The 70,442-nt window shown below is 46.5% G+C and overlaps 5 protein-coding genes and 3 non-coding genes across 8 annotated transcripts; all 8 read left to right on the forward strand.

Annotated features, from left to right (window-relative positions):
* Positions 1-2,490: 2,490 nt before the first annotated feature.
* On the forward strand, positions 2,491-7,029 carry LOC133386147 (olfactory receptor 51L1-like). The gene is made up of 2 exons (XM_061629751.1): positions 2,491-3,424; positions 6,854-7,029. Exons 1-2 carry the CDS (start codon positions 2,491-2,493, stop codon positions 7,027-7,029), a joined length of 1,110 nt encoding a protein of 369 aa, XP_061485735.1.
* A 1,957-nt stretch (positions 7,030-8,986) lies between these two features.
* Positions 8,987-9,946, forward strand: LOC133386148 (olfactory receptor 51G2-like). Its single transcript, XM_061629753.1, has one exon. It carries the CDS (start codon positions 8,987-8,989, stop codon positions 9,944-9,946), a length of 960 nt encoding a protein of 319 aa, XP_061485737.1.
* A 13,747-nt stretch (positions 9,947-23,693) lies between these two features.
* LOC133386037 (olfactory receptor 51G2-like) lies at positions 23,694-24,635 on the forward strand. Its single transcript, XM_061629661.1, has one exon. The coding sequence runs from the start codon at positions 23,694-23,696 to the stop codon at positions 24,633-24,635; it is 942 nt and encodes a 313-aa protein (XP_061485645.1).
* Positions 24,636-32,135: 7,500 nt separating this feature from the next.
* LOC133386038 (olfactory receptor 52R1-like) lies at positions 32,136-33,023 on the forward strand. Its single transcript, XM_061629662.1, has one exon. The coding sequence runs from the start codon at positions 32,136-32,138 to the stop codon at positions 33,021-33,023; it is 888 nt and encodes a 295-aa protein (XP_061485646.1).
* A 17,043-nt stretch (positions 33,024-50,066) lies between these two features.
* RPS11 (ribosomal protein S11) lies at positions 50,067-56,721 on the forward strand. Its single transcript, XM_061629254.1, has 5 exons — positions 50,067-50,176; positions 51,711-51,842; positions 52,681-52,756; positions 54,752-54,881; positions 56,541-56,721. Exons 1-5 carry the CDS (start codon positions 50,162-50,164, stop codon positions 56,662-56,664), a joined length of 477 nt encoding a protein of 158 aa, XP_061485238.1. The 5' UTR covers positions 50,067-50,161; the 3' UTR covers positions 56,665-56,721.
* Positions 52,117-52,211, forward strand: LOC133386389 (small nucleolar RNA SNORD35). Its single transcript, XR_009763130.1, has one exon. It is a non-coding gene; the product is annotated as a small nucleolar RNA SNORD35 (small nucleolar RNA).
* Positions 54,240-54,331, forward strand: LOC133386388 (small nucleolar RNA SNORD35). Its single transcript, XR_009763129.1, has one exon. It is a non-coding gene; the product is annotated as a small nucleolar RNA SNORD35 (small nucleolar RNA).
* On the forward strand, positions 55,180-55,274 carry LOC133386390 (small nucleolar RNA SNORD35). The gene has a single exon (XR_009763131.1). It is a non-coding gene; the product is annotated as a small nucleolar RNA SNORD35 (small nucleolar RNA).
* Positions 56,722-70,442: the final 13,721 nt, after the last annotated feature.

The raw sequence follows: 70,442 nt of genomic DNA on the forward strand, positions 1-70,442 counted from the left end.
AAAAATACAATATAAAAGACATCAAGAATACCCTTAAAGGCAAACCTGATGTGCACTTTTTGAAACCATACAAGAGCCAAACGGAGCCATCCTTTGGAATTCACCGTTCTCCACATTTCGCAATGCAGCCCTCCAGCTAAGTCATGGGTGCAGAAATGCATATATTGGGGTAAAGTATGCACATATATGTGTACATTAGTGAAAATAACATTCAAAAATGCACCGTAAGGCATATTATGTGCATATTATGTAAATTTGCTTACAAAAATGTGTATATTAGGAGAGATTCAAACTAGAATGCTGAGGAATTTTCATGAGGACTATAAAAACAATTATTTGCAAATTGATATGGAAACTATTGAAAAAAGGCAAAACTGAGAGGAACCAAAACTGACGTGTTTGCCCATCTCTACCAGCCTGTGGTTTTCCTAGAGGCTTCTGGCTGGCCCCTGTAGGGAAGGATGATGGACAAAATGGGCCCACCTTGGTCTGTTTCATCAGGTTTCTGCTTACATTCCCATCTCTCCACAAACCTTACAACAGGGTCTGGAACAGGAGCGAACTGTATGTCAAACACACAAGCAAGCCAACAGCAAACTCCACCTAAAGGGATCACAGTGCCCCACCATCAGATCAGCTGGATGACTCCGCTGAATGAGGCTCGCAGCCAGAATGAGGCTTAGCTTTGGCACGGAGCCAGGATTATCCCGGTCGCTCTCTGGTCTTATATTTCATGTACCTCACACTTCAGTAGCAATGTGCTGCCCATGCAAACCACCCATGACCAGACACAGCCAGAATCCAGGGGGTGGTGGTATCTATCTACCAGTGTGCAGGAGGGAGGGACACTACGGTCAATGCTATGAGGATCTGAAGAAATTAAATGTTGCCTGGAGTGGAGTCACCATCTCCTCCTTGTCTCTCTTTGCTTCCAGCTCTTCCTCATTCAGCTCTCCTTCATGCAAAACAGGGCTCGTGGTGCTGTGTAGTGGTTATTCACTAACCATTGCACCAGGTCACCAGGTGGAACCCAGCTCTCTCAATAATGAGAAATATCCTAGACCTGTGGCCCTCCAGATGTTGCCGGACTCCAAAAATCTCTGACCATTGTCCAAGCTGGCTACTGGGACTGAGGAGAGTTGGAGCCCAACAACATCTGGAGGGCAACTGAATCTGCCCCCGTGCCACGGACAGTAGATTAAAAAACAGGTGAACGAGAACAAAATTAACTCTGGGATAGTAAAAGCATGCCTTCTGCTTATTAGGACCACACTAGTGGTATGTAGGCTTTTGAGCTATTTGTCAAGCTGGATGCTAACAGAGAGGAAGAGAATGGGTTGCATTTAACTAACTTTTACTCAGAGTAGACCCATCACAATTAATGGCAATGACTAACTTAGGTCTACCAATTTCAGTGGGTCTGCCCTGAGTAAAAGTTAGTTGAATACAACCCAGCGTTTTGGGTGAAAAAGCTAGGGCTCAGCCTCATATTGGTGATGGAAAAAAAGTTGCAGACAAATTAGACTGAGCTTGTGAAGAAGATCATAAACTACAGAGAGGTATACTGGGAAGGACCGAGAAGCAATGGAGCCTCCTTCTTTGGAAATAAACAGACCTCCTCTAGTATCCAAGTATTCCTGATCCAAGCATCCACCAAGATGTTCTTCAGATCCAAAAGGCTCTTTCAAGCTCTGCTAGTTCATTCCCTAAGGCTGCTCCTTGGGACAACAGCAGCTGCAGGCTAAGCATACGCCATCCTTGGAGATTCCCCTTAAGGGATTCCCCAGATCTGAGAAAACCTTTTCCCTTCCAAAGCTGCCTGGAACAACATCTGTGTGGCTGCAGTCAGTGTCAGACTGGCACTCCCAGAGCTGTAGGAAGGGCCTCTGTACAGTGCCAGAGCCTCAGTGATCAGCAGGATAGCTGGATTATTCCATACAACCCAGAGACACCATGCAATACATAGCATATCTCCCAACACACCTGCCAACTCTCTGGGCATGAAGGCTCACTGTTTTTCTGTGCGGTAAAGGTAAGCAAAGTGCACAATGAGGGTGCCTGGAGAAACTTGTCCTCTTTTCCCAAAAGGCAGGGAAGGGGAACTACCAGAGATCCCCAAGCTGGTTAAGTCTGGCGCCATTGACTCAATGTTACCCTAGACTTGACATGATGCAGGAGATCCATCTCTTGCAGGTTTTTAAAATGTTCATTGCGGTTGTGAGAGGCCGACTCAGACTGAGAGTGCAATGCTGGGGGAGAGTCAACATGATTACAGATTTTGAATTGCAAGATGTTTTTCTCTCATGCAGCCTTGTTCACTACAGTGGACTAGATGAACGTTTAGCCTGATCCAACAGGACCTTTCTAATGCTCTTAATGCCATTATGGGTTAATGGACAGCTGTTGGGTTACCGTAATACAATGAATTTAAAGTTGTTGCTTTCTAAAAAAACCTCCCTCTATAACTAGGTCCCAACTGGATCCCAAATCATGTCCACTTTGAACAACAGCAGTGACTTCAGTCACCCGACCTTCAAGTTGATGGGATTCACTGGGATGGAGGTGTATCATCTCTGGATCTCCATCCCATTCTTCTCTATCTATCTCATTGCACTGTTGGGTAACAGCACCATCCTCTTTGTCATCAAGACCAACCCAAGCCTTCATGAACCCATGTATATTTTCCTTGCCATGTTGGCCATCACAGACTTGGTCTTGTCTGTCTCCACATTGCCAACGGTGCTGGGCCTCTTCTGGTTCAACATGAGAGAAATTGGCTTTAACGCCTGTGCCACACAGCTCTTATTTATCCACACCTTCTCCTTCATGGAGTCCTCAGTGCTGTTGGCCATGGCCTTTGAGCGCTATGTGGGTATCTGCAACCCATTGAGATACAACAGCATCTTGACAAATTCAGTGTTGGCCAAGATTGGCCTGGCCGTTGCTGCAAGGAGTACAGGCATTGTGTTTCCAACACCGTGGCTACTCAGGAGGTACACATACTCCAGAAGCAACCTGCTTTCCCACTCTTTCTGCCTACATCAAGATGTACTGAAGCTTTCCTGCTCTGACTCCAGAGTAAGCAGCACCTATGGCTTGTGTGTTGTCCTTTGCACAGTGGTTATTGACTCTCTGCTCATTCTCTTGTCATACGTGAAGACCATTAAGACCATCACAGTCATTGCCTCTAGGGAAGAGCAACTCAAGGCTTTCCACACTTGCATGTCCCACATCTGTGTTGTCTTGATCTTCTTTATTCCTGTGATTGGGGTGTCAATGATACACCGATTTGGTAGGCACATTTCTCCCATTGCACACATTCTCATGGCTGATGTCTACCTCCTCATACCACCTGTCCTTAATCCCATTGTGTACAGTGTGAAAACTCAACCAATCCGGAAGGGCATCCTGGGGCATTCAGAAAGTAAAGGACTATCCACTTATGATGACTTTGCACTCCAGATTTCCACCAAGAATTGTTCAACTAGGCTGATTTTATGGTTTGTTTACTTGTTGTCTGGTTTTTTTTTAATTTCTGGCCATTATCCTTAAGGTGGTGCATAGGAAAAAATAAAAACAATCAAAATTTCAAACAACAGTTTAAAAATGCATGCGCTGAATGTTCTGGAAGGAAAATAGAGACTTTTTTTATTGATGCTGGACTAAGCATTAAAAGTTTTGGAAATCCTGAAGCACAGAAAAATCCCGTTTTGGGGGCATTCTGGGGAAAAAATGAAAATTTTGAGTAAATTAAGATGTACACAATACTTACTATCTTATCCATTCTTATTTTCCTGCTTTAACAACATCAAATGCATTATTTATAACTTAGAATATGAAATTATACTACTTGACACATTGATTAAATTTACAGAGCGGTCATACCCACTCTGTTTAGTGGCACCTACCTAGATAAGTACACATAGCAGTGCAGCCTCAGAAGTACTAATGCAGTTCTGTACAAGCAAAATTGTGAACGCCCATTACGAAAGAGAAGGCTGCAAAGTGCTGCACCCTATGCTAGCCAGAGTTTCTGTATCATAGTCTTTGAAAGAAGAGGTGAAAAGCTTCACCGCAAGGAAGACTCTGGGTCAACAGGGCATCAGATACAAAATACTTGCTTCTAGTATCCCCAGATTAGCTGAAAGGTCACCAGAGGAGGAGAAGCAGCAATTCATGAACAATAAAGGCTCTGCATGCTCCTCTCATGAAGATGGTAGTATCCATCTTTAGGTGCAGAAATGCAACGTGGATTTGAGTGTTGTATCAGATTTATTTATTTATTAAATTTATTTCCCACCCTTCCACACAGAAGGAGCCCGTTATCATTCTCTAATGCTGGATTATTATTTTACATAAAAATCTTCATAATTTTGTCTGAGTAAAACCTTCTCTTTATGAAAGCATTTCACTCATAAGAACATAAGAACATAAGAAGAGCCTGCTGGATCAGGCCAGTGGCCCGTCTAGTCCAGCATCCTGTTCTCACAGTGGCCAACCAGGTGCCTGGAGGAAGCCCGCAAGCAGGACCCGAGTACAAGAACACTCTCCCCTCCTGAGGCTTCCGGCAACTGGTTTTCAGAAGCATGCTGCCTCTGACTAGGGTGGCAGAGCACAGCCATCATGGCTAGTAGGCATTGATAGCCCTGTCCTCCATGAATTTGTCTAATCTTCTTTTAAAGCCATCCAAGCTTTTTCACACACCCCTTAAAAGGGTCAACGAAGTGGACTTGGTTGAACATTTGCAGGCATGCACTACTGAGGAAGTCCTGCTTCTAGTTGGCCCCAATCCAGATTCAAAAGGTGGCACATTATTGCCTATGTCCACTATGTGCAATGTAACTGTTGCCCAAGGAATTGGCTGGCTAGCGCCAATGCTGTAGAGGCTGTAGAGGCTCCAGCTGAATACATCTGTTTCACGGGCAAATTTGTTGGCAGTTATAACTTGAAATATCACACTACTGAGATGGGTTTTAGTTTTAGCTTTTTGTATGGAGATTTTCATTTGTATTTGTACTTGTAATCTGCAGTTTGGTTTGGGAATGAAGGGTGGGATACAAGCCTGGGAAATAAATGAATAAATAATAGTGGGGAAACTCTGGTACCCTAGTGGGCAGAAAGATGGATCTGCTCATTCCAGTAGGGAAAACAGGTCTTGGGGGGCATGATATTATATACCTGAATCAGTTCCCTCCATTGAAATGAATGGGTCATCTCTTTAATGAGGGGTCTGAGTGCAGATTGGAATGGATGCAAGACACTGCACTAGGGCAAAGAGTCTCAAAAGCAATTCATTGGAGTGCCCAATTCACCTCCCAGAAGATGCCCAGGAGGCACTTCCAAAAAAAGTCACAAAAATGTCAATTTTCTCAATTCCATTTCCTGAGAGCCACCCAACTCTACTGCTAGTTTGTCTCTAGCACAGGCTGGGGCATCTGCCTCGGAGCAGATCTTTTAGTGAGGCAACATCCCAGCCTGCTGGATGGGGAGCCTACCACTGCAGAGTATTTCGTGCTGCAAGTGTTATAAAATTATGCCAGGGAAGACAGATCTATGAAGCAAACAAATTTTATTTAACACTGTGCAATAATTGATCTCAACATGGCTGTTGCCCCAAGATTTCAGTTCTCTACTAATGTTTCCAGAATGGCTTCCCTTCATGCATCAGCTCTTGGGACACTTCCATTCTTGTTATCATTACCTACTTAGAAATATATACCAGCATCTTCTCCTTGAATTATCTGCATTTATAGCTACTAGCTGTGGTGGCCATTCTCTACCGTGAAACGTTTTTAAAAAAGAAATAAAGAAAGGAGGCAGACCTCAGACCACCTCCAGGACTGAAAAGTCTCAAAGGGCAGCGTTGGAACACCCATGCCCTACCTGTTTATGGGGCAAAAGGGAAGTCTTTCACTTTGCATTGAAGTTGCAATTTACATTCTCTTAGACATTCTGTGGCTTTCTGGTCATATTATCCCTCTAGAGGTTTGCTTCTTAAGTTAGGATTGACTGCATTTTACTGCCCAAGCTGGGTAAGGCAACTGGATCGTACTCCTGTGCCACTTACACATGCAGACTAGGATGTCAGTTCTGCACACGACTTTCTTCATCTAGTCAAAGAACTAGGCAAAGCAAGTTATTATAAACCCAGCATTCATAGGAAGATGGGCAGCATTTCAAATAATACTGCATCTAAAATACAAGTTTAAGGCTGCAATGATATCCCTGTTTACCTGGGAGTAAGGATGGGTGAGAAATTAGGTTCAGTCTGCATTTAAAGTTGGATTTATCAAATCACACTTTGTGAAACAATATGAGAACCGAGACCCAGCCATCCTTCCAAATTCACACTTATCTGAATTTTGCAATACAGGTCTCCAGCCGAACGACGTTGACAAAATGCATATATTAGGGGAAAGTGTGCATAAAAATGGATATATAAATGAAGATAACACAAAATGCATTATATTAGGATAAATTGCTTGCAAAAATGTGTACATTAGTCAAAATGGAATGCAAAGATGTATTTATTAGGAAAAATTCTCACTAAAATACTGAAGAATTTTCATGAGGATTTTTTTTAAAAAAATCACAAACTGCTGCAGAGACGTGGAGAAGCGAATTTGCCATCAGAAAAAGGAGAAGCTGAGAAGCGAAAGTGACCATCGTTCCATCCTTGCCTGAGAGTAAGGCACATTCAACTCAATGGGACTTGCTTCTGAGTAGACATGCACAGGATTGTACTGTAAAATAAATAAAATATATTCAGAGCACATGCCATGAGCACATGAGACGTGTTGGTACCAACAGCAGCTCCTTCTCCACCTCTCCTCTCCTCTCCTCTCCTCTCCAGCCACTTGGCCACACATGGAGGCCGTGCAGAATGTTGCTGGGCTCCCAGCGATTTGTGTCAGGCGTCACAGACAATTAACCTGGCCATTTGGCAGTCCCCAGGGGCAGCTGCAGCTGATGCAAGCTCTTCCCAGGACAGCCTCACAGGGGCATATAAAAGCTCTTGTGCTTCGGTAGCATGGCAGGCAAGTGCTCATGGCCATCAACTAGAGGATGGCTGCCTTATTATGGAGCTTCAGAAAGCTGACGGAAGGCACCAAATGACCACCTAAATCAACCTGCTTTGAATCCTCTACCTGAAGGCCTTTTGGGTGAGTTGCATTTCCTTTATGCTGCACCATGGCGCATATACCTGGTTAAGGAGAGAGAGAGAGAGATGAGCTGCTCAAGCTCCTCACAGCTTGTAGTAGCAGCCTTTGCCAGTCTGGTACCCTCCAGATATTTTGGACTACAAAGGTTCTCAAAAAGTTTAATGTGGAGGATTGGGCTTGGCAGATCAGTGCCATGGGTTTAAAAGCCTCCCCTCCTTGCACTGTACAAGGATGTTTCATCAAGAAGAAGGGAAGGGAAAGGTCCCATTTTCCCTTTCATGCTCTCCAGAACTCAGCCCTATACTATATAGGAAGAAGATGCTGAGGTTTGCAGTTGGTATCCATCTCAATAAAGCACAGTGAAACATAGCAGAAAAGAGAAAGGCCTGGGGAAGGCAGAGGAGAGTATGAAGGTGCCATACAACGCACCCCTGCTCCTGAAATGCTACCCACCAAGAGGCCTAAAGAGCACTACAAGGATTCTGAAGTCCTGAACTGGAGCACTTTTTGAAGGGGAGGATGAGGATGCATTGGAACATTTTTCTGACTGCTGAAACATCTATGTTTGCCCTGAGGAGGCTTGGGCAACTCACCTCCCTGCTAATCGACCTCTCAAGGGTGTCATCATGAGTAGGGATGGTGGTGGAATCCACAGCAAGTGGCTCCAGGCACCCATTTCCCCCATTTCTTCCCATTCTCATGATATCAGGACTGTATTCTCCACTTCAGAACACCTAGTTAATTTGGCAATACCAGTTTTTTAAAAATTAAGCTGCTGAACCCTACAGAATTAATAACATTCTCATGTAACTACTTTGGTGGCTGTTATTCTAGTTTATGTAACGATTAATTTTTCATTTTTATTCCTTAGTTCATTTCTTCGATGCCTTTTTTCCTCAGACAGACAGAGAGAAGACCAAGTGCATTTGCACATGCTCTAAGACCCCTGTCATGCTGAGGTGATGATGGGCTGGGGAAAATCGAAACAAAAGGGGAAAATATGATTATCCTATTTTGGAGGGATCCTTGCTGCTTCTGAGCAGCTGCAGCACTGCTTACATTCCTGTCATGTCTACACAGAATTTAAGTCCTCTTGAATTCAATGGGGCCTACTCCCAGGTAAATGAGGCTTGGATTCCAGAGCAGGACGGGAAGGCAGGGATGCTTTTGACACTTTATTAACGAAAGTGTTGGTTAACAGTTGGTTAACTTGCAACACATATTTCTGAATGAAGTAGTTACATTCAGGAAGAAAGTAATGTTGCTGTAGCAAAAAGCAAACATGGTGACGTTAATAGTTATGTGACGACCTGTCATTGAAAAAAAGTAAGAAATGAGAAATTTTCCCTTCTGCGAGTGCTTTGATGGAGTTCTCCAACCAAACATTATGTACAAAAATGCATATATTTGGGGAAAATGTATTATGTTAAAGTATATTAGTGAAATAAACATACAAAAATTCATTTATAATAGGGAAAATTGCTGGCAAAACTGTGCTGATTAGGAGACATTTCTCCTAAAATACTGATGAATTTTCATGAGGATTTTTTTTTTTACATTGCAAATTGCTGCAGAAATGTGGACAGCTGAATATAAGACTGGAAAAATGAGAAACTGGGAGAACCAAAACTGACTGATTTGTCCCTCCCTGATAAGGAGACATGCCACTGCTACATTGGTGGAATGGCCGTTGTATCCTATCCATACATAGGCTGGGATGGGAAGGGAAGAGAAAACATACCACTTAGGAAAATAAAAGATGCTTCTTTTTCTTTAAATAGGGAGCAGCAAAAAACACAGGAGAAAGATCTTGGAAGAACATAATGTCCTTCAACCACTCAGTGATTGGCCCTCCGGTTTTCCTCCTGACAGGGTTTCCTGGGCTAGAAAAACACCACATCTGGCTCTCCATCCCCGTCTGCTCCGTGTACCTCGTGGCCATCGCAGGGAACTGCACCATCCTCTTCATCATCAAGAAGGACCAAGCCCTCCATGAGCCCATGTACTATTTCCTCTCCATGCTGGCCCTCTCAGACCTCGGCTTGTCAATCACCACTTTGCCCACCATGCTGAGTGTCCTGTGGCTCAACCACCGTGTGATCCACTTCAGCGCCTGCCTGATCCAGATGTACTTCATCCACACCTTGTCTATTGCTGAGTCAGGCATTCTGCTGGCCATGGCCTTCGATCGCTTGGTGGCCATCCGGAACCCCCTGCGGTACATGACGATCTTGACCAACAAAACCATTATCAAGATTGGGGTGGGGGTTGCCATTCGGGCTGCCTTCCTCGTTTTCCCAGCTTCTTTCCTCTTAAAGAGGTTGCACTATGGGACTAAAAATGTGCTCTCATATTCCTTCTGTGTGCACCAAGATATTATGAAAGCTGCCCGTTCAGATAGAAGAATCAGCAGCATTTATGGCTTGGTGGTGATGCTCTCATCCACAGCTGTGGATTCACTGTTGCTTGTCCTGTCATACTTCCTGATCCTCAAAACTGTGCTGGGGGTTGCCTCCAAGGAGGAGCGCTTCAAGGCACTGAGCACCTGTGTCTCCCACATCTCTGCTGTCCTCAGTTTCTACATCCCCATGCTTGGCCTGACTATGATCCACCGGTATGGGAAGCATGCACCCCCCATCCTTTACATTCTCATTGCCAACACCTATCTGCTGGTGCCGCCTCTGATGAACCCCATCGTGTACAGTGTGAAGACCAAGCAGATCCGCACACGAATCATCTTGAAGCTCCAGAAGAGGGAAAAGACAATTAAGGCCTCGTGGTGATGGGGTCCCAGCAGCTAAACAAATAGGGCAATACGTTACTTCCATCAGCCATTCCTGTAGCTCCAGAAGATCAGGCCCAAGCGAGGAGGAGGAGGAGGAGGATTAAGTGACATTTTTGTTGGAAGAAGAGCGTTTTTGCGCTGAGGCTTGTGTGTATAGAGCTGTGTGATTCTGTTTGGTGCTGATATGATTGACTGTGTGGATCTGAATATGGTGATTGTGTTGGTGTGGAGGCTTAGGAATGGGAGGAGACGGAAGGCCCACTATCAACTGCAAATGAACTAACCCACGTTGTGGGCAGGAGAGATGTGGGTTATTTTATTTTATTTTATTTTAATTTCATTTTTTATTTAATTCTTATTTTTATTTTTATTATATTTTTATTGTATTTTTACTATTTCATTTTATTTTATTTTTATTTTTATTTACTGCCACCTAGGAGTAGGCCTGCCTGTTGGCGAATAGGAGGGAGCTATGTGTAGATCGGAGGGGATTAGTGTGGGGAGGGTGGAGGGCCACAATATTCAAAGGCTAGGCGGCAGACTCTGGAGGGGCGTGGGTAGCAGGCCAAGCAGGCATCGGGGAACTAGGGATAGATGCTTAATATCCATCCCTTGTTCTGGGCCTGTTTACCACCAGAAGATAACTGGGGGAAGCAGAACCCCATCCAATCTTCGACTGCTGTTGTGCAACGCCAGGTCTGTGGTACAGAAAACATCACTCATCCAGGATATGATCCTGGATGAGGACGCAGACCTGGTATGTATTACGGAGACATGGCTGGACGAGGCCTCAGCTCCTATACTTGAGGCCATGTGTCCAGCCGGTTTCCGATATGCACAGCAGCCGAGGATTGGTAGGCGGGGAGGGGGAGTGGCAGTTATATACCGGGAATCTTTGTGTTTCGCCAGACCCCCTCTCCACAAGACCAAGTTTGTTGACTGCATGTACTGGAGGTTGGGCCCAAAGGGCAGTCTAGGGATCCTGCTTGTGTAGCGCCCACCCCGCAACACAGCAGACTCCCTGACTGAGGTGCTCGAGGTGGTCTCGGCTGTGCGATTGCTCTCCCCCAATCTTGTGGTGATGGGGGATTTCAACGTACATGTCGAGGCTGTCCTCACAGGAGCCCCTCGGGATTTCTTGGAAACCATGACTTCCTGGGATCTGCACCTTAGTAATATAGGGCCTACCCATGTAGCCGGTCATGCTCTCGACCTTGTGTTTGTCTCGGGAGGGGAGGATAGTGCTCTGAAAATGGGGGTGAATTCTTCTAACCCCATGTCATGGTCAGATCACTATCTGGTGAATATAGATCTCTCAATGCCACACGCCCTCCGCAGGGGACAAGGACCTATTAGAATGGTCCGCCCCAGACGCCTGATGGAGCCTAAAGGATTCCTGAATGCGCTGGGGGATATGGAGCTGACTGAAGGTCGCCCGGTCGAATCCCTGGTGATGGAGTGGAATGAGGAGATCACCAGGGTGGTGTACCGGGTGGCACCGAAACGTCCTCTCCCCCTGAATAGAACTCAGACAGCACCTTGGTATACACCACGGTTGCGGGGTCTGAGACAGGAGGTGAGACGACTTGAGCGCCGGTGGCGGAAATTTCGCACTGAAGACAATCGGACACGGGTTAGAGCAGCAGTAGCTGCCTACCAGGTGGCAACAAAGGCAGCAAAGAGAAATTTCTTTGCTGCCTCTATTGCATCGGCAGAGTGCTGTCCCAGGAGATTGTTCCAAGTGGTCCGAAGCCTGGTCAGTCCCGTTGCTCAGGAACCCATGGAACATTCTAAAATCTCCTGTGATACTTTTGCTAAACACTTTGCCGATAAAATCGAGTGCCTGAAGAGCACGCTTCCGCTCGCCGTGGAGGCAGGAAGTGGGCCAGAGTCGGCCAGTTGCATTCCGGTCTGTTGGGATCGGTTTCAGCCTCTTCTCTCTGAGGAAGTGGACAAGGTGCTCTGTACTGTGAAGCCAACCACCTGTCTGGTTGATCCTTGCCCATCATGGCTCATCATGAGCTGTAAAGAGAGACTGGGCGAAGGGATCAAGGCGGTGGTGAATGCATGCTTGCAAGAGGGTGCAGTGCCATCAGCCCTCAAGGAAGCGGTAATAAAGCCCATCTTAAAAAAACCGTCCTTGGATCCCCAAGAGTTAAACAACTTTCGCCCAGTCTCTAATTTACCATTCTTGGGCAAGGTGATTGAGAGGGTGGTGGCTGCGCAATTACAGACACACTTGGAGGAAACGGATTATTTAGATCCATACCAATCGGGTTTTAGGACTGGTCATGGAACGGAAACAGCCTTGGTCGCTCTGGTAGATGATATGCGGAGGGCATTGGATAGGGGTGAATACACTTTCCTTGTCCTCCTGGAGCTCTCAGCGGCTTTCGATACCGTTGACCACGGTATCCTTTTAAATCGCCTAGAGGGATTAGGAATAGGAGGCACTGTCCTGCAGTGGTTCCATTCCTATCTCTCGGATAGGCAGCAACGGGTGGCGTTGGGAGATGAGGTTTCAGACCCTTGGCCTCTTCATTGTGGAGTGCCACAGGGCTCTATCCTCTCTCCCATGCTATTCAACATCTATGTGAAACCGCTGGGAGCAATCATCAGGAGTTTTGGGTTGCAGTGCCATCAGTATGCAGATGACACTCAGCTCTATCTCTCCTTTAAGTCCTCACCGGAGTTGGCTGTGAATACCATGTCCAAGTGCCTAGAATCCGTAAGTGGATGGATGGGAGAGAATAGGCTGAAGCTGAACCCCGACAAGACTGAGGTATTACTTGTGGGAGATAAAAGGAAATTGGGAATTACTGACCTGATGCTTGATGGGGTAAGTTTACCCCTGAAGGACCAGGTCCGCAGTCTTGGGGTCATCCTTGACTCCCAGCTGTCCATGGAGACTCAGATTACAGCAGTGAGCCGGGCAGCTTGGTATCAATTGCATCTGGTACGGAGACTGCGTCCCTATCTTCCTGTTCACCTGCTCCCTCAGGTGATACATGCCCTGGTCTCCTCTCGCCTAGACTACTGCAATGCACTCTACGTGGGGTTACCCTTGAAAACGGTCCGGAAATTACAGCTGGTACAGAATGCGGCGGCACGCTTGATTACGCATAGCCGTCGCTGGGATCATATCACCCCAGTGTTATTAGATCTTCACTGGTTACCAGTTGTCTACCGGGCCCAGTTCACGGTGTTGGTGTTGACCTTTAAAACCCTATACGGTTTCGGCCCAGTATATCTCAAGGAACGCCTCCAGAATCACCGATTGTGCCGCCTGACGAGATCAGCCTCCCAAGACCTTCTCTGGGTCCCACCTGTGAGAACAGCTAGGCTGGTGCGGACCAGAGAGAGGGCATTCTCGGTTGTGGCCCCCACCCTCTGGAACTCCCTCCCTTTCGATCTCAGACATGCTCCCTCCCTCTCCAGCTATCACCGAGCCCTGAAGACCTGGCTGTTCAGGCAGGCCTACAAGATTGGGACAGATTAATTTTATGTTATAATTGAATTAATGGATGGTTTTCTAGTTTAAATTTGACTATGTTGATATGTATATGCATTGTTTTACTCTTGTTGTTCGTCGCCTAGAGTGTCCCTAACCCGGACAGATAGGCGGCTGAAAAATAAAATTTATTATTATTATTATTATTTATTATTACTTATCAGCAAGTGTCCCAGTGTTTGCAAGCAGGACTGAAGCAAGCAGGGATAGTGGGGCCCATCCTCATCTTAATCTTAAACATAAGAACATAAGAACATAAGAAGAGCCTGCTGGATCAGGCCAGTGGCCCATCTAGTCCAGCATCCTGTTCTCACAGTGGCCAACCAGGTGCCTGGGGGAAGCCCGCAAGCAAGACCCGAGTGCAAGAACACTCTCCCCTCCTGAGGCTTCCGGCAACTGGTTTTCAGAAGCTCATTTAGCCTTCCTCGAGGCCCAGTAACTTCCCGTGAGGCAGAGGAAGGAGGCAAGCAGAGGGCCTTTTCTCCAGTAGAAAAGGTGTCCCCAGCACCAATTTCCTTCCTGCCAGTGATTACCAGTTCCCTCCCTGATGGGAACACACATCCTGCGAGGCCTGGAGGGCACCCAAGCCTGCCTCCTTCCCACCCCTCAAGGTTAGTTACTGGGCCTTGGAAAGGCAGGGGGGCTTCATGCGTGGTCTCCAAACTTTCTGTGAGAACTCTTGGGGCACAGGAAGGCAGGGAGCTGCCCTTATGCTAGGTCAGATAATTTGTCCATCTAGTCTACTGCTGCAGACTGGCAAAGACTCCAGCATCAGAGAAAGGTATTTCTCTCACATGATACATGATATTAATATATATTAATATTAATAACAATAAGAAAAACACCAACAATAGGGTGCTTGGGCACGTGTGCCACCCAGTCTGGCTTCAGGGAGCCACGAGTGGCTGACAAGAGAGGGCAGAAGCTGCGGGAGCCACTTGTGCTCTTGGAGCAAGATGGCGGTGGGGAGCTCCTTTCCAGAGAGAGGTTGCAGTTGCTGCATGAAAGCATGTAAGAGGAACCAGTGTTGTGGAAGATGCAACAGCCGAGGGCTGTGCTGTTGAACAGGAGCCCTCAGAGGATCATTCTGGGAGAGTTTTACTCATAATCCCAGTGCATTAAGAGCCACACCTGGAAGTGCATGCAAAGGCCTCATTCCCACATCACAGATTAGGGTAGCCCTTAGCCCCAGCCAGCATGGCCAATGGTAGGGAGGATGTAAAGTGTCATCCAGCAACATCCAGAGGCCGCCACTTTGGCTGCTCTGGTTTACCAACGAGCATAATGCCCCTGCTTTTACAGGAACAATAAACCGTGATTTTTGGCTTAGCGCAGTGGCAGTGAACCTCTGGCCCACAAAGTAAAGACACATCTGCAGAGGAACCAACAGAAGGCCATGCATTCCCCAACCCTCTTATAAAGCCTTAAATAATATTTGTGGAGTCCCATGATCTAAGACGACCTTTGCAATGCCTGGAGGGGCTACTGACTCCAGCTACAAAAGGAGCAACAGCTGAAGGGGCCAGAGACAGTTTTACCTGTGTTGAGTCTTGCAAGATTTGCTGCTCAGGATGCCTCTAGGCAACTCGGGTGGGATGCTCTTTAGGCGTTCTTTCTGGGGTCAAGATTTATTGACTTTTGTTCTTGGGACTATGGCTCTGTATTTTCATTGTTAAGACATTATGATGAAATGTGCGGGATTGCTTAATTTTATTGTATTGAGACCTTTTCATTAGTTCATTGTTTATGACTCTTGTTTTGATAATTATATATATATATATATATATATATATATATATATATATATATATATATATATATATTTGTAATTGTTAGAATGCCTTGTGTAATTTTTTGATGTTGTAATCTGCCTTGAGCATGGCTTTGCTATGGAAAGGCAGCATACAGATAGATGATGATAATGATGATTATAATAAGCCACCTTGAGTCTCATTTTTGGGGAAAAGGGGGATATAAATGAATAATAATATTCATCATCACTATCATCATCTATCTGTATGCTGCCTTTTGGGGAAAACAATTGACGTAGACAATAGAGTAGAAATGACCACTTTCCATTACAGATTATTGTGAGCCTTCCATACTCTCGCTCACACCAACCTTTGCTGCCATTAGAGGGGATGCAACTGGCGGAACGGAGAATACGTTGGTCTACTGACCTGTGTTCTGTCATCTCCCAACGCCTAGCCAGTAACCCTTTTCAAGCCCTTCGACAGGGTATTATGAACTCCGAAATGGATGCTCTAACAATATATCAAACTATTGTAAGTCAACTAAAACCCCTGTTAGTACAGAAAAAACAATGCATGGCTAACCGCCACCCAGGCAACAAATGGTTCGACCAAGAATGTAAGATAGCCAGGAGCCAGATGATGAATTATTCTCGGCAGGCCCTTAGAAACCCGGGGAACTACTCGCACTCACACTTAGTCACTCTGAGATCGCAATATAAGCTTTTATTAAAACAAAAGAAGGCCGCGTTTGCCAAAACACAATGGCAACGACTAAGCCTGGCTGTGTCAGAAAGGCGTGAAAGGCAGTTTTGGGACCTTGTTCCGCTTGGGATGGGAGTGTCCAGACCATTAATTTTTGGTCAAATATCAACTACGACTTGGCACTCTCATTTCAGTAAGCTCTATACATCTCCACCTGAGGATAATGAGCTCCCCCCTCCCCTGTTTGATAACTTAAATATGCCTCAGTGGCCCCTTGTGACCCCCTCCCAGATCAAAACTCTTATAACAGCTTTAAGCCCGGGCAAAGCGCCAGGTGAGGATATGTTACCACCAGAGATTTATAAAAACTTTCCAGACTGGTGGGCTCCCCTCTTGGCCAAGTTATTCAACCAGATTAATAGTATGGGTATAGTACCAGAGGGTTGGAAGCAGAGTATAGTCATCCCTATATACAAAAATGGAGACAAAAGCGACCCCAAAAACTACCGCCCAATTAGTCTTTTGGACATAGGATCTAAACTATACTCTTTTTTTTTTTTTTTCAATAATTTTTATTCAGATTTTCATAAAACATACAAGACAAAATCATAAAACATTCAAAGACAAAAAACAAAATCAAAAATAGTTAAACAAAAAGAAAAAAAGAAAAAAAAAAACAAAAATAAAAAATAAAGAGTAAAATATTGACTTCCCATTTGTCAAAGATCAAATCAGTTATAAGTCTATAATATATAACAATCCTGTCTCTTAAGTCATATTATAAAATCACTTTCCTCCAGTAGTTATCTTACTTAATCATCAAATCTCATAAACATTACTTTATTCTTTCCACAAAAAGTCAAAGAGAGGTTTCAATTCTTTAAGAAATATATCTATCAATTTTTTTTTCCAAATAAGCATATCGATTAATCCATCTCATTACTAATTATGATAATCTTATTGTCATAACCATAGTCAAAATAAACATTTCAATTAATCCATCACATCAGAATCTGTTAGGTTCAGTAATTTCAGTAGCCATTGTTCTATTATCCCTATTAGTTCCATTTTCCATCTTCCATCTTCAGTAGTCTTGTTAAGTCCAATAATTTCAGTATCCAATCTTCCATTATCAGTATTCCATAATAATCTTGCTGTCAAAGCCATAGTCATATAGTAAGAGTCTGATGGGAATTACCTCTATCCCAAATATTTTCTTGCCATCCATTCTGAATAGGTTGCTGAAATACTGCTGTAAAATCATATCTCTGTTCTTTTTTTCAAAATACACTGGGTCATCTCTTGAAAGTTTTTCCATTGTCACATGGCTGCAGTTAATTCCATAGATTTTCTCTATATTGGGCTCCATCACATCATTCCAGTCCAGAAGATTATCCATGCCATTGATAACTTTATCTCTAGAATCTTCATTAATTTCTTCAGAGATAACATTGAGTTCCAAACAATAGATTTTATTTCTAAAGTCCATAGACTCCAAATCTTGTTCCTGTTCCACGTTTGTTCCAATCTCCGGGATCTCCTCTCTCACAGGGACCCCTGTTCCAGTCTCCAGGGTCTCCTCTCTCACAGGGACCCCTGTTCCAGTCTCCAGGGTATCCTCTCTCACAAGGACCCCTATGTCTTTAATCTCCTGTGTCTCCAAACAATAAATTTTGTTTCTAAAGTCCATAGACTCCAAATCTTTTTCCTGTTCCACGTTTGTTCCAATCTCCGGGGTCTCCTCTCTCACAGGGACCCCTTCCAGGGTCACCTCTCTCACAGGGACCCCTATATCTTTAATCTCCTGCTTCATTTTACTCAATTCAATTTTCAGCTCCTTACAACCCTGTCGCAGGTTTTGTTTCGTTATCTCAATCTCATCCATTATTTTCTGAAACATAGTTATTTCCAGCTTCTCAGCCACTTTCTTAATTGCCATTTTAAAAAAAAAATATAGGAAAACCACTTCTTATTTCAGCAACAATTGGGTTAATACTCCAAACTTGGTGACATCACAGTATAAACAGAGCAGACAGCCTTATCTCTCCATAGTTAAGTAAACAAAATGCAGTTCCCAGGATCGAAACAATTAATGGCGGTCGTCAGAAAACAGATTCGTCAAAATAAAATAGACCAAAAGGAGAGTAGTCTCAGACAATATAATATTCTTCAAAATAAAAATCTGGAATAGAAATCCCTCTTCTGTGTATATCTTTAGAATGCAAATCCAGGACAGCTTTTTGCAACAAAAACAGAGATAAGCTATTAATTAGTGAGTAGCAGAGAGAAGTTATGGCTCCCCAGTGAGATGTCAAAAACCGATCAATCTGGCAAATCTCTTTTAAACAGCAACAATTTAAGTCAAGTAAAAGAAAAATATAGAAAGAAGGGTGCTTGCCTGTTAGTGCGTTCTCTCTTAGAAGATAAGATGAACGTTCGCTTTAACAGATAGAGCTTGTTGTTAAAAATCCGTCCCACCTTCGTCGGCTGGACCTCGTCCCATAAATTAATGAGATCTGGTCGTCCCAACAAAAATAGGCTTTGAGGTTAATCTCTTCGTTTCTCCCTACCCGGGAGAAGTTTAATCAGTCAAAAAAAGAAAAAATCTGACTGATATATCTGAATAAGCTTCTTTTGAGGCAGGAGCCCGTCTCAAAAGCAGGCACAGGCTAAGTCACCCTTCCCGGAAGTCAGCAACAGTCGGATCTAAACTATACTCTAAATACCTTCTGAACAAGCTAGAAGATTGGGAATCAGCTAATCAAATAATTTCCCCAGAACAAGTCGGCTTTAGGAAAGGTAATAGCCCCGTTGACCATTGCATGACCCTTCACTACTTAGCCAGACAATGCATAGCCGGCCCTACTAAACACCTATTTGTAGCCTTCGTCGATCTTGCCACGGCTTTTGATTCGATAGATAGGAGTTTAATGTGGGCCAAATTAACAAAAACCAACTTAGACAGACGACTCTTGGCCCTGATAAGAGAACTGCACACAAACACCAATGCCCGAGTTAGGGTGGGATTATCTGGCTCTCTAACAGACCCTATTGTCGCAAATAAGGGGGTGAAGCAGGGATGTCTACTGGCTCCATTCCTCTTTAATCTTTATTTAAATGACGTAGTTTTAGAACTATCGGATCCAGCCTTCTTTCCTCCTTCAATTGGATCCAGGAAAATATCTATATTACTATATGCGGATGATATGGTATTACTTTCTATTACCCGCAATGGATTAAAGAGGATGTTGTTAAGACTCAATGATTATTGTGCTAGGGGAAAGTTGCAGATCAACTATAAGAAGACAAAGGTGATGGTCTTTGGTAAAAGGCATGCTAAATTTAAATGGTCAATAGCAGGCAATATCTATGATTATATATGTGTGGATATATAAAAATTCCCCATTACATAGCAATTATTGTTATAGCTGAAGTCAGATAATTTTCTCAAAATGAATAGCAATGTATTTTTGTGGTGGTGAAAACATACTTACCCAACCTCTATTTTCAATTATCCAATCTGATTTGGCACTTATGATGTATGCTGTGATAAATAGAGAAAGCTGATCCATGTTTCTGGGTGTCGGAGGAACTCCGCACAACTGTAATTTTTTAGCAATAATACCCCCAAACAGGAGGATTGTTAAAAGATGGCCCCAATTGGTTTTTCCATCAGCAAATTCTGTTTCTGTCACCATGCTGAATGTTTTGCAGGCTGTTGTTGTTGTTGTTATGTTGTTATGTGCCTTCAAGTCGATTACGACTTATGACGACTCTATGAATCAGCGACCTCCAAGAGCATCTGTCATGAACCACCCTGCTCAGATCTTGTAAGTTCAGGTCTGTGGCTTCCTTTATGGAATCAATCCATCTCTTGTTTGGCCTTCCTCTTTTTCTACTCCCTGCTGTTTTTCCCAGCATTATGGTCTTGGTTTCCCTCTGGAAAAGTGGGCTATACTTTTTCCTAAAGTTCGAACGTTGCTTTTTATGCGGCGGCCCACGAATGTTCAGTGTTGCTAGAGGAGAGGAAAAACCTTCTTGCCCCAATGCTGCTGTTGGTGCTTCCATGTTCAATCCTCAGAACGTGTCTGGCCATGCAAAATGGACTTCTGTGCCAGGTCTTGCCTGATTTGTTAGGGCTTCAAAACCTCACCTGATTGGTCCATGATTAGGTGACGTAGCTGCAGAGGGGTCACTTGTCCCTACTGGGCCAATCTGGAGGGGGGGCAGAAATATCACAGTTAAAGACCACATTAGGACATTGAAAATGCCTGTGCAAATAGGGAAATCTTAACTTGGTACAAAATGACAAAGGTTTTGACACCAAGCATGCTTTCAAGGAAAGAGCACTCCTCAGGTGGGCCACTGCTACAGAGGAGGCCCTTTCTTGCATCACCACATAATGAACATCATCTGACAGAGGCACCCAGAGAAAAGCCTCCTCCAAAGATCTTAGGGGAGGGGCAGGATGGTACAAGGAGAGGTGCCCCTTCAGGTATTTGGGTCCCAACCCATTTAGAGCTTTTAGGTTGACACCAGCATCTTGGATTTGACTCAGAAGTGAATAGGCAGACAAGGTAACTTCTTTAGAATCAGTGTAACATGAAACCATCTGGCAGCTTTAGTTAACATACTGGTAACAGCATTCTGCACTTTCTTCAAGGGCAGCTCCATGCATACCGCATTGCTGTAATCCATATGGGATGTTACTGTCACTCAACATAGAAAAGCTACCCACGTCCAGCAGAGATCATAGTGAGCATACCAGCTAAAGCTGGAAAAGGTACTCTGCACTGCCAAGATCAGCTGGGCTTCAAGTGTTTATTTTTTTATTGTATTTCTGTTTATATTTATATCCCACCTTTCCTCCAAGGAGCTCAAGGTGGTGTAAACATAAAAAGTTAGTCATGGCTTAAGTCCCATTGATTTCAATGGGACCTCAGTATAAGTAGCTGGGTCTGGATCTCATCCACACATCATCCGTACATTCCTTTCTGCAACTTGTCCTTTCTTGGAAGGTATATGGAGTACCACATTAAACAGTGTTTAAAAGGTGTTTAAAATAATCAAAATATATTAGAAGTATGTGATTAATATATAAAATGAACTGCTAAAATCAACAACAAAATCAACCCGGATCTCCTCCCAATCCACTTAAATGAAGAAAACCTTGAAAGAAATCAGCTAGGCTCCCAAGACAGGTTTTGTGGACAATGAACTTTGCAGCTCAGCAACTCCCAAAGGCAGCTTCCAGTGATGCAAGCACTTCTCAGAAGCGGAACACTGGGAGACATAAAGCCTCTCTTGCACTGTTGGCATCACAAGTACATATCCGTGTGTGCACAGATGATGATGATGGGTGCCTCTTTGCTATAGAATCTGAGACAAAGCAACAAAAGACCACTTGAATCACTCTGCTCAGAGTCCTCTAACTGGAGGTAATCGGAGTGAGTTGTGTTTCCTTTTCCTTTACATGATGCCAAGATATATCCATCTTGAAGACTTATTAGTGCAGCCAGATCTGTTCAGGTGAGTGTCAGTTAAAGTCTATGCCAGTGTGGCAAAGCCGGCTCAGCTCCCTGTTCAGTCATGAAGAACTTCTATTTGTGAAACTGCCGCCAGTCTTTTTGTGATTTTGGTGCTTTGAGAAAGATGTTTTTGAAATAAAGAATATGGATTAGATTTGCCAGTCAAATCCAGATTTACCAGAAGCAAATATCTTTGTCTTGCATTCAGGCTGTGATGCCTGTGCTACCAAGAGAGGATTGGCTGCAACAGCTAAACTAATGAGGAGGACTGAGATCTTTGATCTTTGGGGCCTTTTACATTCTGGCTCAAAGGAGGTGGTAGAACAAACGGTGGGTTGCTGTGAACTGTTTGCAAAGCATTCTGAGGGTAAGATCGCTTGCATCTGCCAGGACTGTGACTCCACAGTACTAGCAGATGAGTCTCAAGGAGTGTTTTGTCCTGTTTCAGTTAGTAAGACTCAAGGACATGGACATGGTGCTCAGTTCAGTCCGGGCAATCACTTTTGACCCTGGACCCTCATGGCTGATTAAAGACTAGAAGAGAGGAGAGAGTGAGCTAGGCCAGGGAGGTGATTAATGACTCCTTGAGAGACGGGGTGGTCCCTGCCTGTTTAAAGAAGGCAGTGTTAAGACCACTCCCTAAGAAGCCCTCCCTGGATTCAGAAAATCTAAGTAATATTTACTGGTTGCTAATCTTTTCTTTGGGGACAATGTTCTGGAGTGTATGGTTATGGATCAGATACAGGTTCTATGGATGAAACCGATTTTCTAGATCTGTTTCAACTGGGGTTTGGGCCTGGTTTCAGCACAGAAACTGCCTTGGTCACACTGGATGTTGATCTATGTCAGGAGAGAGGCAGAGGGAGTGTATCCCTGTTAATTCTCCTTGATCTCTCCATGGCTTTTGATACCACTGGCCATGATATTCTCCTGGAGCGGCTGACCAAGTTAGCGGTGGGGGGTACTGCTTTGCAGTGGGTCCAGTCCTACTTGGATGGTCACTCTCAGAGGGTTGTGCTTGGGGAGTATTATTCGGCCCAGTGGAACCTTCAGTGTGGGGTTCTGCAGGGTTCAATTTTATCCCCCATGCTATTTAAGATCTACATCAAACCGCTGAGTGAGGTCATCCAGAGTTTTGGAGTACATTGTCAGCAATAAGCTGATGACATACAGCTCCAATTCTCCTTTACATCTGCAGGTATGGCAGTAGATGTGCTAGATCACTATCTTGCCTTGGTAACTGACTGGATGAGAGCCAACAAACTGAAACTTAATCCAGACAAAACTGTGGCACTGTAAGTTGGTGGTTCTCTACAGCAGATGGATGGGATGTGGCCTACTCTGGATGGGTCACACTCCCTTCTGAAGGAGCAGGTATGTAGCTTGGGGATACTCCTGGATCCATGACGGTCACTTGAGGCTCAAGTGCCCTTGGTGGCGTGGAATGCCTTCCATCATCTTTGGCTGGTAGCCCAGCTGTGCCCTTATCTGGACAGGGATGGCCTAACATCTGTTGTCTACACTCTGGTAGCCTCTAGGTTAGACTACTGCAATGAGTTATACTTGGGGCTGCCTTTGAAGATGGTTCGGTAACTGCAGCTGGTGCAGATTTTGCAGATAGATTGTTGACCAGAGTAAGTTGGTCTCAACATATAACACCAATTATGGCATGATTGCACTGGCTTCTGATTAGTTTCCGGGCTCAATTCAAAGTGCTGGTTTTGACCTATAAAGCCTTATGTGTCTCAGGACCTCAACATCCGAAGGAATACCTCTATCTGCATGAACTGAGCTGTACCCTGCATTTGCCATCGGAGGCCCTTGTTCATGTGACCCCTCCATGGCAGGCTTGGAGGGTGGCAGCATGAGAATGGGCTTTTACAGTGGTAGCCCCCTGGCTGTGGAATGCTCTCCCCAAGGAGGCATGCCTAGCGCCATCTTTATCTATCTTTAGGCACCAGGCAAAGACCTGTCTCTTCACCCAGTCCTTTGGCCTTTCATGACCTCTTTTAGAGGGGTGGGATTTGTGTACCTGCCCTAAACTGGTATTGATTGTGTTTGTTTTCATTTGGTTTTTAATTGTCAGAGGTTGTTTTTAGGCTTTATGGATTATGCTTGTTTTTAATTGGTTATTTGCTTTGGGTCAGCTGGTGAGAAAAGCATCATCATCATCATCTAGCCAGAAATCTTCTTTTTTCTTATAAACAGGAAGTAACAAAGAACACAGGAGAACATTGCTCAGAAAATATCATGTCCTTCTCTAATGAGACAGCCAGCATTCCTGGTTTCCTCCTGACAGGGTTTCCTGGGCTAGAGAAACACCACATCTGGCTCTCCATCCCCATCTGCTCCATGTACCTCGTGGCCATCGCAGGGAACTGCACCATCCTCTTCATCATCAAGAAGGACCAAGCCCTCCATGAGCCCATGTACTATTTCCTCTTCATGCTGGCCCTCTCAGACCTGGGCATATCTTCTGTCACTTTGCCCACCATGCTGAGTGTCTTGTGGTTCAACCACTGTACAATCAATTTCAACGCCTGCCTGATCCAGATGTATTTCATCCATACTTTCTCCATCGTTGAGTCAGGCATTCTACTCTCCATGGCCTTTGATCGCTTGGTGGCCATTCGGAACCCCCTGAGATACACAACTATCTTGACCAACAGAACCATCATAAAGATAGGAGTGGGAGTTGCCATTCGGGCTGGCTTCCTCGTGTTCCCAGCTTCCTTCCTCCTGAAGAGGCTGCAGTATGGAAGAGTGAATGTGCTGTCATATTCATTCTGCTTGCACCAGGATATTCTGAAGGTGGTGCGTTCAGACAGGAAAATCAGCAGCATCTACGGCTTGATGGTGGTGATCTCCTCCATGGTTCTTGACTGTATATTGCTTGTTTTGTCATATATCATGATACTGAAAACTGTGTTGAGCATCGCCTCCAAGCTGGAGCGCCTCCGAGCCCTAAATACCTGCATCTCCCACATTTGTGCTGTCCTCACTTTCTATATCCCAATGATTGGCCTCTCAATGATCCACCGCTATGGGAAAAATGCTCCACCTGTAGTTCATATCCTCATGGCCAATGTGTACCTTCTTGTGCCACCACTGATGAACCCCATTGTGTACAGCGTGAAAACCAAACAAATCCGAGCTAGGATAGTTAAACTATTCCAGAAGGGTAAAAAGTAAATTGAAGCACCTTAGCATCATCAAAGAGATTTATGTGTAGTAGGCTATGCACCTGTCAAGTCAGGATTGTGAAACTGAGATCCTTAATTTGCCCCAATGAGAGAAAAAGTTGAGATCAGATATGACAATAATTTATTTAAAATGTATCATCTGAACACCAGTGAATGCCAACCAGTATATGAAAGGTTTAAGCACAGGGCTGCATTCAACTAAGTCCTACTCAAACTAGACCCACTGAAATGCATGAACATAAATTAGCCATGTCTATTAATTTCAGTAGGTCTACTCTGAGTGGGACTTACACTGAATACCACCCCATAATTCCTGAAGAATATCAAAGGCAACTCAAAGGTGCCTCGTACATAAATCAAACTTCAGGAAAGGAAAATATATGAAAGAGTGAATGCATGGGGAAAAACAGAATACAGTGATTACCTGGGGAAATTAAGTGTAAAACTATCTGTATTAAAGCATCAGAAAGTGGCTATTACATGGAAGGATTACAGCATGCAAGATTAAAATGACAATTCAATCGTTGCTGCCCCAGATGACAAAGCATCAAGGAGAGTTAAGCAGCAGGGCAAGGAGGCCAGGGCACCCCACTCTGCCCATTTGTTTCCTGACCTAAACAGTACCTAAACTTTCAGTAAATTGACTCAATAAACAACAAAAACAAATATGCAGGTAGGGAGCCAGCAGGGTGTGGGGGCTTTCCAGCGTTTTGCACTGTCTGTAACATGTATGACTATCTGCCTGCTGGACAGAAGTCATGGGGGTGTCCTCAGTGCAAGGAGCTCCTGGCTCTGCGGGAACAAGTTTGTTTCCTTGAGGCCAAGGTGGCCGACCTGCAGAAGCCAAGAGAGGCAGAGAGCTTTGTGGATGAGGCCATTGGGGACGGACATTTTAGCTGTGTCCCACTCCCAGGATGCTAACTCTCCTGTTATCATGGAGAATGAGGGCCTCAGGCAAGGAGAACGTCCATCTGAGGAAGAGGGAAACAATCTCTTAGAAGGGACCTTGGCGGATGAGCAGATATACTCTTGTAGTGAGGCTATTTCTCCAGGGTGGTGGTGGAGGGATCCTAGTACTGGGTGATTCAATCATTAGGAACATAGGCATTGGGGTGTAGGATGGACATACAGACTACTAGGTGATTTGCCTGCCTGGCATAAAGGTTATGGATGTTGCCCATTGGCTAGGTAGCTTGGTAAATAGTGCTGGGAAGAAGTCAGTGGTCATGGTGCACGTCGGCACCACTGACATGGGGAAATGCACCCATGAGTTCATAGAAGCAAATTTTAGGTTGCTAGATGGGATGCTGAAAGCCAGGACCTTCAAGGTAGCTTTCTCTGAAATGCTACCGGTTCCACTTGCAGGGCCAGCCAGCCAGGCTCAGCTTTGTAGTCTTAATGCGTGGATGAGGCTATGGTGTTGGGAGGGGAGGCTTAGATCTGTTAGGCACTGGGGAACATTTTGGGAGAAGCTGGACCTCTACAAACGGGACAGGCTCCACTTGAACCAGGACGGAACCAGACTGCTGGCACTTAAAATCAGAAAGGTGTCAGAGCACTGACTGCAGGGGAGAAACGTGACAGGAGCGGAGGAGGGTTCGGTTCGGAACAAATCTCCCCCTGGGATCAAGAGCAAAAAAAGGATGAAATTTTAAATGGGGTAGCCCTTGAACTAGGCACTGTGAGTGCAGGAGCACAAGCCAGTAACCCAAAGAGGCAAAAGTACCACAGGCCAAACCAAAAGTGCCAAAGACACTTGAAGAGAGACACTGTTTACAAGTGTTTATACATTAGTGCTAGAAGTCTCTGTGTTAGAATTGCTTTTAATATGTTTTCTTTAATAATATGTTTTAAACTTTTTTTAAAAAAGATGTTTATAAAGCTTTTTTTTAAATATATTTTAGCGTTGTTTTGTTTTAATGTATTTTGAGGTCTTTTTATGATGTTTTAAAGTGTTTTTCTGTTTGCCGCCCTGGGCTCCTACTGGGAGGAAGGGCGGGATATAAATCAAATAATAAATAAATAAAACTAAATACGCCTCTGAGCCAAGAAGGGAGAACTGGAGTGCTTGGTCTTAGAGGAGAGGACAGTATTGATATAGTGAGCATAATGGAATCCTGGTGGAATGGAGGAAACCAGCGGGACATGGTCATCCTTGGGTATAAACTCTATTGGAAGGATAGGGAAGGATGCACTGCAGATGCTGTTGCTCTATGCATGAAAGAGGCCGTTGAATCCAGCAGCTAGAAACCCCCAAAGAGGCAGATTCCTCCACAGAATTGTTGTGGGTATTGTTACAACATACTACCTGAACACGCCCAATCTCGTCTGATCTCGGAAGCTAAGCAGGGTCAGGCCTGGTTAGTACTTGGATGGGAGACCGCCTGGGAATACCTGGCCGGATGGCCCGGCTATCCGAGGCCAACCGAGGCTCCTCGGCGCTGCTGTATCATCACGTTTAGGGGGGATTCTGACTTAGAGGCATTCAGTCATAATCCCACAGATGGTAGCTTCGCCCCATTGGCTCCTCAGCCAAGCACACTCATTCAAGATTTGCCATAAGATTCCATTAGCCAGGTCCACTGTCAGATGATGTGAACGTAAGAAGGGGACTCCCAAAATGCCTCCCTCTCTACCCCTGTGCACTGCACTCTCCATTTTTCCTTTTAATGTTCCTAATGTAAAAGGAACATCTTGCCAGATAGTTGCTTCCTCTGACTTTCCCCCATATCCAATGAGATTTATTTTTTTCTGTGTGGGCCTGCCATTCTTAACCCAGTCTGGGTCTAGTATATTAACAGAGGCCCCTGTATCAATTAAGAGATGGGCTACACATCCTGACTCTCCCACCGTAGCCTTCACACTGGGTCTACCCCATTCATCTGGCACTAATTTAGCCACAATTTTTGAGGGGCCAGTGGATGTGTGTGCATGTTCTTCTTTAAGTGCATTAACAGGACTTTTCTCAATAACAGGAGCCCTTTTGGTTCCAGCTGTTTCTGGAGTTTCAACTTCTTTAGTCAAAGAAATCTTTTCCTGTGGTGCTAAAGATGGTTCTGCACTGTGATCCATGACACCCTGTTCTAGTAGAGAATCACCTCCTCCCGTAGCTACAAAATTTGTACCAAAGACCTCTGGTTTTTGCAGGCTGGATTCATTTGAAAAACCCAAGCCTGGTTTTCTGGCCACTGTTCCCAATTCCCAAGTGGTGGCCTCCACATTCATTCTGCCCCACAAAGCTGGCGCTAACATTGACACAGTTGTGACTGGAGCAGCAGGAACTGGGCAGCCCTAGGTTCGATCGTGGACATCTTGTATGGCCTGCCTCTGTTCTTCTGAGCGAAGCTGGATAGGAGCAGTAGGAGCAAGGGGGGCAGTAGGGGGGGAAACAGAAGCGAAGGTGGAAGGGGCCATAGGAGCCTGTGCCATTACTCTCCTATGTAAGGCTTCTGTCAAGACTTTAGTGGGTTGCTTATGGAACTGATCCATATTTTCTCCCAAATTTCTAAGCATGGACCACAGCTGATTACGGATGGGATCCTCAAAATCCACCAGTTCATTCCCCTGTCGGGTTTGAGTAGGGCCTTGTTGGGAGGGAGAAAAGTTGCTGTGATTGTTGCTGGAGTTATTGAACCCAGATCTCCTGTCTCTCCCCGTTGATGTGAAATTACCCCAATTGGAACCAGGGGCCAAGAAAGGGCAATAGTTTCCTCTTCCCTGGGGTCCCCGATACAACTGGGTCCCTCGGTACAACAGATGAATGAGGCCCCTGATTGGTATATGTGACAGTTTGAATTGGATCGAGCTGAACCTTCTTCGATGTAGTGGCAGCTTTTTGCCCCCCTCCAACCTCTCGAAGGAGCTCAGAGACTTGTGAAATAACCACACTCAATTCCCTCCAAGTAATACCTTCAAGATCCATTCTTCCTATTGCTAACTTCATTTGAGCATTTAACCCAATGTGTACAGCTTCCAGAAATTCTCTGTCATTATACTCATACTGCCCATCTTCCCGAAGCCTGACATGCTCTGATAAACGTCCAAGGAATTTCTTCCGATTCACATAAACCTCTGGGCTTTCCCCTACACCTTGACTCTCCATAACATATGCCTTTAACACATTCATCCCCGGCAACAGAGCCTTTATCACAATTCTCATCCAGTCATACACATCCCCTGATTCCCCATTCTGAACGTTGTCTCAATGGACGCTGCATCCTGCTCAGTGGCACAATATCTTGCCACTTGCATTAAATCTTGAGCATCAGCAGTAGAATACATTTCATCTGCCCTAGTTAACCACATCAAAACTGTGTCCTTGTTCAAAGAATGCAAACTATCAGCCACTGCCTTTGCCTGGGGAGGGGACCAACGTACAATCTCTTGGACAATTTTATTACGAGCTGGCCCCATCCCAGTGGTTTCCACCACATTTTTCATTATAATGGGTGCAAGTACTTGTGACTCCTTCCATTCAGGATTTAAAGGCGCAGATGATACAGCATCTTCTGGGAGGGGGGGAAGAGAGGGTGGAAGGCCCCATTCCTCATCACCATCACCTGAAACATGCATGACTGTGGCCACCAGCCCCTGTTGGACCTGCAACTGTCTTTCCAGTTCTTTAATTTGAGCTTTGCACTCATCATGGCTAACATTCAACATGATGCAGAACATTTAGCAGTTAGTTACTTTTATGTCTCAACAGTGGTGACACCACACCCCAAAAGTAACTTAGTATTGGGGACGTTCTATCATCCCACTGTTCAAATGCTGAGGGAGATCTTGAGATGAGAAATTAAATCGAGGAAACATCTAAACTAGGGAATGTTGTAGCAATGGGTGACTTCAACTACCCTGACATTTTGTTTTGTTATGTGCCTTCAAGTTGATTATGACTTATGACGACCCTGTGAATCGGCGACCTCCAAGAGCATCTGTCATGAATCACCCTGTTCAGAGCTTGTAAGTTCAGGTCTGTGGCTTCCTTTATGGAATCAATCCATCTCTTCTTTGGCCTTCCTCTTTTTCTACTCCCTTCTGTTTTTCCCAGCATTATTGTCTTTTCTAGTGAATCATGGCTTCTCATGATGTGTCCAAAGTAGGATAACCTCCGTTTCATCATTTTAGCTTCTAGTGACAGTTCTGGTTTAATTTGTTCTAACACCCAATTATTTGTCTTTTTCGCAGTCCATGGTATGCACAAAGCTCTTCTCCAACACCACATTTCAAATGAGTTGATTTTTCTCTTATCCGCTTTTTTCACTGTCCAACTTTCAAATCCATACATAGAGATCGGTAATACCATGGTCTTAATGATCCTGACTTTAGTGTTCAGTGATACATCTTTGCACTTGAGGACCTTTTCTAGTTCTCTCATAGCTGCCCTCCCCAGTCCTAGCCTTCTTCTGATTTCTTGACTGTGGTCTCCATTTTGGTTAATGACTGTGCCGATGTAACCTGACATAGACTGGCTATATATACGTTCCAGTCATGATAAAGAAGCAAAACTTCTAGATGCCCTAAATGACTGTGTGCCCTAGAACAGTTGGTCATGGAACCAACCAGAGGGGCAGCGACCCTGGACTTAGTCTTAAGTGACTCCCAGGACCTGGTGCAAGATGCAAGTGTTGTTGAACCAAATGGAAACAGTGACCACAGTGCTATTAAATTAAACATGCATGTAAATGGCCAATTGCCAAGAAAATCCAACAAGGCCACATTTGACTTCACAAGAGGAAACTTCCCCAGAATGAGTGGATTGGTAAAAAGAAAACTTGACAGAGTGAAGAAGGTCCAATCACTCCAAACTGCTTGAAAGTTGTTTAAAAACACAATATTAGGAGCTCAACTAGAGTGTATACCACAGATCAGGAAAGGTACCACAAGGGCCAAGAGGATGCTGGCGTTGTTAACAAGCAGAGTCAAAGAAGCTATTAGAGGCAAGAAGGCTTCCTTCAAAAAATGGAAGTCTTGTCTGAATGAGGAGAATAAAAAGTAACACAAATTCTGGAAAAAGAAATGCAAGAAGACAATAAGGGATGCTAAAAAGGAATTTGAGGAGCACATCGTTAAGAACATAAAAGCCAACAACAAAAAATTCTTTAATACATTCAAAGCAAGAGACCATCTAGGGAGGCGGTTGGACCCTTGGATGACAAGGGAGTCAAACTTGTGCTAAAGCAGGATAAGGAAACTGCAGAGAAGCTGAATGAATTCTTTGCATCTGTCTTCACAGTTGAGGATATGGGGCAGATCCCTGTGCACAAGAAGAATGTGGCAGTCCCACAGTGCAAGAAGCATCATGTGATCTGTGGTTGGCACAAAGGGGGTTTATATCCTGTGAATGTTGCCTATTGATTGGCTATGTGGATTGGCCACATCCAGATAGCACTCTCGTGGCAGTGCAGGCATGTCTGACAGTGAATGCCTACTTCACCTAAGTCAAGTCTGGCCCATTATTCCCTATGGGGTGTGTCTCTGCATGCCACCCCTTTGGCTGGTTGTGGCAACTGGGGCTCTCCCTGAATCCTGCCCCATCTCAACCTCTGGCAAGGCCCTTTTGGGGGATTTATGCCAGGTAGATCTCCAGCAGATGTGAGTTCCACCTGCCAGGCTGCCGGTTGGTGGGTTGGATGGTCTTCCGCAGCGTGTGGTGGTATTATTTTGCCAGTATTTTGATGGCAACAACGTCATGTGGATGGGTCATGTGTGATGAGTACCAATCCCACAGTAGACAGCCATCTGGAAGCATCCTGAGTACTTGTGCAATAAACAATTTCAAAATATCCTCACATTTTTCAAGGAGAATAAGGAAGCACAGAGGTCTAGCTGCAAACAGCTGAAAAATACTTCTGCAAACCAAGGGCTCTTGCTGGAGAGGCTGGACTTATGCTCAGGCCCACTATATCTCCCAAAGGTGATGTGCTTCTGCTGGTTTCCTTTGCTATCACAGTAGAGTGTGCTATGTTAACCCCCAGTGCCGCAGGCTGCTGTCCATGGAATTTGCCTGGACACAGGGAAAAACAAATCCAGAGTTCCCCAAAGGTACCAGCAGCAACAAGCACAATTAGCATGTTAATATTTCCATATCCACTGCTACTCCCAGCTGTGCAAGATGTTCACTGGGATCCAGATGGTCATATATAAATGCTCTTCTCCATCAGCCTGGTCTTCAGGTGATGCAGAGAGAAAGGGACAGGCCTTCCTTTAGTGCAGTGGCAATTTGCTCTGGAGAGTGGGGATTTGGGGTAAATGGGTTTCCTGAAAGAGGCTGCTGCAGATTGCGTGGGACTACTCTGTGAAACAGTGCAGGGAGAAGCCTATCAAAGCCACGTACAGATTTCCGAGGAGGAAATATGACCAATGTTTGTCTCACTGCAAAATCACAGAGCAGAGGAATCCCTATAAACTTGACAGCTGGATCAGTGTGAAGTTAGACACAGATGCTCAGATCCCCGAGGCCGGGATCTCACAGAATGAACTGCGTGTCATGTCGCCTGTTAATGACAGCGGTGACCAGTCCCACCCTGCTTTCTTTCTCCTGGTGGGCATACCAGGCTTGGAGTTGGTGCAGGCTTGGATTGCCATCCCTTTATGCACCATGTATGTCGTTGCAGCCCTGGGAAACAGCATCATCCTCTATGTTATAAAGACAGACCCCAGACTGCATGAGCCCATGTACCTTTTCCTAGCCATGCTGGCTATCACCGACCTGGTTCTTTCCACCTCCACTGTGCCCAAAATGCTGGCTGTTTTCTGGCTACGTTCCCTGGCAATTGATTTCCATGCCTGCCTGGCTCAGATGTTTTTCATTCATGCTTTCTCATCAGTCGAATCGGGGGTGCTCATGGCCATGGCTCTGGATCGCTATGTGGCCATTTGCTACCCACTCCAGCACTCTGCTATCCTCCCCTTGCCAGTCGTAGTGGCGCTGGGCTGCCTCATCCTTCTCCGTGGAGTTATCCTCATCAGCCCCTTCTCCTTCCTGGCCAACAGGCTTCCCTACTGTGGCCACCAACTCATTGCCCACTCCTACTGTGAGCACATGGCTGTGGTGAAGCTGGCTTGCGGCAGTGTTAGGGCCAATGTCGTCTATGGCCTCTTTGTGGCTTTTATAGTTGTTGGATTTGATTCATTTATCATTGCTACATCCTATGTCATGATTCCCAAGACTGTCTTGACGCTCCCATCCCATGAGGCTCGTCTCAAAGCCTTTGGGACTTCTGCATCCCACATCTGCATTATTCTTTCTTTCTATATTCCTGGTCTCTTCACATTCCTCACCCACCGGTTTGGCCGCAATGTCCCTCACCACTTTCACATTTTGGTGGCCATACTCTACCTTCTGGTGCCACCCACTTTGAACCCAATTGTATAGGGGGTGAAAACCAAGGTGATCAGGGACAGAACCCTCCCTCTTTTCCTTATTTCAGGTGGACAGAGGGCAGCACCTGGGGAGGGCCCATAGCACATGGTTTGCATTCCGTCCCAGGCATTTCCAGTTTAAACAATCTCTGACAAAAGGGCTGGGAATGATCTCTGCATTGTGTACAATGTGTACCTTTGTGTACCTTTCAATGTTAATCATTTTCTATTTCTGTTCTGAATATTGATGAAATACAGATCTGTTGTGCTAAAACCAGGACTATCTTGTTCTACCTACTTCATGGCTTCCAGGGATGAACCCTGGCCAGGCACAGCCACTGTCAAGAGTTGCCAAATTGACATATTGCCCATGGGTCTGGCCAGTCACCTTTGGGAATGGTTTGTACAAAACTTCCAATGACAGCTCAGCTGGGAGTAGATCATAGAATCATAGAATTACCATTCTAGAAGGGGCCTGTAAGGCCATCCAGTCCAACCCCCTGCTCAATGCAGGAATCCAAATCAAAGCATTCCTGACAGATGGCTCTCCAGCTGCCTCTTGAAGGCCTCCAGTGTCGGAGAGCCCACAACCTCTCTAGGTCATTGTCGTATAGCTCTAACAGTTAGGAAGTTTTTCCTGATATCCAGTCGAAATCTGGTGAAATCAGTTGAAAGATGGTGAAGCCCCATGAGGTGGGGGCCATATGGCAAGAAAAGAGCCTAAACCAGTGATCCAGAGGGAAGTATTTCAAGCAGTGTTCTCAGAACCACTGGGGCCTTCTGCACTCAGTGCAGTGAAGGAGGAAGCTGCATAAATGTTCCCCTCCACTCCTCACACCTGAGAAGATCAGAAGAGCCTGGCACCCTGGGTCTGGCATCCAGCTACCCACAGAGAACAGCTGAAGAGACAGACATGCGGAGGTTGATGGTTCTCCTCCTGGTCCTCCTGCCAAGTTACCATGTTTGCTGCTGCCAGCTGCAGTTGCTCAGGATCCGAGGCGAGTCTCACCACACTGGATTACTCTGACTGACACACACAGAGGGCCCTCGCTTGCTTTTCAGCGCTGTTGGGTGGAGCCCCATAATTCAATTCTGGCCTGGCTTTTGTTGCATTGTTGCTTAGCTCTGGGCTAAAGAGATGGTGATCACTCATTGGTGATCACTGGTGACCGAGTAAGATTGTCTTCCAGGGTAAGGTCTTTAACGGTGGGCCCGTGACTGTGGAGGCCAATTCTGGATCCACACAGCCTCCCACAGTGAGGACATCGGTTTCCAGATGGAAGACGGTCGCGATGAGGATTTGCTTGACGTGCCGTTTAGCTCGTTTGTCCTGTTCCCCCTGTATTCGTGCTTCCTCGAAGACCATAGCACCCACTCAGAGTAGACCCATTTAAAACAATGAACATGACTAACTTAGGTCCATTAATTTCAGTGAGTTTACTCTGAGTAGGACTAGCACTGGATGTGATTTATTTTATCCCCTGCTGCTGTTTTTATGCTGAATTTAGGTTTTATCTTTTTAATTTTGTATGCAATTGTGTTGCTTGAATTGTAAGCTACCCAGAGGACTTTTGTTATACAACAACTTTTGTGTAACTTCTGTTAAACAGTAAATAAATATTTGTTATATGTACACAACCAACATATTCCTAATTTTACTGGACCTGTCAGAATTCACTATGAAGGTCCCAAAGATTCTCAGAGTCCAAGATTCTCTTAAATTCAGGGAACGCCAGGTGGTGCCTGTGACGTCCTTCTCTGGCACCACCTGTGTTGCTCTCACTCGTGGCTACCAGCAGTCAGAATCGTCGTGTTTATTTTTACCTTTCTCTGCTCTAGCACAGATCTCAAAAGATTCCCCTGCTAGGCCACACTACCCAACACTCTGTGTATCCAATATAACCTCTAGACTGTGCCTTAGTCTCTTCCTGGTTATTTTGATACCTTGTGTCTGTGTGTATAGGTAATTCCCAACCCCCCTGAAGCCTCTTGCCTATGAAGCTCACAGCTCTGGGTTGCTCTGTGGTACTGGATGTTGACACAATATCTCTTCCTTCACCACTGCCACCATTAGATACTATTTCTTCTTCAGCCTTGGTTACTCTGCCTCTCCCCTGGTCTGTGCCCCCCAGCTGAGAATCAGGCTTTAAGTAAACCAAGAAAATATTTATTGATAACACTAAGAATAACAAGATTACTTATAGATTTCATTGACAAGCATATGGTTTCATATATGTTTCTCTTATGTTCCTAATTCCTATTATTTGCCTCAGAACTCCCAATCCAATATCTCAACAGCCACCTCTTACTCTCCACATCAACCTCCCTGTCCACAACCACCCTGTCCAACCCCCACCACGACTCAACTGTCATCATCTCATTTATACCTTCAGCCAAACACACAGCCAATCATCATCCAGCATTCTACAGCCCATGTACTCCCCCTTCTCACTCACTCCACTTACCATATCTCATATAATAAACCTGCACTTACCATATTTACATTACATTCACATACAGGAACATCACAGTGCCCTCCCTACGAAGTGTTTGGAATCCATCCCCCATCAGCAGACTACTCTGTGGCAGAGTGTTTCTACCTCCTCCATCCCTTGCCCTTTCCCCCCGTGGCATAAGGGTTCCCTTCCCCTCTCTTCTTGCTGGCTTGCCACTGAGTTTACAACTCAGGATTTCTTTCTCATTCTCTCTTCCCTCTCTGGCTTCCCTCTCTCCTGTCTCCACCTTTTCACTCTCTTGTTCAGCTACAAATCCTTTTTCTGTCCTTTGGTCTCTGTCTGTGCAGCGTCTCCAGTAAATTCCCTGGGACCTCCCTCTGCCCTCCCATTCTCCTGCTTTTGCTTCAGCTGCTGTGACGGGGCCTGTAACACTCCACAGCCGCTACTGTCCTGTCTCGCCACTCCCGGCTTGCCCGTGCTTGTCCTTGGGTGAGCTGGAAGAGGACTGACGTAGGAAGTGGCAGCACCCTCCATACACGCCAACCAGTGTGGATTTTCATTGTAAGCCATTCCAGAGACCAGCAGTGGTGGGAAAGCAGGGGGTACACTGAATTAATTGTGCCCTCCCCTTGTAGGCTTTTTTTTAAAAAAGTTTTGTTTCTGCATTTTCAATAATAAATACAATCTTACTCAAAAGAACCTCTAGCTCTTCCCCTCCCCCCAGACATTCCATGTACTGTGTGTATTTAACACAGTTATTTAACAAGTAACTGCTGCCTGGACCTCAGCTTTTCATCAGGTTTTCCTGCTCCTGGCAGGACTAGGACCGAGGCCTGACTCTGTTGCTTTGCCCCTTTGCCATCTATCTATCCGATGACTGTTCGTCTCTTAATGGGGCAACATTAAAGGAGGGTTGCCTTTGGGGGAGCTATCTTGGAGGTATACGAGGGGAGGGTTTAGTTTTATTTTTAATTTTAATTTTAATTTTATTTTATTATTATTTTTCTCTCTTTTTTTTTTGGAAGTTAGTGCGGTGGGAAGGATTTTTATGTGTTTGACACCTGCCTGTTGGTGTAGTGTGTTGGTTTTAAGAGTATAGCCTGCCTGCTATATAGGAAGGATGTGCTTTCAACATAAGTGGGCAGGGGAAGGGAACCAAGGGGCTGCCATTAATGTTGTGGAGGGCAGAGGGAGAGATGGAGTGGGGAGGCAATTATGTCATCGGGGGAGATGGAAGTGCAACAGGGTGTTGGCTGCCCCCAAATTGTCTTCCCATTCAAATAGTCTGGATAGCCGCGGTGTCAGCTCCCCCGGGTTGAAAATGCTGCTTGTGAATGCCAGGTCAGTGAATGGCAAAATGATGGCCATTCAGGATTTGATCCTGGATGAGCACGCCGACCTGGCTTGTATCACGGTGACCTGGTTGGATGAAGCTGGGGGAGTTAATCTCTCCCAGCTTTGCCCACCAGGTTTCTCTGTGCAGCAGCAGGCGAGACCAGGGGGACAGGGAGGTGGAGTTGCAGTGGTCTATTGTGATGCCATCCCCCTGACCAGGTGCCCTCTCCCACAGTCTTCTGGGTTCGAATGTGTATATTTGAAGTTGGGTGGCCAGGACAGAATAGGGATTCTGTTGGTGTACCGCCCACCCCACTGCTCAATAGTCTCCCTTCCTGAGCTAGCTGGGGTAGTCTTGGGGTTGGTGTTGGAGTCCCCTTGGCTTGTGGTATTGGGTGACTTCAACATTCATGCCGAGACTGCTCTGTCGGGAGTGGCTCAGGATTTCATGGCCTCCATGGCAACCATGGGTCTGTCCCAAGTATTATCTGGCCCCACTCATGTCGCTGGTCACACTTTGGACCTTGTTTTCTGTGTTGGATGGGATGATGGTGATCTTGGTGTGGAGGAACTTTCTATAGTTCCGTTGTCATGGACAGATCACTACCTGGTTGGGTTTAGACTTACTGGGACTCAGAACCTCTGCAGGGGTGGGGGACCGATTAGGATGGTCCGCCCCAGGAGGCTGATGGATCCGGATGGTTTCCTGATGGCTCTTGGGGATTTTCCTGTCACCGCGGCAGGCGATTCTGTCGAAGCCCTGGTTGACCTCTGGAATGGGGAAATGACCAGGGCGGTCGACACGATTGCTCCTGAGCGTCCCCTCTTACGGAGTGGAGCCAAACCAGCTCCCTGGTTTACCAGGGAGCTGGCGGCGATGAAACGAATAAGACGGGGACTTGAGCGATGTTGGCGGAAGACTCGGTGCGAGTCTGACCGAACACGGGCTAGAGCCTATCTGAAGGCCTACTCCATGGCAGTGCGGGCCAAGAAGAAACTTTTCTTTTCTGCCACCATTGCGTCTGCTGGGAGCCGTCTAGTGGAGCTGTTTCGAGTGGTCAGGGGTCTTTTAAACTCTGCCCCCCAGGAGGGTAATATAGACCACTCAACAGCCCGCTGTCAAGAATTTGCACGGCACTTTGCAGATAAAGTCGCTCAGATTCGCTCTGACTTGGACGCTAAAATTTATACAGTCTCAGGGGATGTAACTTTGGCCCCTGCTTGTCCAATAATAATGGATTCCTTTCAATTTGTACAGCCCGAGGATGTGGACAAGATCCTTGGAGAGGCGAGAGCCACCACATGTCTGCTGGATCCTTGCCCTTCCTGGCTTATCAAAAGTGCCAGAGGGGGACTGGCCAAGTGGGTGAGGGGAGAATTAATGCCTCTTTACAACAAGGCAGAATTCCATCACGCCTAAAAGAGGCAGTTGTACGACCTTTGTTGAAAAAGCCCTCCCTGGATCCCTCTATAATGGGAAATTATCGGCCAGTCTCCAACATTCCGTTTTTGGGCAAGGTAATAGAGCGTGTGGTGGCCGCCCAGCTCCAGAGATTCTTGGATGAAATGGATTATCTGGATCCATTTCAGTCTGGTTTCAGGCCTGGTTACGGGACAGAGACAGCTTTGGTCGCCTTGGTGGATGACCTTATCAGAGAGCTGGACAGGGGGAGTGTGTCCCTCTACTGGACCTCTCAGCGGCTTTCGATACCATCGACCATGGTATCCTTCTGGACCGCCTTGCTGGGATGGGACTTGGGGGCACAGTGTTATGATGGCTCCATTCCTTTCTGGAGGGACGAACTCAGAAGGTGGTGCTGGGGGACTCCTGTTCGACTCCTTGGCCGTTGACCTATGGGGTCCCTCAGGGTTCAGTTTTGTCCCCCATCTATATGAAACCGTTGGGAGAGGTTGTCCAGGGGTTTGGGGTTCGGTGCCATCAGTATGCGGATGACACTCAACTCTATTTCTCCTTTCCACCTAAAGTCAAAGAAGCTGTCCTGGTCCTGAACCAGTGCCTGGCATCAGTGATGGACTGGATGAGGGTGAACAAATTGAAACTAAATTATTTATTTATTATTTATTTGTTAGATTTTTATACCGCCCGACTAGCATAGCTCTCTGAGCGGTGTACAGCAAAGATACAGATACATACAATAAAACCCATCATAATAAAACAAGAACACATATGAAAAAAATGAAAATCTAAAATCAGTTATAACAAGTTTAAAACTAAATTAAGATTAAAATTAGATTAAAATGCCTTAGAAAAGAGGGAGGTTTTAACTTGGCGCCGAAAAGATAGCAAAGTCGGCGCCAAGCGCACCTCATCGGGGAGACTATTCCACAGTTCAGGGGCCACCACCGAGAAGGCCCTAGTTCTTGTTACCACCCTCCGAGCCTCTCTCTGAGTCGGAACTTGGAGGAGGGCCTTCGATGTGGAGCGTAGTGTACAAGCAGGTTCATATCGGGAGAGGCGTTCCAGCAGATATTGTGGTCCCGCACCGTGTAAGGCTTTATAAGTCAAAACCAACACTTTGAATCTGGCCCGGAAGCATATTGGCAGCCAGTGCAAGCGAGCCAGAACAGGTGTTATGTGTTCGGACCGCTTGGTCTTCGTTATCAGTCTTGCCGCTGCGTTTTGCACGAGTTGCAGCTTCCGAACTGTCTTCAAAGATAGCCCTACGTAGAGCGCATTGCAGTAATCCAATCGCGAGGTTACCAGAGCATGTACCACTGATGTTAGGTCTTCCCTGCTCAGATAGGGACGTAGCTGGGCTACCAACCGAAGTTGGTAGAACGCATTCCGTGCCACCGAGGCTACTTGAGCCTCAAGTGACAAGGAAGGATCTAAAACAACTCCCAAACTACGAACCTGTTCCTTTAGGGGGAGTGTAACCCCGTCCAGGACAGGATGTATGTCCACTATCTGGTCAGAGAAACCACCCACAAGCAGCATCTCAGTCTTGTCTGGATTGAGCATCAGTTTGTTAGCTCCCATCCAGTCCATTATCGCAGCCAGGCAACGGTTCAGCACATTGACAGCCTCACCTGAAGAAGATGAAAAGGAGAAATAGAGCTGCGTGTCATCAGCATACTGATGGCAGAGGACTCCAAATCCAGACAAGACAGAGGTGCTCCTGGTCAGTCGAAGGGCAGATCAGGGAATAGGGATTCAACCTGTGCTGGATGGGGTTACACTCCCCCTGAAGACACAGGTTCACAGTTCGGGTGTGCTCCTGGACTCAGCTCTGAACTTGGAGCCCAGGTCTCGGCGGTAGCCAGGAGTGCCTTTGCCCACTTAAGACTGGTGTGCCAGCTGCGCCCGTTCCTGGAAATGCCTGATTTGACTATGGTGATGCATGCCTTAGTTACATCCCGTTTAGACTACTGTAACGCGCTCTACGTGGGGCTGCCTTTGAAAACTGTTCAGAAACTTAAACTGGTACAAAGAGCTGCAGCCAGAGTGTTAACAGGGGCTGGTTACAGGGACCATTTATTTATTTATTTATTTAATTAAACTTATAGACCGCCCCATAGCCGAAGCTCTCTGGGCGGTTCACAAGACAAGAAACATCAAAAATACAATAAACGTGTAACAATATAAACACATTAAAAGTTTAAAATGTTAAAAATTAAAACAATATCAGCGCATACAAACATGTTAAAACATGTTAAAAAGCCTGGGTGAAGAGAAAAGTTTTAACCTGGCGCCGGAAAGATAGTAACGTTGGCGCCAGGCGTATCTCCTCTGGGAGATCGTTCCACAGTTCGGGGGCCACCACAGAAAAAGCCCTTTTCCGCGTTGCCACCCTCCGAGCCTCCCTATGAGTAGGAACTCGGAGGAGGGTCTTTGATGATGAACGTAGTGTACGGGCAGGTTCATAGCGGGGAAGGCGTTCCAATAGGTATTGTGGTCCTGTGCCGTGTAGGGCTTTGTAGGTCAAAACCAGCACTTTGAACCGGGGCCGGAAACAAATAGGCAGCCAGTGCAAGCGGGCCAGAATCGGTGTTATGTGGTCGAACCGTCTGGTCCCCGTGAGCAGTCTGGCCGCTGCATTCTGCACAAGCTGCAGTTTCTGAACCGTCTTCATAGGCAGCCCCACGTAGAGCACATTGCAGTAATCCAATTTCGAGGTTACCAGCGCATGAACTACTGAAGCGAGGTTCTCTCTGTCCAGATAGGGGCGTAGCTGGGCCACCAGCTGAAGTTGGTAAAAAGCACCCCGTGCCACTGAGGGTATCTGAGCCTCAAGTGACAGGGATGGATCTAAAAGGGGGAGTGCAACCCATCCAGAACAGGTCGAACATCCCCCATCCTGTCAGGAGAACCATACACCTCCCTTGTTACAACAGCTCCACTGGCTGCCAGTTTGTTTCCGGTCACAATTCAAAGTGCTGGTTTTGACCTTTAAAGCCCTATACGGCCCAGGTCCAGGCTATTTGTCAGACCGTATCTCCCTATACGAGCCTGCCCGGGCCCTGAGATCTTCAGGAGAGGCCCTTCTCTCAGTCCCAACACCCTCGCAAGTGTGATTGATGGGGACGCGAGATAGGGCCTTCTCGGTGGCTGCTGCTAGGTTCTGGAACTCCCTTCCTAGGGAGGCACAAATGGCCCCCTCCTTGCCATCCTTCCATCATCAAGTAAAGACTTTTTTATTCCGACAGGCTTTTGGGATGGAAGGTGTTTAGGATTGGGCTTTACAAGGCTTGTTTTATTGTTTTATATTATTATTTGTATTATTTTAAATTGTTTTTAGATTTTTAAGTGCCGTTTACGGTTTTAAGGTTGTGCATAATTTAATTGTATTTTAATTGTATGTTTTTCTATGTTTTTAACTACATGTAGTTTTATTTGTAAACCGCCCTGAGTTCCAGTTTGGAAAAAGGATGGGGTAAAAATAAAGTTTCATTCATTCATTCATTCAAGTTATGTGTAAGTGTTGTGGTCTTTAGTTAATGTCATGTTCATTGTCTCAGCAGGTTACTCCAGAGATGGCCATGAGTTGATGGAGGTGTCCTAGACATGTTGCCTCTAATACGTTGAATAAAAGTGTACCACGTTTCCTCAAAGTCATCTTTGTATGATGTCTTTTACAGCCTTAAGTTGATTGGAGAGTTTTTCCATAAGTGCAATGGTCCATATTTTTTTTCATACCAAGTCTCCAGTGTCAGGTTAGCAGCTGTCTTCCCATTTTGAATTAAGACCTCTGGCAGCTACCATAAAAAGGGTTAATAATTCTTTAAACAGTAAGTCCTTTAAATCTCCAGTAAACAAGTTCAGTAATGTTAGCCTGGGATCTCAAGGAACCTCCTGACCTGTAATAAGACTTACTTCATCTATTATTAAGGTCCAGAATCGTTGGACCTTCTCACAGGTCCACCACACGTGGAAATAAAATCTCAGTTGCTGGCAACCTCTCCAACAAAGTGGGTTTGAATTTGGATTTATTTTATGGCATCTGAGAGGTGTGTGATGCCATCTAAGTAGTGTCTTTATGCTATTTTCTTTAAATTTTGCTGATACTGACTTCAATGGCCATTTCCCCCAAAGTTTGTGCCATTCAGCTGGTTCAATTGTACAGTTCAAATATGATTTTAAAGTGATTTTAAAGAGTCCAGATTGCCCGTCATTACATCACAGAGAATTATATAGATATGTGATAATGGTTTTTTGGATGTGTATGTAGTGTTTAAAAGTAGCTGTTCTATCCGTTTGAGTGGTCTGATGGTCTGAGATCTCATTATAGGATTAGAGACAAAGTGTATTGCTTGGTGAATTGTCAGCCAGTTTGTCTGTACGGTTCCTAGTTTTTCTTTTAGTTGAGTACCGGTCAGTGGAGTCATGCCTATATAGAAGTCCCTAACTATATATAGATCTTTTTGCTTCCAGACATTAAATTGTTGTTCCCTAGTTTTGTTATAAAAGATGGGATGATGGCAAAAAGGAACGAGAGATGTCTGTAGCCAGACATTTAATCCAAGCAGTCCAAACCTGAAGGTTTGCAAATGTAAAAGGATTTAAAATATTTTTTAAAACTACAGGATGGTACCTTGCAGGCTTGAATGAAATATAAACACAAGAAACCAATGGAAGTGATAACATGGGAAAGGAACCAGCTGGCATGCGTGTCACGAGAACATGAGATGATCCTGGCTGCAAGATCTGCCCAAGGGCCCATCTAGTCCAGCACTCTGTTCTCTTAGTGGCCAGCCGGATGCCTCTGGGAAGCCCACAAGCAGGACAGGAGTGCAACAGCCCTCTCCCCACTTGCAATTCCCAGCAATTCATTCAGAGACATACTGCCTCCAACAGTGGAGGTAGCACACATCCATCATAGCTGGTAAATTTGGCTAATCCTCCTATAAGCTACCCAAGCAGGTAGCCATCCCTGCATCTTGTGGGAGCAAATTCTATAGATTAACTCTGTGCTGTGTAAAGAAGTGTTTCCTTTTTGTCTCTCCTGAATCTTCTGCTATTCATCTTCATTCAATAATAATAATAATAATAATACATTTTATTTTTCAGCCGCCGATCTGTCCGGGTTAGGGACACTCTAGGCGACGAACAACAGAATAAAAACAATACATATAGATCAACATAATCCAATTTTAAGCTAAAAAACCATTCATTAAATCAATTATAACATAAGTTAATCTGTCCCAATCTTGTAGGCCTGCCTGAACAGCCAGGTCTTCAAGGCTCGGCGATAGCTGGACAAGGAGGGAGCATGTCTGAGATCAAAAGGGAGGGAGTTCCAGAGGGTGGGGGCCACAACCGAGAAGGCCCTCTCTCTGGTCCGCACCAGCCTAGCTGTTCTCACCGGTGGGACCCAGAGAAGGTCTTGCGAGGCTGATCTCGTCAGGCGGCACAATCGGTGATTCTGGAGGCGTTCCTTCAGATATACTGGGCCGAAACCACTGGGTCCTAGCATTAAGAGGGAGAAAAATGTCTGTCCACCACATATCGCGGTGTACACTTCCTTCTATCATGTCCTCCCTCTCCCCTATTTAATAAACCCCAAAAGTTGGGGAACAGCTCCAAATGTTGTCCACAAACAGGTCCAAGTCTGATACAATTCCAAGCCCGACTCCTGCTCTCATTGCAGTCAAATACAAAACAAAACAAAAAAGAATGTAACAATTATATCTAAAAATGTTCTCTAATTTCCCATATGTTAATGTAAGGGGTTTGTGCCTTTCCAGATGATGATGGACTCCAAATCCCATCAGGCCATCTAGTATGGCCCATGACCAGTGCTTTGTTTTGGTAAAACAATGAGGTGCCAGTACTCATATATTGATAAATATGCCAGCACCAAATGGCCGCCATGGGCAGCAAAAATCTAAGAGGTGCCGGTACTCTGTAGCAGTGAGTTCTGTCACAAAAAAGCCCCATTATTATTATTACCGTCCCTTCACCAAAAGGTCCAAGGGTGGAACACAGGGTGAAGAAGTGCACCTTCAGCATGAAACAAAAGAGGTGTCAGACACACCTCTGTGGAGAGCTCCACAACTTAGGGGCTGCCTCAAAGAATGCCGTCTCCTGGGTCACCACATGGGATGATGGGAGTTCTAGGACTATAGCTTGCTGGGGTGACAGGTGTGTGTTCAAGAAGGAGGCAAGGAGGAAAGACGACATTTTTCTTCAGTTTCTTCTCTCTTGCAGAAATTGCCATGTCCCAACAGTGCAGGGACCGCTATTCAAATGCACCGCACGTTGGGCTGGAAGGAGACCCTGCAGTCATGGTGGCATTGAAGATCCCCAAGCAATGGGTCCCCCAGAAGTCCCCCATGACTGTGTCATGCTGCTGTCTATTACAACTTGGGGGGGGAGGCAGGAAATCGGTAGGGTCTATGTGGTACATCTGTGGTGTCCCCAAAAATCTGCAGGGGGGGTGGTCATTCCTTTGCACCATTGTGAAAAAACTGACAAGAGTCATAGGAGTTGCCTAGTGGGCTCAGTTGTTCCCTGCTCCATCCCACTGTGGGACCCTCACTGAGTTCCCTGTGTGCCCTCTGCCTGTGGGTAGGATGAAATAAACTCTCAAGTTTAAGAGGAACTTAGTCCTGGAAACGGGTACTTCTGAGCATTGCAAAGAGGGCATCACCCGGCAGGACTGAGAACAGTTTGTGGCTGGTAAGTGGGGTGGAGGGTGTGGGGCTGAAGGGGGAAAGTGCCAGTGGTTGGTTGAGATGCTTCCTGAGCAGAGGGTCACATGCTGGGCAGATCCAGCTTTGAGGAAAACCTCTAAGAACACTGCAGCCAATAGGTTTCAAGGCCATCGTGGTTCTTTTTATGTATTTTCATTTTATTTATTATTTATTTATTATTCGATTTATATCCAGCCCAGCAGGAGCCCAGGGCGTCAAAGAAAGCACTAAAAACACTTTAAAAATCATAAAAACAGACATTAAAATACATTATAATACATTAAAACAAAACAACTTTTAAAACATTTTTTAAAAGCTTTGAAGACTTTTTTTTAAAAAAAAGGTTAAAAAACATTGTTTTTTAATAAAATTAAAAGTATATTAAAAAGCAATTCTAACACAGACGCAGACTGGGATAAGGCTTGTTGAAAGAGGAAGGTCTTCAATAGGCGCCAAAAAGATAACAGAGATTTTATTAATTATATGTCCTGTCCTCCCTACCAAATGAGCCCAGGGCTGCAAACACATCAGTGATGCCATACACTTTAAAATAAGATAAAAACGTGTTTAAAACATTTAAAAATGGTAAACACACTAAAACATTAAAGATTTAAAAACAGATGCAATCAAGTCATGCATCTGGATAGGCCTGCTGTGCCAAAACAGAAAATTTTCCAGCAGGAGTCTGAAATGTTATAATAAAGGCTCCTGACTAACATGAAGAGGCAGGAAGTCCCAGAGCACAGGGGCTGCCACTCTAAAAGATCGACTCCTCCCACACTGCAGAACAAACATGGTGTGGCAAGGAGGCATGCATGGGATCGGGTGATCCCTTAAGTAAACGGGTACCAAGTCATCAAGGGCTTTAAAAACCAACAATAACACCTTGAAGTCAGCCTATGAGTTTGCCAAACTCAGAACTTTTATACATTCATTTTTAAATTCCAACAGCACCATAGATGGAAGAAAAGCCAGAACGACCTCAAGTGAGGGCCAGTTTAAGTTAGAAAAATATGAGAACACTTGGCATATGCTGGGGGTAAAGAAAGGCTGGGGAAGGAACTGGCAATCCCACCCCATATATACGGTCTGCCTAGTAAACATCACAAGACGTCACCCGAAGAGTCGGAAACGACTCGCACTACAAGTGCAGGGACACCTTTACCTTTTACCCCCTCACAAAATTTCTTCAGTTGTAATGGTGATATGGGGAGCTGTGCTGAAAAAACATCTCTCGTTCCCAAGAGCACCTATAGGCCATCCAAAGAAGCCAGCAGGGGTGGGTGAGTGAGAGGTAGGCGTGCTCATGGAAGTTTGAAAGCAGCCTACTGGAGGCTGAAGCAGGAGGGAGGACAGAGGCAGCTATCTCCATACTTGGCATCTTCACCCACAGTCAGTGGCGTGCAGCTTTTTAGGGTCAGAATTACAGTAAATTGCATAAAGGAAAACACTTCCTCTTGAGCACCAGCAGACAGACTTTGGACCCTGTTCAGAAAGAGGTCAGGAAGCTAGCCTAGCATTTAAGGACAGGGACATTTAAGCTGAAAAGAATGGTCTGATGCTACAGCCTCAATTTAATCTGCTAGCTGGAAGCCCCTTGCTGGGGCTGGGTACTCTTGAGCAATTAAGAAAAAGCAAGAGAACACTCTCCCAACGTAACTGATATGCTCGACGCAGAATGATTTCCAGTACATGCCATGTCAGAATGTATTGTCCAAATGGATTTTGCAGTTGACCACAGATTACTTCTGCAGAATCCACATAACGTTATTTGTAATCTCTAACATTCTCCACATCCACATCCACCCCCTCCCGGCCAGGGATAATTCCACTGGGAATAACGTCACACCAGAAACTAGCCAGGAATTGATGGGCAAAGTAGGTAAAGCAGGGAGGGTCGGCCTTTGGTGTTTGAGGTTTTCTAAGATCTTCCCTCAAGCTGAAAGCATCTTCAGATTAGAACAATACAATCTAAATATTTAGTCTTAGCTGTTAATTACATGGGGAGCTAAATTTTTGTGCTAGTTAGTGCAAGGGAGTTTTCCCCCTCCTCCCCTTTTACCCGCTTTGCACCATCCCAAATCTGCTCTGGAGGATTGTGGACAGATTTTTGGGGCACGTGGCAGGGATAGAAAAGGGGGAGATCATTCTGTTGTGCAAGAAAAAAAATCCTTGCACGACGTTAAATACCACCCTTTATAGTTTTCTGCAGAATAGATGTAATTGTATCTTATTTCAAGAAAGTGGTAGAAGAGTTGGCTCCTTTTGTTCTTCCCGTAATTGCTCCCTGATCCCTGTTGAACTGGAGATGCTGCAGCTGCTGGGGACTGAACCTGGGACCTCCTGTGCACAGGCAGGAGCCTCATCATCCACGTGGCCATCGCAACATCTGATGGGATTGAATTCCATAGATTATGTGCTGCCACTTCATTGTTGTTGTTATGTGCCTCCAAGTCGATTACAACTTATGGCGACCCTATGAATCTGCGACCTCCAAGAGCTTCTGTCATGAACCACCCTGCTCAGATCTTGTAAGGTCAGGTCTGTGGCTTCCTTTGTGGAATCAATCCATCTCTTGTTTGGCCTTCCTCTTTTTCTGCGTAAGAACATAAGAAGAGCCTGCTGGATCAGGCCAGTGGCCCATCTAGTCCAGCATCCTGTTCTCACAGTGGCCAGCCAGGTGCCTGGGGGAAGCCCGCAAGCAGGACCCGAGTGCAAGAACACTCTCCCCTCCTGAGGCTTCCAGCAACTGGTTTTCAGAAGCATGCTGCCTCTGACTAGGGTGGCAGAGCAGAGCCATCACGGCCAGTAGCCATTGATAGCCCTGTCCTCCATGAATTTGTCTAATTTTATTTTAAAGCCATCCAAGTTGGTGGCCATCACTGCATCTTGAAGAGCAAATTCCATAGTTTAACTATGCGCTGAGTAAAGAAGTACTTCCTTTTGTCTGTCCTGAATCTTCCAACATTCAGCTTCTTTGAATGTCCACGAGTTCTAGTATTATGAGAGAGGGAGAAGAACTTTTCTCGATCCACTTTCTCAATGCCATGCATAATTTTATACCCTTCTATCATGTCTCCTCTGACCTGCCTTTTCTCTAAACTAAAAAGCCCCAAATGCTGCACCCTTTCCTCGTAAGGGAGTCGCTCCATCCCCTTGATCATTCTGGTTGCCCTCTTCTGAACCTTTTCCAACTCTATAATATCCTTTTTGAGATGAGGCGACCAGAACTGTACACAGTATTCCAAATGCGGCCGCACCATAGATTTATACAACGGCATTATGATATCGGCTGTTTTATTTTCAATACCTTTCCTAATTATCCCTAGCATGCAATTTGCCTTTACACAGCTGCCACACACTGGATAGACATTTTCATCGTGCTGTCCACTACAACCCAGAGGTCTCTCTCTTGGTCGGTCACCGCCAGTTCAGACCCCATGACTGTATATGTGAAATTCAGATTTTTTGCTCCAATATGCATAATTTTACACTTGTTTATATTGAATTGCATTTGCCATTTTTCCGCCCATTCACTCAGTTTGGAGAGGTCTTTTTGGAACTCTTCACAATCCCTTTTTGTTTTAACAACCCTGAACAATTTAGTGTCGTCAGCAAACTTGGCCACTTCACTGCTCACTCCTAATTCTAGGTCATTAATGAACAAGTTGAAAAGTACAGGTCCCAATACCGATCCTTGAGGGACTCCACTTTCTACAGCCCTCCATTGGGAGAACTGTCCATTTATTCCTACTCTCTGCTTTCTGCTTCTTAACCAATTTCTTATCCACAAGAGGACCTCTCCTCTTATTCCACGACTGCTAAGCTTCCTCAGAAGTCTTTGGTGAGGTACCTTGTCAAATGCTTTTTGAAAGTCTAAGTACACTATGTCCACTGGATCACCTCTATCTATATGCTTGTTGACACTCTCAAAGAATTCTAATAGGTTACTGAGACAGGACTTTCCCTTGCAGAAGCCATGCTGGCTCTGCTTCAGCAAGGCTTGTTCTTCTATGTGCTTAGTTAATCTAGCTTTAATCATACTTTCTACCAGTATTCCAGGGACAGAAGTTAAGCTAACTGGCCTGTAATTTCCGGGATCCCCCCTGGATCCCTTTTTGAAGACTGGCGTTACATTTGCCACTTTCCAGTCCTCAGGCACGGAGGAGGACCCGAGGGACAAGTTACATATTTTAGTTAGCAGATCAGCAATTTCACCTTTGAGTTCTTTGAGAACTCTCGGGTGGATGCCATCCGGGCCCGGTGATTTGTCATTTTATATTGTCTATTAAGCCTAGAACTTCCTCTCTCGTTACCACTATTTGTCTCAGTTCCTCAGAATCCCTTCCTGCAAATGTTAGTTCAGGTTCAGGGATCTGCCCTATATCTTCCACTGTGAAGACAGATGCAAAGAATTCATTTAGCTTCTCTGCAATCTCCTTATTGTTCTTTAGTACACCTTTGACTCCCTTATCATCCAAGGGTCCAATCGTCTCCCTAGATGGTCTCCTGCTTTGAATGTATTTATAGAATTTTTTGTTTTCCCAACATTATGGCCTTGATTTCCCTCTGGAAAAGTGGGCTATACTTTTTCCTAAAGTTCGAACGTTGCTTTTTATGCGGCGGCCCACGAATGAGGGGTCTGCGTGGCGTGGCCTTCCTTCTGAAGGGCACAGGGGACTTCCTGGGCCCGGCCTTCCCCCAAGGGGCCTCCGAGGGTTATTTAATTCTCCGTCCCTCCATTTTGTTCCTCAGATCTCGCGAGAGCGCCACGCTCGCCGTTGCAGTCAGAGGCTCCGAGGCCCCTCTCCACGTCCCCACACAGCCATGGCCGCCGCAGCTTCGCTCTGCCACGCGCGAAGTCTCCAGAAGGGGCGTGGCCTGAGTGGCCTGCGTGGCTGGTGAAAGGGGGACTTCGGCGTCCTCCATGCGCGCACCAAGAGCGAGCGCTTGCCTCCTTCCCTCCCTCTCCTCGCCCCGCCGCGCTCCGCTCGTCCGGCCGGCCGACGTGACGTTGACTCTGACGCGGGTGCCTTGCACCGCCCGCCAGTCTCTCTCTTTCTCTCTCTCTCCACCCCAGCTCGTGCGGGAAGAGGCGGGTCCGAGGTGGCGTCAGTTCCGGCGGCGCCTCCCCTCCTTGGCGCGTGAGAGCCGATAAGTTTCCCGGCATCCTCCGCGCAGCCTCTTTTCGCCTCGCGCGGCCAAGATGGCGGACACGCAGGTCAGAGCGGCTCCCGCGGTCCGGGGCAGGAGCGGCCCGGGGGACTCGGCGGGTTCCCCGAATGGGCCCTTCGAGGCTCCTTCCTTCCTGGCGCCTCCTCCCCGGGCGAGACGCGGCTGCCGGGGCCTGCTGGCCTGGCCGCCGCCTTCGGGGCTGCTTCGCCCTGCTGCGCGCTGGAGGCTCCCTTCTCGGGGCGGGCCGCGGGGGCTCTGCCAGGCTGCTGTGGCCACTGCACTTTGCCCCCCCCGGTGGCCGCGCCGCCACCCCCAACCCGGCATCCGAGCTTGACTAGCGGCGCCGGCGGCCACAAATGGACTTCCCCGTGGGCGCCCCTGGAAGGGGGTGGTGGGAGGGGAGCCGCCGGCCCCGCAGGAAGGCGTGTTTCGTGGGGTCTTTCCCAGCGGGGGGGCTCCTTGCCTCGCCGGGGCCTTCTAGGGTCTGCTGCGAGGAGGGAGCTGCAGGCACGTTTGCGGGGGGGGGGCTTTTGTCCGCAGCCTTTCTGTTGGTGCCCCCCCCCGCGATTCCCTCGTTTCTTCTTGTAGTTGCCTAAGGCGCTGTCAACTGGGGCCCCGCTGCTTCCGGCCATGCCCATTTCTAGGACGCGCCATTCCATCTCTCTGCTCACACGTCCCCAAGGTTTCTTTATGCTTACCTAACAGTCCTGTGGTCCTAGGAGCATTCAGTTTTTCAAGAGACAGGTGGCTTATATCCTGTTTTGCAGCCAAAGCCTCTTCCCAGAACAGCTAACAACTGCGTGCTTTGAGTTCACCATCTGGGGAAGGGCCGTAGCATCAGTCCCCAATGGCATCTCCTGCTGGGCTGGGAGAGAGTCTAGTCTGAAACCCTGAAGCGCTGCAGCCAGTGTAATACTGAGCTAGGTGGACATGGACCAATGGTCTGACTTGGTATATGGGAACTAGCCTGTTCTGAGCCCTGGCATTGGCAGTACACTCTGTGTTCTAGTGCGGTGTTCTTGAGCCTTGGGTTCCTAGATGTTTGTCATCAGAAGCTCGGAGGGTGGCAGCATGAGAATGGGCCTTTTCACGGATGGCCCCCTGGTTGTGGGAAGGTCTCCCCAAAAAGGCATGCCTGGCACCTCTATCCATCCTTAGGCACCAAGCAAACACCTTCCTTTTCACTCAGGCCTTTGGTACGTTGTCTTTGTCCTTTTTGCTTGGACTTTAAATTTTGTATATTGTATTTTTTAATTTGCTTTATGTTGTATGTTTTTAAAATGTAAGTCATCTAGAGACCATTGGGTGTGAAGCGACTAACAAATTAAATAATGGATACATAAAATAAATGCTGGACTGCAGTTCCCACCAACTCTGACCCTTGGCTAGGGAAGATGGGAGTTGTAGTCCAACAGTATCTGGGGATCTAAGGTTGAAGAACTTGGTTCTATCTAGTGCATCCCTCCAGATAGGGCCAAAGGAGCTGCAGGTTTACTCTGCCAAACCCACAGAAGCAACTTCTCCACACGTAGCCCTGGCATTTCCAGAACTAAAACTTGTTTCTTTTTCATCACATACAGACTGAGAGGGCTTATCAGAAGCAGCCCACCATCTTCCAGAACAAGAAGCGTGTGCTTTTGGGAGAGACCGGCAAAGAGAAACTCCCCCGTTACTACAAGAATATTGGCCTGGGCTTCAAGACCCCCAAAGAGGTAATCAAGATGCAAATGCAGTTTGGGCCAAAGGTGCTGGCATATTGTAGCATGTGGGGGGAGGGAAGAATTGACGGTCTGTTTTGTATATAATTTGTTGACCACGAAAGGTCCTGATACAATAAACTACTTTCTGAAGGACTCTGACCACCTTTTTTTCTACACACCTCCCTGTGGAAACTTCAATAACAGTCTGACTTTGGATTCAAATTCTTTTTCAAATAGAGATATCTGGCCACAGGTTCAAGCAGTAGGAGGAGGCTTTTCCTTTGCTGACACATGATGTACATTCTCACGATGGTCTTCCAAGCCCCGTTGGTGAAGGGTCTTTGACGAGACTGCCCAAGAGGGCCTTACTGAAGTCGGCTCATGTTCACTGAAACAACAAGAGGCCCAGCCAGTGCTTTATACAGCAACCACTTGTGTCTTGGATCTAATTCTCAGCAAGGTGGCAAACTGTGTGGCTAGGCTGGACCTCCGCAGGTGCGATCCATATAATGGGATGTGCCTTCAAAAGATTAATTTCCTCCATCTCAAGCTAACATGTCAAGAAAATGTATTGCTTGGCCTTGTCTCAGCCTTGCTACTTTTTTAGAAGCCCAGACACAGATTTTTTCTCCTCAGTGAGAACTGTATTTCCTTGTCTTCAGCTGCTGAAGTCGGTCAAAACTCAGAGCAGGTCCACATTAGGAGATGGCTGAGAAGCAGCCTTTCTTCAAATTGGCTCCAGGGAATGAGAAACACCAGTGGAATCTGTATTACTGTAACGTTTGCTTAGAGGGAAGGGGCACTTCGTTGATCATGTGTTGCGTGCTGATAACTGTCTCTTTGCATCCAGGCCATTGAGGGCACTTACATTGACAAGAAATGCCCTTTCACTGGCAATGTGTCCATTCGGGGCCGTATTTTGTCAGGTAAGCAGAGGTTCTGTTTAAAGTTGCGTCTGTGTTTGAATTGCTTTTTAATATGTTTTTAAACCGCTTTTTTTTAAAAAGGGTTTTAACCTTTTTAAAAAAAAAGAAAGATTTTTAACCTTTTTTAATAAAATATTTTGAAAACTTTTAAAAAAAATGTTTTTAAAGGTGTTTTGTTTTAATGTATTTTAAAGTCTGTTTTTATTATGTTTTAAAGTGTTTTTAGTGCTTTTGTTTGCCACCCTGGGCTCCTGCTGGAAGGAAGGGCGGGATATAATTCAGATAATAAATAAATAAATAAAGCTATTGAGGACAAAATGTGTGCACTTCCCTTGTGGCACCTTTTTAAGTTCCCTGCTTTGCTTCCTGCAAACATTATTTTTCTGCATGTATCTGTGGCACCTATTGTAGGCCTTCTTGCTCAGGCTTGCATGAAGCTTGCATGGCTTCCCCCAGGCACCTGGTTGGCCACTGAGAACAGGATGCTGGACTAGATGGGCCACTGGCCTGATCCAGTAGGCTCTTATGTTCTTATGATGGCTCATCTTTTTAAAACGTCACCGCAAAGATGCAGAAATTCTCAGAGAAGTTGCACTGATCTGGGGGTGGATCTTCAAATGTGAGAGCTGAATTTTACCAGCACAGCAGTAAGTCTTTGTCAGCAACTGCATAGGCTTCACTGCTACATCATGATTATTCCCAGTGTTGTCTTCAAGGCAGCAACTTCTTGCTGGACTCCCAGGAAGGAGAGGAGGGGTTTGTGGGGTGCAGGTTGAAATGCTTACTCCCATGAAGCCACTCAGTCAGTTTCTGTAAGAAAGCACCCTGAGTTTTGTGTGACATAAATTTGCATTAAAATGAAAACGATCAAAGCTGAAAAACCATACAACTGTCTAAATACAACAAAACAGTAAAATCACTACAGTTCACAAATACCTGATGGAATATGGTTTTTTTATTTTTGATTTCCTAACATACTTAGATTAAGTAAGAGTTTTGCGAGTCCTGTAGGTGCAATGGTTTCAAAACAGGTTTGGATAGAAAATGTGCTTGATGTGTCCTAGTGCAAGTTTGCCTGTTCAGTCACAGATTCTGGTAGTTGTGGCTATTCCCCTGTTGTTCTTGTGGAGCCTGAGCCCATTTTGGGGAAGCAGTGGGACTTGCTGGTCATGTTTGCTGTTTTAACTTCCTTATTGTAATCTGGAAGCTGCAGTGAGTCTTAACAAGGAGGTCTTCCAGATGTTGGACAATTCTCATAATCATTGGCCATGCTGTCCGGTAACATCCGAGAGGCCCCGCAAGTTCCTCATCCCTGGTTTAATTCCATGTGGGGTGGTAGACTTGAAACACATGTACCGAAGGATTATATGAAGTGTTGCCCCAAAGAGCTTGCTTTGAGACAGGTCCAACTACTCCACCGAGCCATACTTTGCTCCCACTAGTCTGGAGGTACGTGCACATCTGCTCCCAAAGGTTCTCAAGCAGCAAGTGATGTTTTTCTCACGATGGTCTGCTGAGCCCACCCGGTGGATGGGCTCTGACGAAATTGCCATATGGCTTAACTGATGCTTCTTGAATGGACTGAGCGATGGGGTGTGCTTCTTGTATTTAGGTGTGCTGGATCTGTTGGGGTGGGGCTCTTGAATAATTAAACCAGACTGGGGAATTTTATGTGTATTTATTTCAGAGATGGCTTGATTAAAAGAACAAATGGTGTACAAGTAAAATTGGGGTAAAACACAGCTAAAATCCACACAAGATAAAAATAAATATAAACGTCTCTTCAGTTGAACTGGAGCTGGAGGTGTTATGACCATCACTGATGCTCAGAACATGGGGGATTTGTCTGCTGAGGTGTGCTGTTTTCTGCCTCTGCCACCCCGCCCCCTCCTGCCACATGTGCAGAGAAACCATGAGGGGGAGGGGGCAGGGACAGACCTGCTTCCAAGGATAGTGCGTGTCTCATTTGTCCTCTTGTTTCCCTCCGTCCCTCAGGTGTGGTCACCAAGATGAAGATGCAGCGCACCATTGTGATCCGTAGGGACTACTTGCACTACATCCGCAAGTACAACCGCTTTGAAAAACGACACAAAAACATGTCTGTGCACCTGTCTCCTTGTTTCAGGTGAGGGAGCGCAGGACTGGTCTCAAAGCACTGGCTGGCATTGCAGACCTTGTGCAGAAACGTTTGACAGGGCGCTGCTGCAGGTCTCTCCATTGTGAGAGAGAATTGCATAAGCGTTGCAGATTAGTCCCCATTGCATGTAGCTTAAGATGCCGTGCACAGGAAGAGCAGCACGAGTCCTCTTCCTTCTGTGGGGCTGCAGAGCTGGCTCTTGATCACATCATTATCCCTCCTTAAGAGGGTACTGCAGCGCATAACAGAAATCCTTTTGTGCCTGAGGTTGGCCTGGCAAGCATGTTGGCAATGATGTATGAACTCACGATGGTCTGCAGAGCCCTCTCGTGAGTGGGAGGCTGCTGAAAACACCGCACTGGCAGTCACTGAATCATAGAGCTTGCTTAGGCCTGGCTGCCCGCAGGCTCAGATTGGGCCAGGAGGCTGGCCAATATCCTGCAGACCGCGTCCAGAGTGGTTAGCCTGGGTCCTCTGGGCTGCACAAAAGACCCAGGAATTTGGGGGCGGGGGGAGCCAACCTCGCTGCAGAACATGGACATAGAGAAGTGGGGAGGAGTTTCTTGCCCTCTAAACGCCGGCTAGCCTTGTAAGAGGTTGGTCCCTCTCACCTGCCAGGGTCCACTTAGGAACCAAATGTAGATCTCAAGAAGACATATTGTAGAACCCGGATTGCACCCGTTGAGTATGTGGTGCATTTCTTTAGCACTTGGGCTGTTTGATCAGCTGAGAAGGAATTCTTGGCCCTGCCCAAATCACCCGGCATTCTGTCTGTAGCAAGCCTCTTTAAAGAGTAGCTGCATGGTTGTCAGCATTGGGTTGCTTCAGTTTATGACATGAGTTGATCAGCCCACGATCAGAAGCTTGCAGGTCGGCAACTAGTTGTGATATTGCAAATGGGACTTGCAATATAATGTTGCAGTGCATCTTCACCCCATGCTCCTGCTCAGGTTGCCTGCCGTGCCCTTCAGGATACTCTTGAGTCTGCTGGGACTGGTGGGAACTGTAGTCGAAAATACCTGGAGAGTACCAGGTTAGGGAAAGCTGATGTAGGGCTTTCCATTCTACCTAGGAAGCCTCCATACTGTGTGAGACTCTTGCTCCGTCTGGTCGCCTGAGCGGCAGCCGGTCTCTGGCCCTCTCTGGAGATGCCAGCAGGGACTGAGCCTGGGCCCTTTTCCATCCTCTCACCCTACGGTCCTAGTTTCCTTTTATTTTCTAACTGATGCTCACCATTCCACGGCCACTGAGCATGTTTAGTCTTCACTGGACATTTTGGGAACCTTTTGTCATCTGAGCTGGTATGTTTTGTTTTTGGGAATCCTGGGGTTCCCTAGAGCTTGCTGATGCCTCCCTCTTCCCAGTAGCTCTGTTTTTACTTAGTTCTCTTGGCACTCGCTTTAGAGGGGGTGATGTATACCAGCTTTTCAGAGTGTTATGAATTATGGGCTCAGTCACTCCGTATGAGGGGGCATATGAGTGGTCCATGAAAGCTTTTGCAACATCATTTTTTTGAGTCTTTTAAGGTTCCTCAAGAACTCAAAGAACCATGAAGCCAATTCTTCTCTGCCTCCAGAATCTCTCCTTTTTTTGCATCCTACAGCCCTGCCTAAAGCCCTTGCTCTTTTCTCTTCCTCCTCCTCCCAGGGATGTACAGATTGGGGATATTGTGACGGTGGGTGAGTGCCGTCCACTCAGCAAGACGGTCCGGTTCAACGTCCTCAAAGTGACCAAGGCTGCTGGCACCAAGAAGCAATTCCAGAAGTTCTAAAGGCTGCTCTTGGCTCTCCTTGGGATGTTCAAATAAACCTTTTGTACAGACCCAGAATGCTCGTGTGACCTGAATGCTAAAGGTGGGGTGGGGGTGTACAAAGGGGTCTGAGCAGTGGTTTTGATACTGACTGGAGGGCCCACCTTTCCCAACCCTGACAGCGATGGCTCCTGGGGAAGGGGGAGGGAGCCCACCACCCTTGCTGCAAGTCTCCTCCTCACATATGCTCTTCTGTTGCCTGAATGTGTTCTATTAAAAGGGAGCCACGTAGTTTTTCAGTGAAGGGGACTGGGAATGTGAAAGGCATCATTGTGGTAAATCGGATGCTAGTAGGGATGGCTGTTAAGCACTGGGCTAGAAGGTCACAAGGCCTTGTGATGGGAGTTTGGTGTCAAGGGGAGCAGCAAAAGTCCTCGGCTGAAAGGTCTGGAATTGATTCCCAGCTTTGCTGTCTTCCAAGGAATTTGTGCAGCTGCTTCTGCTGGTGATGCAGCTGCGTTTTAGGGCTGGGGTTCAAGAGTTCCCAAAGGGACTTGGCTCTCCCTGCCCTGCTTTGCCCTGGATATATATATTTGCCCAGTGGTTTAGCTGCATTACACAAAACAAGGCTGCTTAATTATTTGATATTTGAAGGGGTGGACTGGGTGGAGCGAGGCAGCTCTTCTCCCTGCCCAGGGTTTACATTAGAACAGGGTTTACTGAACCAGAGCAGCACAGATGGAAGGCCCTCTGCCCTACAAGCCACTTTTAATGGAGCAATTCTCAATGCCACTGCTGGCCAAGTAGACTGAACTAGAGCTGAAGAGGTTGGAAAGTGCATAATGTGCCAGGGCTGGTTAAGGATTTTTATGGTGTGCATGAATTCATCCTGAGACCAAAATGCTAAATGCACCTAGCCAAGAAATGGGAAGTATTTATTGCCTGCACGTGCGTTGTGTCACGTTGGGTATAAAGAGCTAAATGTTGGGGTTAATGAGTTCACGTAGTTTCAGGAGACCCACTGCATGTTATGTTCTTGCAGATGAGAATGAAAACCATGTTTTCCTCAGCTTTTTGTCACTGGAGATTCCTTGCAACAACCAGTGTTGGTTCTTCTTACCTGGTGACCAGCCATAGGCGGGGCCAGCCTACTGGTAAGCGAGCTGGGCAGTCGCCTGGGGGGCCAAACTGAGGGAGGTGCCAAGCTGAGCTCTGTCTTTTTTATGTGTACTGTGCAGGAAGCTAGGGTGGGAAAAGCGAGTAACCTTTCCAAGGTTCTATAGGTTTGGGTCCCAACTACAAAAATGGTCTTTCTTCAGTTAGCTAATTCATAAGAACATAGGAAGAGCCTGCTGGATCAGGCCAGTGGCCCATCTTGTCCAGCATCCTGTTCTCACAGTGGCCAACCAGGTGCCTGGGGGAAGCCCGCAAGCAGGACCTGAGTGCAAGAACACTCTCCCCTCCTGAGGCTTCCGGCAACTGGTTTTCAGAAGCATGCTGCCTCTGACTAGGGTGGCAGAGCACAGCCATCATGGCTAGTAGCCATTGATAGCCCTGTCCTCCATGAATTTGTCTAATCTTCTTTTAAAGTCATCCAAGCTGGTGGCCATTACTGCATCTTGTGGGAGCAAATGCCATAGTTTAACTATGCGCTGAGTAAAGAAGTACTTCCTTTTGTCTGTCCTGAATCTTCCAACATTCAGCTTCTTTGAATGTCCACGAGTTCTAGTATTAGGAGAGAGGGAGAAGAACTTTTCTCTATCCACTTTCTCAATGCCATGCATAATTTTATACACTTCTATCATGTCTCCTCTGACCCGCCTTTTCTCTAAATTAAAAAGCCCCAAATGCCGCAACCTTTCCTCGTAAGGGAGTCGCTCCATCCCCTTGATCATTCTGGTTGCCCTCTTCTGAACCTTTTCCAACTCTAGAATATCCTTTTTGAGATGAGGTGACCAGAACTGTACACAGTATTCCAAATGCGGCCGCACCATAGATTTATACAACGGCATGATGATATCGGCTGTTTTATTTTCAATACCTTTCCTAATTATCCCTAGCATGGAATTTGCCTTTTTCACAGCTGCCGCACACTGGGTCGACATTTTCATCGTGCTGTCCACTACAACCCCGAGGTCTCTCTCCTGGTCGGTCACCGCCAGTTCAGACCCCATGAGCGTATATGTGAAATTCAGATTTTTTGCTCCAATATGCATAATTTTACACTTGTTTATATTGAATTGCATTTGCCATTTTTCCGCCCATTCACTCAGTTTGGAGAGGTCTTTCTGGAGCTCTTCGCAATCTCTTTTTGTTTTAACAACCCTGAACAATTTAGTGTCATCAGCAAACTTGGCCACTTCACTGCTCACTCCTAATTCTAGGTCATTAATGAACAAGTTGAAAAGTACAGGTCCCAATACCGATCCTTGAGGGACTCCACTTTCTACAGCCCTCCATTGGGAGAACTGTCCGTTCATTCCTACTCTCTGCTTTCTGCTTCTTAACCAATTTCTTATCCACAAGAGGACCTCTCCTCTTATTCCATGACTGCTAAGCTTCCTCAGAAGCCTTTGGTGAGGTACCTTGTCAAACGCTTTTTGAAAGTCTAAGTACACTATGTCCACTGGATCACCTCTATCTATATGCTTGTTGACACTCTCAAAGAATTCTAATAGGTTACTGAGACAGGACTTTCCCTTGCAGAAGCCATGCTGGCTCTGCTTCAGCAAGGCTTGTTCTTCTATGTGCTTAGTTAATCTAGCTTTAATCATACTTTCTACCAGTTTTCCAGGGACAGAAGTTAAGCTAACTGGCCTGTAATTTCTGGGATCCCCTCTGGATCCCTTTTTGAAGATTGGCGTTACATTTGCCACTTTCCAGTCCTCAGGCACGGAGGAGGACCCAAGGGACAAGTTACATATTTTAGTTAGCAGATCAGCAATTTCACATTTCAGTTCTTTGAGAACTCTCGGGTGGATGCCATCCGGGCCTGGTGATTTGTCAGTTTTTATATTGTCCATTAAGCCTAGAACTTCCCCTCTCGTTACCACTATTTGTCTCAGTTCCTCAGAATCCCTTCCTGCAAATGTTAGTTCAGGTTCAGGGATCTGCCCTATATCTTGCACTGTGAAGACAGATGCAAAGAATTCATTTAGCTTCTCTGCAGTCTCCTTATCGTTCTTTAGTACACCTTTGACTCCCTTATCATCCAAGGGTCCAATTGTCTCCCTAGATGGTCTCCTGCTTTGAATGTATTTATAGAATTTTTTGTTGTTGGTTTTTATGTTCTTAGCAATGTGCTCCTCAAATTCTTTTTTAGCATCCCTTATTGTCTTCTTGCATTTCTTTTGCCAGAGTTTGTGTTCTTTTTTATTTTCTTCATTTGGACAAGACTTCCATTTTTTGAAGGAAGACTTTTTGCCTCTAAGAGCTTCCTTGACTTTGCTCGTTAACCATGCTGGCATCTTCTTGGCCCTGGCGGTACCTTTTCTGATCTGCGGTATGCACTCCAGTTGAGCTTCTAATATAGTGTTTTTAAACAACTTCCAAGCATTTTCGAGTGATGTGACCCTTTGGACTTTGTTTTTCAGCTTTCTTTTTACCAATCCCCTCATTTTTGTGAAGTTTCCTCTTTTGAAGTCAAATGTGACCGTGTTGGATTTTCTTGGCAATTGGCCAGTTACATGTATGTTTAATTTAATAGCACTGTGGTCACTGCTCCCAATCGGTTCGACAACACTTACATCTTGCACCAGGTCCCGGTCCCCACTGAGGATTAAGTCTAGGGTTGCCGTCCCTCTGGTCGGTTCCATGACCAACTGGTCTAGGGAATAGTCATTTAGAATATCTAGAAACTTTGTCATGACTGGAACACATATGCAGCCAGTCTATGTCCGGGTAGTTGAAGTCACCCATTACTACCACATTTCCTAGTTTGGATGCTTCCTCAATTTCATATCTCATCTCCAGGTCTCCCTGAGCATTTTGATCAGGGGGACGATAGATCGTTCCCAGTATTAAGTCCCTCCTGGGGCATGGTATCACCACCCACAACGATTCTGTGGAGGAGTCTGCCTCTTTTGGGGTTTCAAGCTTGCTGGATTCAATGCCTTCTTTCACGTATAGAGCGACTCCGCCACCAATACGTCCTTCCCTGTCCTTCCGATATAGTTTATATCCAGGGATAACCGTATCCCACTGGTTTTCTCCATTCCACCAGGTCTCCGTTATGCTCACTATATCAATGCTCTCCTCTAAGACCAAGCACTCCAGTTCTCCCATCTTGGTTCGCAGGCTCCTAGCATTAGCGTACAGGCACTTGTAAGCAGTGTCTCTCTTCAAGTGTCTTTGGCACTTGTGGTTAGGCCTGTGGTAATTTTGCTCTTCTGAATTTATATCCTGTGCCCCTGCTCTCACAATGCCTACTTCTAGGCCTACCCCTTTTAAAATTTCATCATTTCTTTGGTTTTTATCCCAGGGGGGAGGTTTATTCCGAACCGGACCTTTCTCAGCTCCTGTCGGGTTTCCCCCCTCAGTCAGTTTAAAAGCTGCTCTGCCACCTTTTTAATTTTAAGTGCCAGCAGTCTGGTTCCATTCTGGTTCAAGTGGAGCCCGTCCCTTTTGTACAGGCCGGCTTGTCCCAAAAAGTTCCCCAGTGCCTAACAAATCCAAACCCTTCCACCCGACACCATCGTCTCATCCACGCATTGAGACTGCGAAGCTGGGCCTGTCTGGCTGGTCCTGCGCGTGGAACCGGTAGCATTTCAGAGAAAGCCACCTTGGAGGTCCTGGCTTTCAGCATCCTACCTAGCAACCTAAATTTTGCTTCCAGGACCTCACGGCTGCATTTCCCCATGTCGTTGGTGCCAACGTGCACCACGACCACTGACTCCTCCCCAGCACTGTCTACCAAACTATCTAAACGACGGGCGATATCCGCAACCTTCGCACCAGGCAGGCAAAACACCTTGCGGTCCACACGCCCATCACACACCCCACTGTCTATGTTCCTAATGATCGAATCACCCACTACAAGGATCCCTCCACCCCCTGGAGATATATCCTCGGCACGAGAGGATAGCTGCTCATCCCCCAAGGAATGGGTCCCTTCTAAGGGATCCTTTCCCTCTTCCTCAGCTGGATGCTCTCCTTCCCCGAGACCATCGTTCTCCATGATAGCAGGAGAGCTATCATCGTTGGAGTGGGACACAGCTATAACGTCCCTGAAGGCCGCCTCCACACACCTCTCTGCCTCTCTCAGCTTTTCCAGGTCCGCCACCTTGGCCTCAAGGAAATGAAGTTGTTCCCGGAGAGCCAGGAGCTCATTGCACCGAGAGCATACCCACGACTTCTGTCCAACAGGCAGATAGTCGTACATGCTGCAGGCGGTGCAAAACACTGGAAAGCCCCCACACCCCTGCTGGCTTCTTACCTGCATAGTTTTGTTTAAGGTTTATTACGTCAATGGGTTGGAGACTGCGGTTTAGTTGAGGTCAGGGAACAGACGGGCAGAGTGGGGGGCCCTGGCCTCCTCGCCCTGCTGCCGAACTCGCTCTGCTGCTTAACTCGCCTTGACGCTTCGTCAGCTGGGGCTCCCTCTAGCTCGTGGAGCAGGCTCCCTCGCTAGGGTGCTCTGACTTTATATGTGTGGCTGGTTCCTCCCAGCTACTGCTGCCAGCCAATGATGTGTTACTTGAGGCTGATGGCTATCAGCTGGGGCTTAACTCTTTAGTATTCTCTCAGGCTTCCTTCCTTCCTGAGCGAGGGGTGGGGCTGTTTAAGCTTTTGGCTGCTTTTAATCTAATCAAGGGGCTGCGCCTTCCAGGCAAGTCTTTTGTGTTTGTTGTTTTCCCACCTAGAACAGCCTGACCTTTCTTTAACCTAGGGAAACAGAGCTTGTGGTTGTGTTTCAGGAAGGCTGAAGCTGCCCTTTTAGCAAGGACTGAGCTGACTCTCTCCCTGTATGTGTCGGTGGAGTTTCCTTTCCCCCCCGACTGGAATTTAGCCTTGTTTACAGTGTCCCCTGAAGCTTTCCTGCTAGGGTGGTGTTGAAAACTAGCTTTCTATGGGCTTCCTTCTCCTAGGATCTGTCTCCTAAGATATAGGTTCTTTCAGGATTTGGCTCCTAGCTCAGGGTGACCTTGGGCTGCCCTTATTACTTATTGCTCTGAGCTGTTTTACTTCAATTAAATAATGGAGTAAATGGGAGCTACTTACCCTCTTTTCGCTCTGCTGCTTAACTCACCTTGACGCTTTGTCAGCTGGGGCTCCCTCTAGCTCGTGGAGCAGGCTAATTTCTTTTCCAATTTCTACTTTGATGCCATTTTATTAGGTAAAATTAAGTGGAACACAACTTTATGGTGAAGCAACATTATTGAGCACTTAAAATGTAAGCACTATATAAAAAACTCACAAGCTTAAGAGGTCAGCTGGATACCTTTTCAGTTACAACTTTTATTTATTAGTTTCAAAGATAAAAATAATGGATATTCTAAAATACAAAATGCTTATCAAAAGGTTGTTATGTGCCTTCAAATTGATTACAACTTGTGGGGACCCTATGAATCAGCAACCTCCAATAGCATCTGTTGTGAAACACCCTGTTCAGATCTTGTAAGTTCGGGTCATCAAAAGACAGAACTACTAAAAAACAAATACTAAAAGTAAAACCTGTGATGGGTCTCCTTGTTGCATAGGGCACTGCCACTGCTCAGAATGTGGCTTTTTGAGCTTTGGCATGTGAAAATCGTAAGCACAGTGGTTTTGAGCAATGCCATTCTCAGTGGGCAGGATAGCAAGTTATGTGAGCCTCTCATCTGCCGTGGTGGATTGCAAGTACATTTTGATGAGCTTCCATTTTGTTCGCCACTGCCAACTGACTGAAAATGTCAGGAGAATTTGTAACGCTACCCGGACATCAGTCATTTTTGTGCCGCAGGGCATCTTATGGTGAGCCTTTTCCAGGAGGTAGAATGTGAAACAAATGGACCAGCTCAACATGAAGGCTTGCACCACTGATGCTGGAGTGGGTGCCATTGGTGAGGGCTCTGCAGATCCATACAGTGGGTGCTCAGAATTTCTTCTGGTAGCTTTTCAAGGAGTGGTGCGAGACCAGGCCTTAACGGAGCCAGCCAGTGGGGCAACACTGAGCTAGATGGACCAGTCCGTCTGACTATACAGCAGCCTCTTCTGTCCCTATGTAAGTGTCCTGACTGCTTCAGTTAATCTGTTGGATCCAGGCTGGCAAAGTGAGAGGAAACCTATGAATGCCTTCAGCCTTAAAGGCTTTTGCTAATGAAAGGTGCTGGGGAGATGGGCTGCCCTGCTTGGCTTGCTTTCCATCTCTGGGACCAGATGCGTGGCTGGGGGCTTTATGGTCTAGTCAGAGGAGTGACAAGCCCTCAGTACATACTCTGCCCAAAGGTATTAGCTTTGTTAAGCCCCCTGTTCCAAGGCACTGAAGCCAGGTTCTCCCAAAGGTTACATGGTTTCTTTCATGTGGAGAATACCCCTGCCTGTAATGCACATCCTTACAGCTCAGTGCAAAAGGGTCTAAAGACCCCTCGGCCCTCAGAGGAGAGTCTCCATACTGCTCCCCAACCTGCATTCACAACCAGGCCTGGTGCAAGCGTGGGTGCCAAATTCACACCTTGCCTGCCTCCACTTCTTCAGCACATGGGTGCATTTGCCGGCTGCTCAGTCCATCTCCTGCTAAATCTCCCACAGGCCACTATAACCCTTATGCTCCGGAACCCCTGCCCAGTGGACCACCTTTCAGTAATGAGAAACGGAATTTAAAGAGATCAAAGGGAAAACGTATATGGAGGAAATGGCTGCAGAGCACTCAAGTGAATGAGCCAAATCGCACTCGGGCCCTGTCCTGAGAGTCAGCAACAAGAAGCTCCACTGAGGGCCGAGGGGCACCGTTTGTCCCTTCTCGGGAGAGGATACATAAGCCGGCTGGCTGAGGTGCCTCCTGCTTTGTCTGCCTTTTTTTCTCTTGCGGGTCTTGAGTCATGTGCCTGGGAGAGGACTCAGAGCCAAGTGGGGAGACCTGAGGGGCCCCCATTAGCATAGTGACGGGTCGAGGGAGATACGGCGTTGTGCGGAGGACTTGCCAGGTAAGGGGAACACGGCCCAGACACTGAATGACTGTGCCTTGTTCCAGTCATCCCCACACCCACAGGTTTGTTGGTTGCCCTATCAGCCAGCTCTCAGGCCTCCGGATGCTGCTCCTAAATGCCAGATCAGTGCATAATAAGATCTCCCTCATTCACGATTTAATAGTGGATGAGGCAGCCGATCTGGCATGTATAACTGAGACCTGGGTGGGTGAGCAGGGAGGAGTCAGTCTCTCCCAGCTATGTCCACCAAGGTACCTGATCCAGCATCAGAGTAGACCTGAGGGTCGGGGAGGGGGGGTTGCTGTGGTCTATAGGAGCTCCATCTCCCTCTGCAAGCACCCTGTCCATGTGACTACTGGTCTGGAGTGTTTGCAGCTTATGCTGGGTCAGCGGGACAGACTGGGGATTCTCTTGGTGTACCGCCCACCCCTCTGCCCAACAGACTCCCTAGCTGAGCTGATGGAGGTGGTCTCGGGTGTACTGTTGAGATCCCCCAGACTGTTGGTTCTGGGGGATGTCAACATCCATGCTGAGGCCACCTTATCCGGGGTGGCTCAGGATTTCATGGTCTCCATGACGACCATGGAACTGTCCCAATATGCCGTTGGCCCAACACATGTAGTTGGGCATACTCTCGATTTGGTTTTTGCATCTGGACATGGAGTTGGTGATCTGAATGTGGGGGGCCTTACATCAGTCCCTCTGTCATGGACAGATCACTGCTTGCTGAAGTTTAGACTTACAGCGGCTTTTCCCCTCTGCAAGGGTGGGGGACCTATTAAGTTTGTCTGCCCCCAGAGACTAATGGATCCAGATGGTTTCCAAAGGGTTCTGGGGAGTTTTCCGGCTGATAGGGCTGGCGCTCCTGTCAAAACCCTGGTTGAACTGTGGAATATAGAAATGACCCGGGCGGTTGACATGACTGCTCCTGAGCGCCCTCTTCTGTTTAGAGCTCTTATGGCTCCATGGTATACCCCAGAGCTGAGAGCGATGAAACAATATCGGAGACGGCTTGAGTGCAGATGGAGACGAACTCCTAGTGGATGCAATTATACACTGGTAAGTGCCTATGGTAAGCTGTATTTAGGGGCAGTGAGGGCAGCAAAAAAACAATATTTTGCTGCCACTATCAAATCATCACTCTGCCGCCCAGTGGAGCTCTTCAGAATTGTCCGGGGGCTATTACACTCTGGCCCCAGGGACATGGTAGATCCATCTGAGGCCTGCTGTAATGAGTTTGCTAGGCACTTCCAGGATAAAATCTTTAGCATCCGCCAGGACTTAGCAGGTGAATCAAGCGAGGTATCCAGAGCACAGCCTTGTCCCGATTTCTTGGATGAGTTTCAGTTGGTGCAGCTTGAGGACGTTGACAAGGTGCTTGGACAGGTTTGTGCAACCACTTCTGTGCTGGATCCTTGCCCTTCTTGGCTAATAAAAGCTAGCAGGGATGGAACAGCCGGCTGGGCCAGGGAAGTGATTAATGCCTCTCTGGTTCCGCTCCTACTTGGCAGGTCGCCTCCAGAAGGTGGTGCTTGGGGAACATTGCTCGGCACCCTGAACTCTCCAGTATGGGGTTCCGCAGGGGTCAGTTCTGTCCCCCATGGTGTTCAACATCTACATGAAATGGTTGGGTGCGGTCATCCAGAGCTTTGGAGTGCATTGCCATCAGTATGCTGATGACACGCAGCTCTATTTCTCCTTTTCATCTTCTTCAGGTGAGGCTGTCAATGTGCTGAACTGGTGCCTGGCTGTGACAATGGACTGGATGAGGGCTAATAAACTGATGCTCAATCCAGACAAGACTGAGATGCTGTTAGTGGGTGGTTCTTCTGACCAGATGGTGGATGTCCAACCTGTCCTGGAATGGGTTGCACTCCCCCTGAAGGAGCAGGTTCGTAGCTTGGGGGTTCTCCTAGAACCATCTCTGTCACTTGAGGCTCAGGTAGCCTCGGTGGAACGCAGTGCCTTCTACCAGCTTCGGTTGGTGGCCCAACTACGTCCCTATCTGGACAGGGATAACCCAGAGCTTGGAAGTAACTAGTTACAAGCAACTAATTACTTGTAATTCATTACTTTTTTGAGTAACGAGTGGGTAATTCCTTTCCATTTTGATTGCAATAGAACTAGGAGTAATTTTACTACTTTTGTGGAGTAATTGTAACATTTCCAGAATTACTTTTGGGCATTACTTGTGGGGGGGGAGCAGGGGAAGTCTTCTGCTCCTGATTTGTGCATGAAAATCATGTGCCTCAAACTGGGCTTCTGTGCAGTGTCGCTCTTTCCTCATGCTCTGTGGATGGGTAGGAGGTGACGAGGGAGGAGGCGGAGAGTGAGACGAGGTGGAGTGGAGAAAACAATTATTTAAAAAAATGGATAGTGGTGGTGAAGAACGGAGTGGAGGGAAAAAGTATCCGGAGGTGAAGAACATGGCTAAAGGAGGAGAAGGAGGCATTAGCAGAATGGAGATAAAGAACTGTGGAGGTGAAAGGGGTGTGTGTGTGTGTGTGTGTGTTTGCACTTGGCACACAAAGTGGCCTCCATCACCCTCTCTGGCTACTGTGCTGCATTTGCAGTATTTTAACTTTTTTGCATCTCAGGGGAATATGTTTGCTTGAGTGAGTGTCCCTTAGCTGGTGGCAGGGCAGGGTCTGGGAGGTGGTTAAGTGAGAGAGATTATGTTTGCTGGCTGAGGATGGGTTGCACTTGGTTTGATGTGCAACGATCTGAGTAGTGGCCTCAGCCTCCCTCCCCACCACCCTTACCAGCAGAGAGACCACCATTGCTATCTTATGAATAAAAATAATTATTCTACTACCTCTGTATGTGTTTGTTTATTTTTAATGTTGTCTTAGGCTACTTAGATGTGCAGCAGCCAAGGCCAGCACCTTGTAGGCGTTTTTTAAGTAACTGAAATGTAATTGTAGTGATTACTTTGGAGGAAAAGTAAAGTAATCAGTTACTTTCAGAGTAATTGTAATTGTAACGGTAATTACTACTTTTTTGGCCATGTAACTGTAACTGTAATTTATTACTTTTTAAAAGTAATCTTCCAAGCTCTGGGATAACCTGGCTTCAGTTGTCCATGCTCTGGTAACCTCCAGATTAGATTACTGCAATGCACTCTACGTGGGGCTGCCTTTGAAGACGGTTCATGTCATGTCAGAAGCACACAGTGATTGGGGATCAGACAGAAATTCAGTTTGGTTCAAATGCAAACCTATCTAATTCACACTTTGCAAAGCACTACGCGGGCTGAAAAGTAGGTATCCCTTGAAATTCATGGTTCTTCACATTTTACATGGCAATTCTCTGCAAAGCAAATTATGTGCACAAACATGCACACTAGGGGAAAGTGTGCCTAAAAAGTCACAGACCAGTGACAATAGCAGAAGTAATTGCATTGCATCAGGAAAACAAAATCTTGCAAATTGTGTACATTAGAAGAAATGCTCACTACAATAACATGGGAAGTCACTTTCACAGAGTCCTAAGGGATTTTCCTGCCTCCCTTTCCTCTGTCCTCTTCACCAGTCTGATGCCCTGGGTAATTACCAGTCTGATGCCCTTGGACTCCCCGCCCTGGAAGGAACCGGTGGCAGCAAAGCGACACCGGCAGTGGGGTTGCTGAAGCAGGGACAGGCCCAGCAGCCGCCTGCCTCGGTGGTGGCAGCCTCCGCCTCCACCTGCATTCAGACAGCCTTGACTCTTCAGCTCCTGAGTCCGATCTCCTCTTGGGCATTCTGGCCAGTCTGGCTCCAGACATGTGCCTGCACTATGGTGGCCCAGGACCAGCCTGCCTGGAGAAGTTGCACCAGAAAGGGTGTGGAGGAGAAGCAGATTCCGTACCAGCCTCCTCCTTTTCCACTCTGGGGCCCACATCACCCAAGCTGGAGACCATTAATGAACTGATCTGGTTTGACTATGTATGAGTATACCAACGAATGTTTATGTGAATTTGTATACATTTGTATATTTGTATAATTTTCTTAATAATGTTATTTGCTATTTAGTTTAATTTTTGTAAAGTGTATCGCTTTCATTGATGTATTTTTATATTTGTGTGTGTTATATATATATATATATATATATATATATATATATATATATATATATATATATAAACGTAATTGTGATTAACCAAACAGAGGTGTTTATTGTATTAACAAAACGTCTCAGCTTCCGCCTTCATCAGCTGCCAACATACAAATGCTGTTGCGAAGGTGGCAGTTATAGAGCTTTGAGGATGGAATGCTCAGAGGGGCTTCCTTGGCAGAAGCTAAGTAGTGGTGGTTCTGTCCTCCAGGTTCAGGCCATGTGGGGCCAATGTGTCCAGAGAGTATATCCAAAAGTTCTCCCTTTAGGTCAATGCTGCTGGATCTGCTGGCATCTCTATCGCTGTAATGGAAAAGTCCAACAGGCTGTGACCCTCGATGTTAAAATGCTTTGCAACTGGTTGCTCCACTTTTTTTGTCAAGATTGCCGACTTGTGGTTCCTGAAGCGCGTGCGTAGGTCAGTTGTGGTCTTTCCTACGTATTGGATATGACATCTTATATATATTTGTAAGCCGCCTTGAGGGCCTTTGGCCAAAAGGCGGGGTATAAATAAATTTAATTAATAAATAAAATAAAATAAATTAGCATGCAGGGTGCAAAGGTCAAGGGCCTGCAGGAAGAGAACATCGCCGCCCAGGGAAGGAGAGTCTGCTGCTGCTATGGGATCACCACCTCCACCACCCTTCCCTGTGGGACTTCTGCCTGGCGGACCTGCATCCTGCAGGACCAGGCCCCAGGTACCCAGCCAGCTAGGACTGATTGCTACCACCTGTCCCTCTTGGGAGGGATACATAAGCCGGCTGGCTGGGGTGGCCTGGGCGACCCAGGGCCTGCAGGAAGAGAACATCGCCGCCCAGGGAAGGAGAGTCTGCTGCTGCTGCTGCTGTGGGATCACCACCTCCACCACCCTTCCCTGTGGGACTTCTGCCTGGCAGGACCAGGCCCCAGGTACCCAGCCAGCTAGGACTGATTCTCACCACCTGTCCCTCTTGGGAGGGATACATAAGCCGGCTGGCTGGGGTGGCCTGGGCGACCCAGGGCCTGCAGGAAGAGAACATCGCCGCCCAGGGAAGGAGAGTCTGCTGCTGCTGCTGCTGCTGTGGGATCACCACCTCCACCACCCTTCCCTGTGGGACTTCTGCCTGGCAGACCTGCATCCTGCAGGACCAGGCCCCAGGTACCCAGCCAGCTGGGACTGATTGCTACCACCTGTTCCTCTTGGGAGGGATACATAAGCCGGCTGGCTGAGGTGGCCTGGGAGACCCAGGGCCTGCAGGAAGAGAACATCGCCGCCCAGGGAAGGAGAGTCTGCTGCTGCTGCTGTGGGATCACCACCTCCACCACCCTTCCCTGTGGGACTTCTGCCTGGTGGATCTGCATCCTGCAGGACCAGGCCCCAGGTACCCAGCCAGCTGGGACTGATTCTCACCACCTGTCCCTCTTGGGAGGGATACATAAGCCGGCTGGCTGGGGTGGCCTGGGAGACCAGGGCCTGCAGGAAGATAACATCGCCGCCCAGGGAAGGAGAGTCTGCTGCTGCTGCTGCTGTGGGATCACCACCTCCACCACCCTTCCCAGATCATATAATGAAAAAGGCAAAGGAGTCAAAAAGTATTTATC

The sequence above is a fragment of the Rhineura floridana genome, chromosome 5, assembly GCF_030035675.1.
Source record: "Rhineura floridana isolate rRhiFlo1 chromosome 5, rRhiFlo1.hap2, whole genome shotgun sequence".
Lineage (NCBI taxonomy): Eukaryota > Metazoa > Chordata > Lepidosauria > Squamata > Rhineuridae > Rhineura > Rhineura floridana.

What these genes read in the sequence shown, in the direction of transcription:
- RPS11 (XM_061629254.1), top strand. An exon ending in GCTTCAAGACCCCCAAAGAG is followed by an intron (nt 51,843 to 52,680) that starts GTAATCAAGATG and finishes CTTTGCATCCAG; the next exon opens with GCCATTGAGGGCACTTACAT. An exon ending in CACCTGTCTCCTTGTTTCAG is followed by an intron (nt 54,882 to 56,540) that starts GTGAGGGAGCGC and finishes TCCTCCTCCCAG; the next exon opens with GGATGTACAGATTGGGGATA.
- LOC133386037 (XM_061629661.1), top strand. Translation starts at nt 23,694, where the DNA reads ATGTCCTTCTCTAATGAGACAGCCAGCATTCCTGGTTTCCTCCTGACA.
- LOC133386038 (XM_061629662.1), top strand. Translation starts at nt 32,136, where the DNA reads ATGTCGCCTGTTAATGACAGCGGTGACCAGTCCCACCCTGCTTTCTTT.
- LOC133386148 (XM_061629753.1), top strand. Translation starts at nt 8,987, where the DNA reads ATGTCCTTCAACCACTCAGTGATTGGCCCTCCGGTTTTCCTCCTGACA.
- LOC133386147 (XM_061629751.1), top strand. Translation starts at nt 2,491, where the DNA reads ATGTCCACTTTGAACAACAGCAGTGACTTCAGTCACCCGACCTTCAAG. An exon ending in CATCCTGGGGCATTCAGAAA is followed by an intron (nt 3,425 to 6,853) that starts GTAAAGGACTAT and finishes TCTCCTCTCCAG; the next exon opens with CCACTTGGCCACACATGGAG.